This window comes from Cibotium barometz, chromosome 57, assembly GCF_041138505.1.
Source record: "Cibotium barometz isolate CiBa-2024 chromosome 57, ASM4113850v1, whole genome shotgun sequence".
Lineage (NCBI taxonomy): Eukaryota > Viridiplantae > Streptophyta > Polypodiopsida > Cyatheales > Cibotiaceae > Cibotium > Cibotium barometz.
Window position 1 is genome coordinate 39648243 of NC_141102.1, and position 72089 is coordinate 39720331.

The 72089-nt window shown below is 40.9% G+C and overlaps 2 protein-coding genes, 1 non-coding gene and 1 pseudogene across 6 annotated transcripts; 2 read left to right on the forward strand and 2 right to left on the reverse strand.

The window, feature by feature from the left end:
- Positions 1-23855: 23855 nt before the first annotated feature.
- LOC147606737 (uncharacterized) lies at positions 23856-24819 on the forward strand (annotated as a pseudogene).
- Positions 24820-28033: 3214 nt separating this feature from the next.
- LOC147606738 (putative E3 ubiquitin-protein ligase ARI2) lies at positions 28034-42474 on the forward strand. Of its 4 annotated transcripts, XR_015265003.1 has the most exons (9): positions 28034-28102; positions 28251-28387; positions 28478-28510; positions 28760-29048; positions 29125-29605; positions 29842-30393; positions 30478-30608; positions 39864-40294; positions 41344-42250. XR_015265003.1 is itself a non-coding variant. In XM_086792305.1 (8 exons), the coding sequence occupies exons 2-8, from the start codon at positions 28262-28264 to the stop codon at positions 41595-41597; spliced, it is 1866 nt and encodes a 621-aa protein (XP_086648431.1). In that variant the 5' UTR covers positions 28034-28102; positions 28251-28261; the 3' UTR covers positions 41598-42250. The 4 variants fall into 4 exon arrangements, 2 of the variants coding, with proteins under 2 accessions (XP_086648431.1, XP_086648432.1); XM_086792305.1 differs by lacking the exon at positions 39864-40294; XR_015265002.1 differs by lacking the exon at positions 28034-28102 and having other exon boundaries at positions 28104-28387; positions 39864-40232; positions 41344-41480.
- A 1419-nt stretch (positions 42475-43893) lies between these two features.
- Positions 43894-43967, reverse strand: TRNAV-AAC (transfer RNA valine (anticodon AAC)). The gene has a single exon. It is a non-coding gene; the product is annotated as a tRNA-Val (tRNA).
- A 24252-nt stretch (positions 43968-68219) lies between these two features.
- LOC147606740 (large ribosomal subunit protein eL33z-like) lies at positions 68220-70353 on the reverse strand. The gene is made up of 4 exons (XM_086792107.1): positions 70212-70353; positions 68902-68937; positions 68595-68823; positions 68220-68497 (listed from the first exon to the last, which is right to left on the reverse strand). The coding sequence occupies exons 1-4, from the start codon at positions 70238-70240 to the stop codon at positions 68456-68458; spliced, it is 336 nt and encodes a 111-aa protein (XP_086648233.1). The 5' UTR covers positions 70241-70353; the 3' UTR covers positions 68220-68455.
- Between the last annotated feature and the right edge of the window lie 1736 nt (positions 70354-72089).

Genomic DNA, 72089 nt, shown 5'->3' on the forward strand with positions numbered 1-72089 from the left:
TAGGAGATACGAGCTTCCAAATAGGTATGTTTTCCAAAGTCGAACCCCCTTTCACGAGACGTGAACCAGTAGGGTGCAGTTTACGATGTGAAATGAACTTCACGAATTTTATCAAATTTGATTTTTTTTTACGTGAAACCTTAAAGACGTGATTTTTTTTGGCAAGGGCTGATTCACGACGTGAAACTACAGGTATGGTTCACGACGTGAACCTTAACACGTGAAAATGTCTATTTTTTATATATGTGAAACCTTAAAGGCGTGATTTTTTTTTGGCAGCGGGGACTGTTTTATGACATGAAATTGCAGGTGTACGGTTCACAACATGAAATTGCAGGTGTACGGTTCATAACATGAAACCTTAACACGTGAAAACGTTGACGTGAACCCTTAAGGTGTGAAACCTTAAAGGCGTGATTTCGTTTTTTGTGAGGAGTGTTTCATGATGTGAAACTGCAGGTACGGTTCACGTCGTGAAACCTTAACGTGTGAAATGTCCATTTTTTTTTTTGTTGAGACTGTTTCACGACGTGAAAGTTCAGGAATGGTTCACAACGTGAAACATGTGGTTTTTTTTGGCATGAGGTCTTAACGCATGAAACCTTAAGGCATGGAAGTTTTTTTAAAAAGCCGCAGGGGCTGTTTCACAGTGTGAAAGTTCAGAAATGGTTCACGACGTGAAACACGTGGCTCATGGAATTTTTTTTATTTTTTTGGCGTGAGGCCTTAAGGCGTGAAAGTTTAAGGTGTGATTTTTTTTTTTAACGTGAGGATTTAAGGCGTGAAAGTTTTTTTTTTGACGTGAGGCCTTAAGGCGTGAAAGTGTTTTTTTTTTACGTGAGGCCTTAAGGCGTGAAAGTTTTTTTTTTTAGTCTAGTGGTGGAAATATTTTTCGAATTTCCTTGTTTGGGGAAAATATTTTTTGAATTTTAAATTGGAGAGATATAGGCATTTTTCAAAAAGGTAAGTGTGAATCAAAAAAGTCAACCCTTTTGACACTCCCTTACACCCTTCATAAATGACCCCCAAAATGGACAATTTGACAACTCATCGGCATCTTTTCATTCAATGCTCATTAGCCTTAATGAGTTATGTAAAAAAGTGCTCAAGAATTAATTAAGGATTAATCCTTTTACTAATCCTTTCCTCCTTTTGGACTAATTAAGGGCTCTAATTAACCACTAATCACTAATTAATTCACAACATTGAGCACATCATTGGATAGAGCATGGAATTGCTAAGCTATGTGCATCAACTAAAATGTAAATTAATCTATAATTATAGATTAATTAAACTCTTAATTCTAATCTCTTCCCTTTATGCAAAATTAAGCAAAAGAGAGCCGAATTCCTCCAATTGATGAAGAAATTGATGCAATTAGATGTATTGATGCATCTAATTGCTCCCAAAACTATGCAAAATTAAGCAAAAGAAAGCCAAATTCCTCCAATTGATGGAGAAATTGATGCAATTAGATGTATTGATGCATCTAGGTACTCCTAAAACACCCAAAAACACTATTTTCAACCTATTATATGATCAATTTCTACCTCAAAAAATACATTTTCTAAATTTTTTACCTCTTGAACTAGATAAATCACCCTTAATGACAAAAACCTGTCAATTAAGGAAGATTAGTCGATTTCAAGGGTTTGTTGATGGTTTTGAGAAATTTTTAGAAGGATTAAGCTACTCCTAATGTGTGATAACACCCTAATGCACACAAGTCTAAAAAAAACATACAAATCAACCAAAAATTAATGATTCTAGTTCTATGTTTAACCCTAAAGAGAGCTAAAAATCACTAGAAATTACATTCCATAGCATTTTTTTATGTAATGGATGCAAACAAAGCCTAATGCACTCTATGTGTAAGCCCTAGGAACATTTAAATCCACATTAACAACAACAACAAAAACAACGATTTAAGCTAGAAATTAACAAAAAAACATTCTTTATAAAACAAAAAAGAGAGCTATTCTACACCAAATCACACACAAATCTCTATCAAAACCAAATCTTTTTCATGGGAAACCATTAATCAAGACAATGGGCAATGGGTAATGCATAGATTAGAGAAAAATGATGGAAAAAGCCAAGGGATGATTCCCCGACAACGGCGCCAAAAATGTTATGGCTCATCCTAACCCTTCTTGAAACACATCCAACAAGAGATTACCTGGTGAACCACAACTATCGTGAGGATCTTTTCAATGGCCAATCTCATAACCCTCGAAGTCTCTAAGCTCTACAACTTCTTGAGAAGCAATTCCACCGCATCTCTCGCGCAAGCGTTGTCACACCTTCACATTGCCCTACGTGTACTCGTCCCTCCTCTCTCATCTCAAATCACTCACACGCACTCACTAGCATGCATTAGAGAGAGAGAGAGATTAGCAAGAACAAGACTCTATTACACAATGGGAGAGTCCTTGTATTATGAGAGATATTCACGTATATGCATGGCCCCATAAGTGTTCAAACTTCACACTCACTTAAACTGTGGCCGTCCAAGCTCGGCTCATAAAAGGCCTAATGCTATTACAATGACTACTCTCATAATATATCCATGAAGTACCTAACTTGGGACTTCATCCTAACTTACTACCACACTTGAAGTGGGAATCGCCTTATGTATTCCATAGGACCATTACGAGTCAAGTTGTAGATTTGGACACCATTGCTTCATATCTTGTATGTATGACCTTTTGGTGTATCTACCTTAACTCCTTAATATAAGATAATGGTAGTATCTCTTGCTAACCCTAAGAATGGGTTAGCATACAATAACATACAAAGTAGTCGGTCTACAATGTGAACCCGACTATATGAGTTGGCTCTATAACTATGCCATAACTCTAGTACTCCAAAGTGGCTATCACATAGCCTGTCATCCACTAGCGGCATATCAACCATAATCGCACACCAACCGTGCCAATGACATAAGTGTGGAAGCCATCACCCAGGCGGGTCATCAATGTCCACTAGTTGAGCTCGATATCTCAACAACCAACAAGTGGCAAACAAATTCCATGGACAGTATCCATAGTGGGGTCTACATGAAAAATGGTCCCAGTAGTTGCATTGGTACCAATATTCAAGGACGCTCGTGTCCCTCTTTGGAATTGGGAAGATGCCATGTAAAAAAGAGGATGAGCAAGTAGCACGAGAGAGAAGAAATAGATTGCTGAATACAATCACTTACAAGGAGATTGAACAAGGAAGAAAGAGTCCTAAAAGATATAAGAAAGAGAAGAGGTGATATAAATAGAGCAAAAGATAAAAATAGATCAAAAAAGCAATAGATATAAATATAGGGATAGATATAAATAAAGAAAAGAAAGATAAAAAAATTTTTAAAAAAATAGGGGTTTTAGATAAGAAGAGAGGAGAGAGAAGAAACAAAGAAGAAAATAGAAAGGAGAGGAGAGGAAAAGGAATAGAGAGAGAGAGAGAGAGAGAGAGAGAGAGAGAGAGAGGGGGGGGGGATCCATGAGACAGAGGGAGAGAGTCTGTTAGAGAGAGGGAGATCCGTGAGAGAGAGGGAGAGAGTCTGTTAGAGAGAGGTGAGTGTGTGTGAGTGAAGTGAGGTGAGAGGAGAGACGAGGATCCGTAGTGTAACGCGACGGTGTGACAACGCGCCAGATACGTGGTGAAATTGCTTCTCACAAGGAGTTGTAGAGCTTGGAGACCTCAAGGGTTACGAGTTTGGCCATTGGAAAGATCCTCTCACGACAGTCAGTTCACTAGGTAATCTCTTTTTGGATGTGTTTCAAGGAGGGTTAGAGTGAGCCATAACATTTTTGGTGCCGCTGCCAGGGAGCCGTCCCTTGGCTTTTTCCATTGTTTTGCCTCTAATATATGCATAACCCATTGCCCATTATCTTGATTAATTATTTTCCATGAAAAAGATGTGGATTTGATGGTGATTTGTGTGAGATTTGGTGTAGAATAGCTCTCTTTTTTTTGTTTTTGAAAAGAATGCTTTTTGCTTCATTTTTAGATTAATTTGTTGTTTCTGTTGTTGTTTTGGTGGTTTTCCATGTTCTTAGGGCTTGCACATAGTTTGTATTAGGCTTAGTTTGCATCCATTGCATCAAACAATGCAATAGAATGTAATTTTTAGTGAATGTTAGCTCTCTTTAGTTTAAACATAGATCTAAGATCATTAATTCTAGTTTAATTGTGTGTTTTTTGTTATTGTTTGGATTAGAGTGTTAGCAAGTATTAGGAGTAGCTTAATCTTCCAAAAATTTTCTTAAAACCATCAAAAAACCCTTGAATTTGACTAATTTCTCTTAATGGATGGGTTTTTGTCATTAAGGGTGTTTAATCTTATTCAAGAGGCCAAGATGTTAGAAAATGTGTTAATTGGGGTCTAAATTGATCATATGAGTAGTTGAAATTGAGGTTTTGGAGTGTTTTGAGAGCATCTAGATGCATCAAAACACCTAATCACATCAAATTTTTGATCAATTGAAGAAATTTGACTCTCTTTGCTTAATTTGCCTTAAAGAGGAGACTATAATTAAGAGTCTAATTAATCTCTTAATTAGATTAATTTACACAATTATTGATGCACACAGATTAGTTTTTCCTTGCTCTATCCAATGCTCTATCCAATGATGTGCTCAATTGTGTGAATTAATGAGAGATTAATGGTTAATTACAGTCCTTGATTAGTGTAAAAGAGGTAAAGATTAGTGTAAGGATTAATCTTAGGTTAATTCTTAATCACTTTTTTACATAACTCATTAAGGCTAATGAGCATTCAATGAGAAGATGCTCATGAGTTATCAATTTGTCCATTTTGGGGATCATTTATGAAGGGTGTAAGGGTTGTCATTAAAAGGTTGACTTTTTTTATTCCACTTACCTTTTTTGGGAAAATGCCCATATCCCTTTCATTTTAAATTAAAAAAATATTCCCTCCCAAAAGGGAAATTCGTATTTCTTACTAGACTCCAAAAAAAAATTTTAAAAAAATCGAAATTTAATTTCCACGTGGTCTGGTTCACGCGTGAAACACCAGTTGAAGCGACAAAAATTTTTAAAAATTTAAAAAAATCAAAATTTAATTTCTGCGTGAAGTCCAGTTCACACGTGAAAACCGTTTCACAGCATGAAACACTAGTTCACGCGGCCAAAAAATAAAAAAATCAAAATTAATTTCCACGTGAAGTCCAACTTCACGCATGAAAACCGTTTCACAACGTGAAACACGAGTTCACGCGGTTAAATAATAATAATAATAAATCGAAATTTAATTTCCACGTGAAGTTTGGTTTACGCGTAAAAACCATTTTACGGCATAAAAAACACTAGTTCATGCGGAGTGAAACACGAGAGTTTCACGTGAAGGGGAAAATCGTTTCACCAGAGTTTTACCAGACTCTGGAAAACACCCCTGTTTGGAGGCCTGTATCTCCTAAACTGTACATCCGATGAAGGCGGTCTAAGGCTCATCGGAAAGCTAACATCGAGCTCTTTGACTTTGGACTAGGTCGTGCGAAGTCAAAATCTACTATTTTGGCCTCCGACTAGTAGCCTCAAAATTCAGCCCAAAAATCAAGGCAAAAAACAGCCCAAAAACCACGAAAAATCATTAAAAAAATAGCATGAAAATGACGACGAGTCATAACCGGGCTACTTTTTGCGGGTCTAGATAACAAAATCACGAACGACTTAGGAAAACAAAGTTGTAGTACTCCAAAAATACTACAACTCCCTCATAGAGAGTTTTTTAAAATTCCTTTTGGAACACCCTAAAAAAACGTGCTGCAGAACAAGAAAAAATTATCAGAAAATGTTTTCGTCTTGAGACAGTGATGGAGAATAGGTTTTAGGACCTCCTCTTCCATTTGGGAAGTTCCTAGCATACGCTTTTTTCGAAAAAATATCTCAGGTGGTTCACGTGCGTATAGCGCCTAAGCTAATTAGGGCAAACGGACACCCGTTTGATCCAACGAAGAGTACGCCAAGCCTCTTGAGGCTGTATAATGGACTGTGCGAAAGTATAAAAAGTAAAAAAATAAACAAACAAACAAACAAACTGTGATTCCTCTCATTAAGGAGCATTTAGGCACTCTAACATGGCCACAATAGAGGGATTGCTAGGGATTACACAAGGACTGAACCCAATGGCTGACATCTTCGAGCCATTGAGATCTATGCCGTAAATTCACCTCCCAATGCCATTGGCCATACCTATAACAAGCGTGTCATCGGGTTTTACACTCCTTGTCACTTTGATTCCACCGAGCTTTGGTTCCAGCGCCGCTATTGCTTGCTTTTGTTATAGTATATCTAGAGCTAAAAGAAGATCTTCCTGAACTTATTCTGACGTCGCCAAGAGACACCTCCCTCCCTGTAGACCATAATATGCTAGAGGATCACTTAATTCAGGACTTCAATAAGCTCAACATTGAGCCGAATTTGGAGCTCCTTCTTCACTGGTTCACTCCAGGTTGGTGATGTCTCTCTTTCACTTGTATTCACACCCACAATGCGGTGCCCCAATTGAATCTTCCCTCTCTCAATCTCTCAACATTCCACCCACTAAGAGAATGACAATACCATCTCAAGGATTTGCTAAATGCACTATTTATGGATTTTGGGAATTGTTTTTTTTAACAAGAATTGGGAAAAATGTTTTTAGATTGAAAAAATAATGCCACTTATTAAAGCATGCTTCCTTTCTTTCCAAAATCATCTTATGTTGCCTGGCAAAGATTGTTTAATGTTATAGTAAAAGCTTTTTTAATTAAGAAGTCTCGAGATTTGTGAGGGGCACATGTGTATATAGCGTTAAAAAAAACTTTAATATGAAAGGTTACTCAACAAACCATCACAAGTAAAGGTTTAAATTCAAGCGTTGCATCCCTAACTAATTAATGAATTTAAATTTTCACTCACCCTATTTAATTTCACTCACCCTAACTAATTAATGAATTTAAATTTTCACTCACCCTATTTTTACTATGCTTTCATAAAGCCTAATAAGAATAATAGAAATAGGCTTTCGACCCTTATCGTTGGCCGACGGTAAGGGTCGACGACGCCTTCAAAAGCACTAAGCTTTTCTTCAGCTCCTCCCCTGGCGAGGTAAGGAGGAGATCAAATCTTCAATAAACGAGGAATGTCAGGTGTGGGTGAAGGAAAGGCGGTTATGATGGTGGGCGGCCGGGAGGTCGATGCGTCCACGAGGAAGGTGGAGTTCATATTTCCGGATCAGGAGAGCATGTGCAGGGTGGTAGGAGTGGGCATACCCTACTCCAGGGCGGTGGTAGACGCGGAGGAGGTGGTGCTGCTGTCCATGGGCGTCCAAGCGTGGAATGGTGCTTGGGAAAAGCTTCACAACTTTGACAATCGCGAGATCTGCGAATACGAAAGCTACGTTCCGATTGAGTTCCACGTCGCCATGGCTGCAGCAAACGAGGTTCTCGAGGGCGCCGACGTAGAACCGCCGCCGTGCATGGAAAGCTTGGTGAAGCGTTTCTACGAGTATCATGGGGTCATCGCCACCAGCACCGCCTCGATGCTGGAATCGCAGCCCTCGGCCCGCCTTAAATTTTCCAAAATCCGAGTGGTTCTGAGGCCGCCCAGCCTGATCGGCACGTGTGGTTTCTTCGACCAGTTAGGGGAGCAGTGCATGGCCGTGCCTGAACTGCAGCAAGCCTACATGCTGCCCACGATCGTGGTCTCTTTCCACACGGGCTGTGAGACGATAGAGCTAGGGCTGCAGCTCACTTGCGAGCTCGGGGACGCCGCGCCCAAGCTACACACAAGCTCCTTTGGGTGGTACCATAATTCTTTGGAAATGTCCATGACTTGCGAGGGCGGCACGTGCTCCGCCATGCTTATGAAATCTGTGCGCCCTCCGGTATGCAGACATGATTGTGACTTCGAGTTGGTCGACCAGACGCCGCCCAATGGACACAGGATGGTGACCCAGGCTTCACGAAAACAGAAGGTAGTGGACGCCGTGGTTTCAGACATGGGCGAGCGCGCGAATCTGATCCTGTCCGTGCCTAGCATCTGTCATCCTTTCCTATGGGCCATTTCCCACTCTTGGATGCCTTTGGACGGCTCCCAGGCCGCCCCTTACCTCTTCAACGCCCAACGACAACTCATTGAGAAGAGGCCCAAGCCTACTAGCTCACGTCCCACTAGCTCACTCAAGAAATGTATACGGTCGGCCACTAGTGTGGTGACTAGTTTGCTCTGCGGTGTTGATGTGGTGGATGAAATCATAGTCCAAAAGCTTGAATTGCCCTTGCTCATCAACCATGCTATGACACACTTGCGTCTTCCTAGACATAAAGTGGTTACAAAAACGGCACCTCGTATCCACACGTGGGCCGATTAGTTAGGGGCTTGTTTGTTCATTCTTGATCTGACCTCAAATTTGAAGGATAGCCTAGAATTTCACTTTGAAGGTTGAATTTTGATCCGCCTTTCTTGCAATGTAAATTATGAGTGACCTTTGAAGGTTTCTTTAGTCAAATAAAATGTTCATCCGCTCTACAACTTCAAATTTGACTCATGTTCTTGATCATATTAGAGTTTTACCTTTTACACGTTGTGCGCATGCACTTACTTTAGGTTATTCTTTGTTATGTGGTTGAATATGGTTGAATGTGGGAATACATGCAAGGCACTTTATCTTCGTTAAGTCCTTTTGTTAAGCATGGTTGAACAAAGGGAAGATATTGAGAGAAAGGGCTTTGATGTTGCATTGTGTAATCTTGAAGCATTTGCATATTTTTGAATCCATAAAATCTTTAAGGAGCTCGAAATATTGGCATAATATCTTTCTACCATCCATGCTATTCTTCTACATGTCATTTGTTGTTGTTTAAAGTCTTTTTTTCAATGCAAATCATGGTGTAACTGATGGGTTCTCTACATAAATTACCAAAGTGATTTGTTGTTTGTGATAAATTAACCATGGGATGTGTTGAGATATCGAGCTCAACTAGTGTTGTGGTGGACATTGATGACCCACCTGGGTAATAGCTTCCGCACTTATGCCACCAGCATGGTTGGTGAGATTATGGTTGATATGCCGCCAGTGGTGGATGATAGGCTGACAGCCACTTTGGAGTACTAGAGTTATGCTTGAGTTATGGCATAGTTATAGCACCAACTTATATAGTCGGATTCACACTATGGACTGACTATTGTATGTTATTGTAGGTGAGCACTTTCCCTTTATGTATGTACTCTTATCTTTTAGATATATAATTGTAGAGAAGAGAAGAAGATAGAAGAAAATTCAGCCATCCATCTCTCTCTTGTCTTAAACTCTCTTGTGTGTGTGTGTGTACACGTGTGTGTGTGTTTGCTTGCAAGGAACTCAAGCTCTCCCTCTCCCCCGCATTCTCTTTATGGTATCAGAGCTCCGGTTTATGTGAAAGCTAAGGAGGCAAGCAAGAGGCAAGAACAAGCAAGGAAGGAAGTGGTACGCGGATAAGAGCATCATCATCTCTTCCCCTTCTTGTTTAGGTACAACACCACCTCAGTAGCTCTGGGAGCTACACATCTCTGATTGAGGAGCTTCCTTTGTAAGCCCGGAGGTGCCTATGGTGTTTAGTACTTTATAATGAAGTTTTGCGACCATACTCGGGGGATTCACCTCAAAAAAATTTAGTGTACCACGTGCGATCAAAAGGAGGGGTATTTTAATTCAAATTCTGAAAAAAAATTAATAGGATTACAATAACAGGAGGGGTATTTTAATTCAACTTCAAAAAAAAATCCGTTAGTTTATAAGTAAAGAGGGGTAGTTTTATTGGGGGGGAATTTTTAATTAAGGGGTTTTTTAAATGCCCCCTTGAACGCACGTAATACATATGATTTTTTAGAAGTGCACCCCCCGAGCGACCATATTCGCGTTTCAGACGCGTTACGGTCTCCATTCAGTCACTGCAAGATATTTTCGGTAGTTTTTCAAGAAGTTTTGGTATAGAACTGTCTCTGGTTGAAATTTGCTTATTGTAATGCAGCAGTGAATTTTGGGAGTGTAGACAGTGTTTACACATGTATTATTGATATTGGGTGTATGCTCTGGTATAGAACTTTACTCTGGTGAGATTTGGTGACATACAGGTTGTGCTGAAGTATCGTTGTAGCAGTCACACAGAAGATACTGTTGTGTTACAGGTTGCATACAAAAATTGTCTGTTTGTAGGTTTCTCATTGTTACAAGCTAATATGTGTGATGGACTCAATCAGATTATCAGTGAGAAGCTAGAAAAGAACAACTTTCATGTCTAGAAGTTCAGAATGACCAAATTCTTGATGGGTAAAGGATTTTGGGACTATGTCGAAGGAGACAATGAGGAGCCTCCAAAGTTGTCTAAAGAGAATGTCACTCAGTGGTTATAAAGGTATTCAAGGATTGGAATCAGGGTACCGTAGAAAAGTCATGTATTGGATTTCAATCAGTGTCACAGACATAATGATAGGACACATACAGGATGCCAACACTCCAACAAATGCATGGCAAAACTTGGTGCATATGTTCCAAACCTGTAAGATTCCTCCCCAGCCCCTCAAGATGTCCAGTATCTTCCCCTGTAATCAAATCCCTCTTCAGAAATATAAAAGATCTTATTTCTACCTGTTTTTGCCTAGAGAGAGAAAATATTCTAGAGAGAGATTATTCAGTTTTTAGATATTTTTGGATGAAAAAATATCTCTTCTTATTAAAATAAATTCTCCCAAACCAGAAGTTCAAAAAGATTTTCAGAAGGTGCATTAGAAATCAATTATAATCTGTTCAAAAGGCCTTATCCTAGGGGTCTAGATTTTCCAAAAAAATTAAATTAAGGTTTTGAGGGACCAATCAAATTCATCCAAATTTATAGAGGAGATAAATTGAAGAAATAAAGAAAATCCCCCCAAAAATTAGTAAATACTCACATAAGATGAAGAGTGGACTAAGGACCAAAGGAAATACTAAAAAAATGAATTTTTGACACCTCAAGAGTGGGGATTCCCCCTCATGAAGGAGGCGCCTATTTCACATGTGTGGTGGAGTTTTAAATTCTCAAATATTGAGATATTTCATCTCTCCTCTCTCTTAATTCAAGTCTAGTGTCCAAAAAGTAAGCTAAACTTATCCAAAAATGGTCAAAAATTGACCAAACTGATCTGGAAAATTCTAGAATAAGTTTGCTTGGTTAGAATCTCACTTTTTCCTATAAATAGAAGCCTCCCCCTTTGTAGAAACTTAATAGTGTTTTATGCACTGTTACTCTACTCCTCCCTAGAGCCAAAAACTGTGAATTTCTTAATAATTCATTAGTTTTTGACCATTCCCTCTTCTAAAGAATTGGCGGCCACTCTTGTTGCAAACAAGAGTACATCCCTCAAACCATCAAGCCAAAGGAAAGCTCTCAGAAATTCATGTAAGCTAGAAATCCTACTTTTTCTTTATTCTTTTTTTATGGTTTTCTAATTTTTGTTTTCTTGAAATGTAAAATGATGCTATGCCTTGTTGGAAAGGCTTTCCCCCTCTCTCATTCTTAAATTCAGCCTTTCTTTATCCTAGATAAGTAATTTAATTGTTGGAATTAAACTTTTCATATTATTTCTCTTTTAAAAGTGGAATTTGATTAGTTTAGAATGCTTTAAACCATTTGGGGATAATTTTTAAGTGACTTAAGGATAGAAAAAATTGAAAAATGTTCAGCCATACAAAGGAGGTTATGGGAAAATTTTCTTAAATTTTTTGAAATAACTTTTATCTTTTATTATTCAAAAAGAGTAATCCCCACCTTTTGTGTATTCTAAAAGTGTTATTAGCATTCTAGGCATAGAAAATTGCATAGTAAAAATATTTTTATTATAAAAGTGTTATTTCCATTGAAATTAAATTCTATGCATAGAAAGATGCATATTCGTTATTTTTTTTATTATAAAAGAGTGATTTTCATTAGATTTAAATTCTATGCATAGAAAGATGCATATTGGTTTTTTTTAATAAAACAGTGATTTTCATTAGATTTAAATTCTATGCATAGAAAGATGCATATTGGATATTTTTATTATTATAAAAGTGTTACTTTCACCAATATTAATTTTTATGCATAAATAGATGCATAAAAGAATTTTTTTTATTATAAAAGTGTTACTTTCATCAATATTGATTTTTATGCATAAAAGAATTTTTTTTATTATAAAAGTGTTACTTTCATCAATATTGATTTTTATGCATAAATAGATGCATAAAAGAATTTTTTTTATTATTAAAGTGTTACTTTCATCAATATTGATTTTTATGCATAAATAGATGCATAAAAGATTTTATTTTTTTTTAGTGTTACTTTCACCAATATTGATTTTTATGCATAAATAGATGCATAAAAGAACTTTTTTTATTATAAAAGTGTTATTTTCACCAATATTGATTTTTATGCATAAATAGATGCATAAAAGATTTTTTTTAATTATAAAAGTGTTACTTTCATCAATATTGATTTTTATGCATAAATAGATGCATAAAAGAATTTTTTTTATTATAAAAGTGTTACTTTCATCAAAATGGATTTTTATGCATAAATAGATACATAAAAGGATTTTTATGCATAAATAGATACATAAAAGGATTTTCTTTTATATAAAAGTGTTATTTCCATAGAAGTTGGATTTTATGCATAAATAGATGCATACATAAATTTTTTTTTTAAAATGAGAGTTCTCTTTAATCATTGTTTAAATCCCATGAATATTGGTAAATGAATAAGTAAATACTCTATGAAGAAAAATTCTACTATTTCATATTCTCTAGGATGGTAATGAGAACATTCAGAAGATCTATCGAAGTCAGAATTTTAGATAAATGTTTAATTTATTCCTCATAGGAATACGTGTTTAGTTTTGAATTCAGTTAAGCAAAATACTCAATGAATGAAATTCAGTAAAGTAGTAATTGAAATATTACCTTTCGAGAAAGATAGTTCATGGAGAACCTTTCCAGACTCGAACCCTGAATCAGACTGTGACCATGACTTAATCCCCTTCCTCAGTTTCAAGAAAAGACGATGTGACCAGTTCAGGATAATTCAATCAAATCACCCACCGAATCTGAAATTAAATTGAGACCTTTGATTTTGATCTGAGGATCAAGATTACAGAATTTGAGGAATTCTGCTTGGAAATCATGACCTGTGATCTAGAAGTCTTGGGATACGGAATTAAGATATACTCATTGTATTCAAAAGAAAATCAAAACTGAAAACTTGCATAGAAACCCTCTTTTCTTATAAAGGACTGTCTTACGCCAGAATGCTAGAGGGAGCATTTGGTATATGTGTTTTTCTAAGGAAAGTTCAGTTTGCAAGTGTTCAAAGAACGGCTCACGCAGCAAAAACTTGCCTAGGTCTTGACCAGCCTGGGTATGGTGAAAGATGGTGTGCTTCCAGTACGATGGCGAGGGCCGACGAAGCGGTCCCTGAGTGAAGTGCCAGGACACCTAACGAGGATCCTGGAGAGTTCTAACCAGGTGATGCACGGGCTCGCGGTGCTTAGGACACCCATGTGTATGTCGTGGAAGATATATATATGTCTGATGACGAGAAAATTATTGTAATCTATTACTGGATCTCGTTGCTGACCCCTACTGGTCTCAATGGAGAGTCCAGAGTGATACTGTTTTGTGAGAAACAAGGATTGAATGGAAATTTTGAGTTATGACATCTGTAATCAATAATTGTTTGTTAATGGATTGTTTTAAAAGTTAAAGTTTAAAGAGGAGTGTGTGCGTAAGGCTGTATTCTAAAGCAAAAGTTAAGAAAGGCATTCAATTATGGTGGGTGGGTGAGTACTTGTCTGGTTCTACCAGTTCCAGTGGTTGGGCGGTGGCTAACCACAGTTGGTATCAGAGCCCTATTGTAAATTTAAGTAACAGTAACAAAAATTGTTTAAATTTTTAAAGTAAATCTAGGAAATAATGTTTTCACTTGTTAATATTATGTTGAATGAACTTCAAAAATTGAAAACTCATAAATTGAATTGGAAATTTATAGATGGATACCCCGAATCTATCTGGCATTCGTGAACTCTCCCAGAGTCAGGATATGATAGCCTTTGCATTTGAGCATCTCATCAACTCTGCTACAACCCGAGTAAGCAGAGTGAGACTCGCACGTCATTTTGAGAGTCTTTACTTTCCTGATCCTCTTGAGTGACGTCGGTATACGTGGTTTTGTGGAGGACGATATATTAATGTTAGTACCAGTCAGCGTCAGAGGCTCAGGCAAAATATTTCCTTAGCCATGATTCTGATAAGGCTAGGGCTTGTTCAGCATGTGCAACTCTTTGATCATTCACCCAAGAACTTCAGAATTTCATGCCAAATTTTTAGGCTTCTTAGCCGCTTTATCCCTAGAAGTAGAATTACTGCACCTCTTTTTGTAATGAGTCATGTGTACCATGGCATGTCTCCTTCGCAATTTTGCTTCTTTAAGCGTATACGATTGAGGCAATGATTTTGGGAGCCGTGATGCTCTATGTATATATCGAAAACTTTTGATAATAAACGGTGTTATAAAAAAAATTTTCCAAATTGTTTTCATGATTGTGAATGGTTAATAAAATTATCAGAGTAAGTCTTGTTTCATGAAGTATGATGAAATAATTATCTGTTTAAAGAATAAATCATAAAAATTAATAATCATAAATCTGTTGTCAAAGTTAAGTTGACGAGAATCTCGTTTTGTCAGAGTCATAAGGCGCGCGGCCCGTGCAAGGCAACCAGATCCTCTAACCGATGAGACGAAGAGTTTATTCCGGATGTTTGAAAAGCCCTGCACAGATCCCAACCTGGTCCCTTCAAGGGTGAAGGGACCAGGTTAGGTGAAGTAGTGGAAAAGTGGATTAAGGCAATGGAAGAATACTTTGACGTAACTGGCTACAATGAGAGACGCAAGATGGCTCTCGCCAGGTTAAAGATTGTGGAAACGGCCAGGGTCGCTTGGAGGAACCACTGCGAGACTAACCGTCTCGACCGGAATACCCAGACCTAGACCGATCTTAAAGCTTACCTCAGAAAGAGGTTTTGTCCTCCGGGCTTCCTTGAAACTAAAATGAATGAGTTCTTGGAATTGAAGCAGGATAGCCGGACAATTGAAGAGTACCATCAGGCTTTTGCCCTTCTCCTTAAATATTCCGCGTAATTGGATGAAGAGCAACTGGCCAGATTCATTCGAGAAATGAACGAGCCATTGGACACCTTAGTGAAGAATGCCAAACCTGTCTCAATGGGGTCGAAGCAGTAAGAATGGCAAAGGACTTTGCCAAAGCCTTTGTAGTTAAGGTCCCGCCGAAGCCTGCACCATCTAAACTACAAATGAAGCTGTGGGGGGGATGTATGTGGCAAGACATGTCAATATTGGGGTGGCTCCATTGGAAAACCAGGTGGCCATGAAGAAGCACTAGAATGTGTTGGGATCATGGGTACTGGGAGGACTAGAGGATATGGTGCCCCCACATCCATCTACTATTCTCGTTAAACAATCTCACTGACCTCACCCCTGGAAAAGTGGTTACCCAAATCATCGTGCACAATGGCAAGTGGTCGCAGACATGAACTAAGGCACACCTCGTCGCTCTCCACACTGATGCAATGTCGTTGTTTGCAATGTCCTGTATGCTCTACCCATGGACCTAATACCAGCAAAGCAATCTAGGACTGCATCCCCACGATCAGTGAACATCCCGAACCACTTGCCATAGTAGAAGCCCACAATTACCATATGTACAAATGGACGACAATGTCTAAGACATTGATTATATAAGGATTTCACTACTTGAATTGTCCACATGATTACCTTGAGAAAGGCTTGCTACGCTCAACAATATATCAAATGGGATCCCCGTCTGAGGTTTCCTCCTATACTTTTAGCTCCAAGAAGATATCATTGCCAACCTCAAAACCTCTGCAATCTACAGCTACCTCTCCTCCCTTCCTGTCATACTTTGGACGAGTGGACGTACTCTCACTGGGGTGCATGAAGATAGCGATGACCAAAGAAGAGACGACCTTGCACACACTAGTAAGTACGTTAGAGGGAGGGAAATCATTGAGTTTGACTTTCACTAAAACCAAAGAATCTTGCACTCACCTCTTCTTGGCCATCTTCTGACGACATGACATAGAGATATCGCGGGATGCACAAGAACAAAGTCCTTCGCAATGTTTAGTCCACATGGCTCAGCCACATGTAATGCCCGAGCGCAGGCATTACACATGGCAGTCATATGTGGTAGCCATGCGTGGTGTGTCCACGCCACGTATGGCTATTTCGAGCCTCTCGCGCCCCCTCCACCTCCTCTTGCACCCTCCTCTTACGCCCCCTCCACCTCCTCTCATGCCCTCCTGAAGAGCCCCCTCCACCTCCTCACTGCCCTCCTGAAGAGCCCCCTCCACCTTCTCTTTGCCCTCCTCAAGCGCCTCTCGTGCCCTCCTCTCGGCCCCCTCCGCCCTCCTCAAGCACCCACTCCATCTCCTCTCGTGCCCTCCTTTAGTGCCCCCCACCCTAAACCTCTATCAAACCCTCCCTCTTCAAGCGGCCCCTCCCCAAACGCCTCCTCGTCCCACGCCTTCCTCAAGCGCCTCCTCGGCTCCTCCCAAGTGCCCACTTCTGTGTTTTCTTACACGTCATGACCACACCATCGTTAGAGGGGCTTACCATGAGTAAATCATCTTGCAAGGATATATGGCACTTGATGAGATGTACAAGAAGAATGACTCAATCAATCCTGACTTGTGAGAGAGATTTCGAGGAGTTTATTATTAGAATTAAAGCAAATAATCAAAGGAAATGAGAATGACCTGGCAACAAAAGATATGTTTGAGCTCAGAGTATCAAGTGCAATTGCTTATTAGAGGACATATAGAGTCATTAACGATGAGAACAAGTAATTAATTAGGAATATGGCCCAATCAATGGTTGCATTTCGTAGAAACTTATGAGTGTGTTTCCTATTAAGTATTGAGGTTTGTAATAATGTTGGCATTATTTCATAATGCAACTTCTTTGATGTAGAAATAATGTTGGCACTACTTCATAATGCCAACTTCTTTGATGTAGTAATAATGTTGACACTACTTCATAGTGCCAACTTCTTTAATGTATTTGTCGAGTTTTTTAGATGGTTATGTTTTTTGATGTTCATGTTGTAAACCATGATGAAGGAGAGTACGGAGAGAAATAGGAGAGAGATGAGGGAGAGAGATGACTGAATGCTAATTTCGGGAAAAAAATATATATTTATTTTGTAGATTTTTTTTTGAATTTAATTAAATTTTTAAATAATAAAAAATATAATTAAATTATAAGGTCTTATTAAAAATGGCTAACTTTTTTAAGGGTGTTAATCACCATTCAATACTTGTGTACTCCCTACCTATTGTACCATTCTTTTTTGTTCTTGTGTACTTCATTTTTGCTCCTCTTTACAATGAGTTGCACAATCACATTCCCATCTTCTAATGTTACAGGTATATATTTATTCATATTTTTGTAAGATTATTAATTCATCAAAAATATGAATAAATATATACTTATAACAGGTTTAATGGAATATGCAAGTGGGCATAAGATTAATGTATAGGTGTAAATGTGCACATAGTCATTTTATGTAACAAGGCCCACTAGCAATTTTATTTGGGCAAAGGTTTTTATATGTATAAACCTTAAGAGACTTCATATGGTTAAAAATGTATAAAGAAATACTCCAAAAGTGGGAAAAGGAAGCCCAATTTGTATGCTCACCTATTCTTAGCTCCTTGGGCTATTTTTATAAAATAAAAATTCTCTAAATACTCATGTCGTGGAAGTGGAGCTACACGGCATGGGGGGGGATTGCACCCAATCTTGTCATGATATGGTGATATTATTTTCTTTCCTTTGCTTTTGTGTTATGCTATGTTAATTAATTTCAATTTAATTCAAGTGTTTGTTTTAAGTTTTTTGATGTATTTTGTGAGTATTTAATTATTTCTTCAAGAAGATTAAAGGGTTCCGTGACAATGGTATCAGAGCTTTGGTTTGATTTAATCTTCTTGAAGGCGATCAAAAGCTTGTGGACAAAGAGGTGAAAGAGACAAAAAACAGAGGTGATTTTGGTTTTTTTTTTTAATTTAAATTGAAGAAGAACACGTTTATAGATTTATGTTTATGCATGGTTGAAAAAAGGCTTGATTTTAACCATTGGATAACCAATCTCCATCAATCTATTTCCCAAAGGGTAAAACTAGGTGGAAAACCATTAGTGGGTTTCCCAAAACCACAAAACCACCTTCCTGAACACTAATTCTCTTCATAATCTGTCCGTATATGGATTGAAAGAGCAAGGAGAGGAGCATGGAGAGCCATAGCCAGATTGTTAAACTACTGCAACTACATGAAATCCATCATGGATAGATGAGAATTGTTTAAAAGATTTGTTTTTCAAAAATTACTTTTGGAATTTTATTTTCTCTTCTTCAATTCAGCGCTAGGCACAAATTTCTTCTACCCAAGCTTGTGGGCAAGCTTGAATATATATATATATATATATATCTCTAATTTCCTCCTCCACCAACTTCCAACTGATGCTGCCAATCCAGAGAAGAGCTGCATAAAAACTCCTATATTTAAACTAAAAACGATCTGGTAGAGCCGCTGAGAAATCAAAACAAAGAAGAGCCGGCCAGATCCTACTAATTGTGCTGTTAATCTCTCTTCCAGTTATTTTGATTAACAATGGCATGCTTTAGAAGTAGTGCCATCTGCACAGACAGATGGGGAGCTCAACAATCTGATGAGGAAATTGGGTGGGGTTAAAATCAAAGCTGCCATTGATTCAGCATCTTAAGCATTTTTAAGCTGGCGTGAGCTGATTGGATCCAAGCGAAGCAAGTTAACACGCAAAGTTGCTGCAGCACTTGCTGCTGGGTGCACTACTGTTGTGAAGCCATCTGAGCTCACACCTCTCACAGCGCTAGCAGCTGCTGCTGATCTTGCACTTCAAGCAAGGTGTGTTGAATATTGTGATGGGAGATGCTCCTCGTATTGGGGATGCATTCATGGAAAGCAACACAGTTTGGGTGGCACCTTTTATGAGCCTACAATTATCAGTGATGCTGCTAGAGAAATGCTTATCTTCTTATATTTTCCAATATTTTTAGGATATCTACAATAATGTGAGAAAACTTCAAGAATTATCATATTTAAATTATTGTTGTGATATTTGAACACCACTTTTATTGTTTATCCTCGACTCATCATACCTTGAGGTAAAATTTCTTATCCGTGAATATTAGCTGCATCAGACATATTTACACTTGTTTATCTAACACTTTACCATGTAGATGTGCTTCCCCAACATCATATGAGTACGTATTCAACCCACTCATTAATTGCATTATGTGTTTAAAATTGATAATAACTAATTAAAGATATATGAATCCTAGAACTTCTTTTAAATTGTTTGGTACCATTTGGCATGAGCAATAATATTTCTTTTTCATGATGATTCCAGCACTCCCAAGTATGTTCCAGCACTCCCAAGTATGTTCCCCTATTTTTCCATAGTTAAAATATCACATATACTTGCAATATTTGTGACCTTTTCATGATGTATTTTGTAGCAAGGTTGTTTGACACTTGTAAGTAAGTTCCTATCCTTCATAGCTTAGTAAATAATTCTTCAAATATTTCTAAATAAGTTTTATCTTTCAGACGGTGACTCAGACACCTTCCAAGTAAGTTTCTCATCCATATTCTTACAATAGTGATGATGCTTAAATATTCATTGATAAAACTTTAAGATATTATTTCTTATAAAGTCATAATCCGTAGTTTTATCTTTCAGACGGTGACTCAAACACCTTCCAAGTAAGTTTCTCATCCATATTCTTACAATAGTGATGATGCTTAAATATTCATTGATAAAACTTCAAGATTTTATTTCTTATAAAGTCATAATCCGTAGTTATGTATGGAATTATAATCCGTTCGCATTCTTTCACATTTTTCTCAATGTAAAGTATCATTTCAGTTGAATATATATATATAAAGGTACGACTCTCTACACTTGAGTTTCATGTTTATTATTTAAGTTTATGTCAACTTCAAAAGTAAATTAACCTTTCATCATCCAGACTTGTTTCCTTAATTAATTTCATCTACTTTGGTTTATAATCTCATGTATCCTTGAGTGTCAAAATTCTTTTGATAGATAATTTCAATGACACCTGTATACATATTCACCTTCTTTTATACAACTTTTTCATAAGTTTTTCTATAATCTCTTTTCAATCTAATAATTTAATTAATAAACCTTACATTAAGATTAGTTCAAGTTCAATAAAATAAGAGAAATTTTTAGATAGATAAAAATTACATCGGAATTTAAGTTTCAGAGGGAGACAACTGGCCACTCCGCCTCAAACTTTTATTCTGAAGGAAGTAATGTATGAAATTAATCTGGTGGCATGGGACATCAGATTGGTTTCATATACTTACTACAGACGCATTTATGTCTTCTATCTTTCTACCATCCTATGTGTGTATGTACAACGTGCCTATGTGGTATGGGACACATAGACTCTTCTTACATACATTCATTTGATTGGTTCACTACATATGCATTTAGTGTAGATCTAGTCTTCCACACCAATGATAAAGCCATCCTCTCATGCGTTTATGCTACCGTGTATCGGGGACGCCCGTATATAGCATGCTTTTGTGCCCTTACTGTTTGTTTCAGTTGGTTCGTATATGGAGGGGTGATTCCCTGGGTACTTACGCCTGGCAAACATGTGTGTGGCTACCTTCACTGTTGTTTCAGTTGGTTCGTATGGAGGGGTGATTTCCTAGGTACTTACGCTTGGCAAACATGTGTATGGTTGTTATTTAATTATTTATGGTTGTTTATATCTCTGGACGACGTGGATACCGTCTGAGTAGAGCAATGAGAAGTGCGACTATACCAATTGAGGTGTCGCACTATACGAGGGTACCGATTGAGGTGTCGTATAGCTGGTTGATTGAGAGGTTGTGTTAAGATGATGATCATTTTTTGTATTAAACTTTTTGTACATGTTATCTTGATTTGATAATCAGTGTGACGATCACCAATTTTGGTGTCGCACGAGTTTTCTTGATTGATATTCCATGTCCATGAGAACCTCTGAGCCATGCCTTTGTGCCTCTGAGCCATGTTCGGACCTTTGAGTTTACCTTGCAGGTTATAATATCAACAATCTTATTCTCTTGGTATTTTTTCTTACGCAATTGAGGACAATTGCTTCCTCAAACGGGAGAACTGTTATAGGTATATATTTATTCATATTTTTTATGAATTAACAATCTTACAAAAATATGTTTATTTTAATTTGTACAGGATTCAGTTTAATGGAATATGCAAATGGGCATAAGATTAATGTAGAGGTGTAAATATGCACATATTCGTTTTATGTAACAAGGCCTACTAGCAATTTTATTTGGGCAAAGGTTTTTATATGTATAAACCTTAGGAGACTTCATATGGTTAAAAATGTGTAAAGAAATAAGCCAAAAGTGGGAAAAGGAAGCCCAATTTGTATGCTCACCTATTCTTAGCTCCTTGGGCTATTTTTATGAAATAAAAAATCTCTACATACTCATGTTGTGGAAGTGGAGCTACATGGCATTGGGGGGGAGGGAGATTGCACCTAATCTTGTCTTGATGGTGATGTTATTTTCTTTCCTTTGCTTTTGTGTTATGCTATGTTAATTAATTTTAATTTAATTCAAGTGTTTGTTTTAATTTTTTGATGTATTTTGTGAGTATTTAATTATTTCTTCAAGAAGATTAAAGGTTCCCGTGACATCTAAGAAAGAATTGAGTTTCAACAATGGATGGGTTGTGGGTGAGTGCAAAGTTTTTACATGAGCAAGTAGCTCCCCACTCATTTTGTGGATTGCAAGCCATAGTAAGTATTGGGACCCAAGAGTTATACATCCCTCTCGAGGCAACCTCTAATCATGAGGGGGAGGAGTTCTACATACTTGAGGACTCTCTATCAGCCACAATAGCCATCTTAGACAGCCCACCTAGAGGTCTTCCAACTCTGAAGAATGTGATAGATTTATGTAATCCCTTTCAAGATAACAAGGATACCGATGCATTAGGCTCATCCAGTGTTGCAAGAGGACCAGGTAAGAGCATTTTAGAAGACCTTTTCAGCATGAAGAAGGAAAACACATTAACAAAGATTTTGCTAAATGTCAAAGACGTTATTAAGGTCGTGGAAAATACAATGGTGATATTGCATTTGAGTTCCCACTGACCATGGGAACACGCCCAGGAATGGACTACATGGAGTATAAGTATGATCCCCACTGGTGGTCAAAGTCGCAAACCTCTAATATTGCCTTCCCTGGAGTATGTCGGTGAAGCCATTATCTAGGTAGTTTGAAGTGTGTTAATAACTTTGCCCGCGCTTAAAGAATCACAGGGTGTCAAATACATCACATTTTACTGGAAGCATGCTAAAGGCACCAATCTCACTGGAGAGGAGTGCAGTAATGCGTCTAGGAAGCTCCTTTGCCAGTACTGCTTAGTTCCAGCGATGTGCATTGCTACATGCAATTGCTACATCTATTATGTGATGCCCTCCTTCAACGAGACGGTGAACAGATTAATGATACACATCAATACCCATCAACATAATGAACGTGCAGGCACATCAAAGGCACTAACTGATAGGACTAGGAAAATGGTGTCCAGGGTGCTAGTGGTGGATTGTAATGCTGGGGCAAGGAAGGTTCAAATGTGTGTGGCAAAAGAAATTGTTATGTCAGCACTAGTGCAAGAAGGTGGTTCCTCACATTTCATTGGGGAACAAGAGTTCATCAACATTGTAGAGGAGATGGGACCATCGGTGGAAGACAGCTGGTAGGCTAATTTGGTTGAGAAATTTGGTTTGTGTTAAATAGTTATTAAAATCTAGATAAGATGCATTGTAATATTTGAACAATTTATTTTTTAGGTTTCAGAGGTCAGTCACTACAGCCTGGCAAGGGCCTTCAAAGGAGAGTTTTGGCTTGGATGCACTTCTAAAAGCTGAAGCGAGAGTGCACTTACGACTTCTTCCATGGAAGCAGGCTCCCAGGTCAAGGGTCCTCATGTGAGAAGTGCTATGTTTTCAAGATGTCCACCATTGGACCCGCTTCATGGTTGGATTTGGTGAATCGAATGCGACGGACTGGCTCTGGTGACCTGCGACATGCATGGATACAATTCGACCACACCCGACGACGAACATCAGATTGGGTGACCATGGCTTGTCATGTATATGATCCAAGGTAGCAAATTACCAATGTAGAGTATTTAGGTGGTTAGAGCAAGCTAATTGTACAACCTGTTAAATGACTATCATTTTCACGCAGCATACAGGATCTTCTCACTATTGTGACATGTGAAATGAAAGAGGAGGATATGGAGGCCCAATGTCTATTTTGGGAATGCATTAATGAAGTGATGGCCAACCATGGTTGTGAGAGGGAAGATTTCTATGGTTTCATGGCAGACAAGGCTCAAGCAAAGTGGAATGCAGTTCGACATGTGTTCAATGGTGGAAAAAGCAATGTCTTGAGACAAATAGGGAGAGGTCTTGCCTATTTCATTGGAAGCAAAGCATGGTTGCCCACACAACAAAGTATGTGTGTGTTACGTCTCAAGGAGAGCACAAAGCAATGTGTAAGAAGTGGCGCATGGCTCCTACCAGCAGCAGTGAAGCTACATCAGTGGAGGCTTGATTGATACGTCAGTGGTGGCGTAGTGGTCATGTGATGGTGGACAGGAATTTGTCAACAATGGACTCTTGGTTGAGCTGGTGGTGGGAAGTGCGCATAGCACATTGGGGTTCAGTCAATCATGACAACAATAGAGAGAAGTAATGATGGTCCAAATACCCCAAGAGCAAACTTAGCAGAAAGCAAGCATGGAAGTTGGCTAGCAAGGGAAGGATATAGATGCAAGATTTCTCTTTACGATGCATGTACTATCGATATGGCGAATGCAATTTTGCAAAGCACAAAGGCAGTCTCTTACACTCAAGGCAAGCACATAGGGAGAGACCCAAGCTTGGAGAAACTAAAAGAACGGTGCTCTACAAGCCTTGCCCAAGTGGTCCGAACAGTTAATCAAGCAACTGAAGGAACACCCATGTACAGGGCGCCTACCCCTCTCACTAGTGACAAAGAAAGTGCACGTCACAAGAGACCATCAAGGGTGGTAATTGATATTGATGATGAGGCCACACATCGACCAGAGTACAACACACATGTAAGAGATCGCAAGTATTCTGGGAGGCCATGGAAGATCAATTTCAAAGAACATGATACAAGAAGAACTCCAAAAAGAACTGCAGAAGTCACAGAGGGCAATGTCATTGAGCGCAAGGTGAATGAAGCAATGTGGGCAATCCGAAGGACATGCATTGGCAGCAAGGTCACATGCAGTGGAACGCCTAGTGGGGGTAAGAGTTGTAGGCAACACATAGTCGCATCTGTTAAGGGTGTGCTTGCACCTTCCTTTGAAGGCTATCGCCACAAGCACCCTAATTGTCTGATTAGACAATGGATGTGGTTCTGCCCTGACCACGTGCTTCATTGCTATATTGTGGACAACAACATAGACCCAAAGCCCAGTCCACCACCCAAGATATGGCCAGTTACTATAGTAGCGAACCTCACAAATGAGGAGGTATATTCATTGTGGGAAGGTGGATACCAAGTGGAGAGCAAGAATGCAGAAGGTGTTGTGTCCACCCCATAGCGTAGCAGTGGGCTTCAAGGTTCTTTACAACTACCACTTCAAAAGATCTACCATATGGGTCCACTACTAACATAGAGGCTGGTGGGTCAAGCATGCGAAATGGCATAAGAGTCAAGTACCGCATGTCGATATTAGAGAAAGCATCTAAGAAAATAAAGGCCGCTTTGAAAATGAAAGATATGGTGGAAGAAGTGCAGAGAGTGGAGCACAGGTATAAAGTTTTCAAGATTAGGAAAATATGATGTGCATGTGAAAGACGAACCGTCTTGTACATGTCCAGATTTTGCAGGTAGAGATGCCAAGAAGAAGCCATGCCTTACATGTAAGCACTTGTATTTTATTTATTCATGTGTGCTAGGCTTAAGCTAGAGAGAGAATATGTTATCCACCAACCTATCCTATCTGACCTTGAGCTTTGCAATGCCTTGTCTTGTAGGAGAACATACCCTAATTTAGACATTTGAATGCAAGGATAATCTGTTGACCTTTGATATTTTGGGATAACTGTTGTGGATGTCACCTCATTGTTGTAGAGGGTTCTATTGCGCAATGTCTATCTCCTTCTCGCTCTTTCCCAAACAAGTTTAAAATATGCATTTTTTATTGTGGTGCCGAAATTTGAGGAAAGAAACCTTTATTAATAACATTAAAAAAACAAATAAAGTTTTAATTTTGAGTGTTGAACCTCTCCCACTACTATAAATATAGAGGCAAGCTCCAAAGCAATTTGTTATACACCATTGCCACCAAGCCTTGTTAGTAGAGTAAAACAACCTAAACCCTCCTTCTTTTTGTTTGTGATGTCCTCATCAAATGTTAGCATTGAAGTTGTTGTTGCGCGTATCCAAAGGAAGGCCACCAATGTGGAGATCAAGCAGAAGACCATAGATGGTGCACAAGCATGGAAAGGTCTCACGTTCTTTCCACTTCCTGGAAACGATGATGCTATTTCTCAAGTTAAGGACAAAGTGGTGGGCTTAATTGCAATTTGGCGAGTCCATGGTTTTATTGATGAATCATCTGAGCATGTTTTGCTAGAGGAAGTACGGAAGGGTACGAACACCATTCGCTTACTTTGTGCCTACACCCCGGAGAACAAGGGAGGCCCATAGTAGTAAAGATGTTGGTTTTTGCATTTCTGTATTTGGAAGGTGTACGTGAATGAACTTGGTTTTATTTTCAATTTAAACCAATAACCCCAATGTAGAGGATGTGATATTGACGTGTTTATGTGTTCACTCCTGCCGAAGTAATTATGTCATGTTGCTCTCTCTATCTTGCTTCGCCCCTTTTTCTTCATCGAGGGGGACTTGGAATTTCTGTAATTGGAAGATGTACGTGAAAAAACTTGGTTTTATTCTCAGTTCAAACCAATAACCTCAATTGTAGGATGTGTCAAATAATTATATCATCTTGCTCTCTCCAACTTACTTCGGCCTTCTCTGTCTTGGGGAAGGGGGGCATCTTTTTGAAATCCGCTCGCCCGATTCCCAAAAAGTGCTCACTCGAAAATGTTCGCCAAAAAAACCCCCCCAGCCACATAATACTTATTTTTCAAGCTAGCTATCATCTTATCTCTTGTCTTTTAGATGGCATGAGAGGGATGAGCAAAGGCCTTAGGAAGCCATAATACTGTGTTGTCCCTTCGTAATAACTATGTGCCTACAACAGTTCCTCCTTAACCCACCACTTCTATGGATACCCAAGGGATTTACTAAAGTTGTATCCATCACTAAGAGGGGAAATAAGAGATGTACGTGAAAAAACTTGGTTTTATTCTCAGTTCAAACCAATAACCTCAATTGTAGGATATGTCAAATAATTATATCATTTTGCTCTCTCCAACTTACTTCGGCCCTCTTTGTCTTAGGGAAGGGGGGCATCTTTTTGGAATCTGCTCGCCCGATTCCCAAAAAGCGCTCACTCGAAAATGTTCGCCAAAAAAACCCCCAACCACATAATACTTATTTTTCAAGCTAGCTATCATCTTGTCTCTTGTCTTTTAGATGGAATGAGAGGGATGAGCAAAGGCCTTAGGAAGCCATAATACTGTGTTGTCCCTTCGTAATAACCATGTGCCTACAATAGTTCCTCCTTAACCCACCACTTCTTTGGATGGTTTGGTCTCTTATTTCTCCTCTTAGTGATGGATACAACTTTAGTAAATCCCTTGGGTATCCATAGATTGCCATTTACGTGAATATAGCACAACGGAAAGATATGTAGCAAAACAAAGTGCAATAGATAGAGAATTTAAAAATTTTGAAATAGGTATAATGTGATGGTGCTGTCCACCCGTGCACTCTTAAGTAAAGCTTAGGTAGCGATATAGACATACTCTGGATAGCGGAAGTACTAAGTGTGGAGGGTGTGGATACTCACAAGCATTGGATACCTTAGCTTGTGATAAGTGTGTCCATATATAGTGCTGAAGGTGGTGTGGTAGATGCGTATACAATGCGGACGATACGCGGTCACTGCCCACATATCAACTATCCAATGCCCACTAATAATGCGGTCATTGCCCACATATCAACTGTCCAATGCCCACTAATAATGAACCTAGGTATCCTAGGGAATATTTTAGGAATATGCCACCTACCTATGTCATGTTATTGAAGCACATACCTCTTTTAAGAGGCATGGTCATGAGGCTTCCTTGATGTTCTTTGCTTTTACCTGAGTCCTTAGGGTCTTAGGTTCTTCATCTTTATCATGAGCATAGTTACTTGCCCATAGGCAAGTTGGAGTGAGGTGGTTTTGGCAGGCATTTTTTACATGTTTTACCCCAAGACTCAGAGACCCTTGGGACAACTCACCTTTTTTGGGTGACTATTCTTATGTCGATATTAATTACTCACTTATGTCCCAATTCATGAATCATAAAGATATGGCTCCTAACTAAGGATATACACACACACACACACACACACACACACACACACACACATACACAAGTACTCAACCCGTGTGTTGCTCGGTATACAAAAGACATTAAGAAACAAAATGCAAGAATGGAAGCCTGAATACAAAAGATCAAATCAAGAATGAAAGCCAAAATACAGAAAGTCAAATCGAAGAGATGTTTTCCTCTTATTTTTTAGAAATCGAGGATTTCTTTTTTCTGTTCTCTCCTTTCCTTGTGCCTGGTATATATATATATATACAATATATACATATATTGTATATATATATACACATTAGTGAGAATATACTAAACGGACGTCTAGAGAGAATACAAAGCAGCGTTATAACACGGATTCCCTGGCCTTTCTTCAATCTGGTTAATTTCTACCTTCTGCGCACTTCCTCCTCCTCTTTAGAAGCCAGCTCTGCCATCGCTTTAGCCATCGTTCTTCCTGTTTTGTTCTGATCGGACAATCTTTCTGCAGTCTTTGAAGCCTCGTGGGTTGGTGGTTTCTCCTTGTTAGGGTTTGGAACCATGAGCGGCGACGAGCTCAGTACAGATTACAGCGATTATGCGGATAGCGTCTATGATGTCGAGTACTGTGCAGATGATGAAGACGGAGACTCTCGCCACAACGATGCAGACGAGCTCTCACACAAGGTGATCTCTGTGCCTTTCCTTGCTGAAATTCCGTGCTGTCGTGTCATTCATCTATTATATGGAATCAGAAGTGGCTTTCATGTCGATCAGGTCATCACGAGGGAGTCTTTGCTGTTGGCACAGGTAGGCATTTGTTGGCCCTTTTGCATTGATTTGATTTTATTGTTTGTAGTCGAAGTTCAGGAACTCTGATGGACCCTAACCCTAACTCTACCCTGACCCTGAACACCTAACTTCTTTGACCCTATGATGTGAGATAGCTGGCCGCACAACACCTATCTGGATAGGTAGCCCAAATTGTATAGTACGGATGTGAGTGTCTGCATCCCTACAGCTAACCCTTAGTTTGCATTTTCTGGTCTTCCTGATCAGAGCAACGACCTGACAAAAGTGGCAGACATGTTTGGCATAAAACAGCAGCATGCTCGGACCCTGCTTATTCATGATCGATGGGATTTTGAAAGACTGAGTGAAAATCTGGCTGAGAAAGGCAAAGACAAGCTGTTTTTGGAAGCAGGGTTGCCACGAGACGCCTCGGCAGGTCCCTGCATGAGATTAGCAGTGCCCTTGTCTGATCCTTTTACATGTGAGACTTGCTTTGAGGAGGTTCCACCAGAAGTAGCCACCACCATGGATTGCGGGCACACCTTTTGCAATGATTGTAAGACCCCATAACCACATACATTTTCTTTTTTAAGGCATCAAAGCACATCTTAAAAACTTTTTTTTTTTGATAGGTTGGACTCAGCACTTCCTCGTGAAAATCCAGGAAGGTCAGAGCCGTCGCATCAAGTGCATGACACATAATTGCGAAGCAATCTGTGATGAAGACGCTATAAGAAATCTCGTCTCTCTGAGGGATCCACAGGCTGCTGAAAAGTTTGAGTGGTTTCTACTCGAGTCCTATATCGAGGACAACAGCAAGGTGAAATGGTGCCCTAGTGTCCCTCACTGTGGTAATGCTATCCGTGTAGAAGGAGAGCCTTACTGCGAGGTCGAATGCATCTGCAGCAAGCAGTTTTGCTTCAATTGTACAGCAGATGCACATTCGCCGTGCTCTTGTTTAATGTGGCAACTGTGGGACAAGAAGTGCAAGGATGAGTCAGAGACTGTGAACTGGCTGACAGTTCACACCAAGCCATGCCCAAAATGTCATAAACCGGTAGAAAAGAATGGCGGCTGCAATTTGGTTGGATGCATTTGTGGTCAGGCCTTTTGGTGAGTCTTATTATCTTTTGCAGAAGCTGTATTTGTGTAGCTCATCGTTTGGAACCCTTTCGCAATTTGGTGGAATTCTATGGTGATCCCATCATAACACTTTGTATCTTAGAATTGCGGTGTGCTCCCTGCTGTGAGCCCATCATGACAATTTGTGCTATGTTGACTATCTTAGTCTTGCCCAGTGCCACCTTAGTCAAATGATGTTTTCTGACCCCTTTTTTTATGATGATCAGCTGGCTGTGTGGGGCAGCAACAGGCAGAGAGCATAACTGGACCAGCATTGACGGTCATAGTTGTGGCCGTTACAAGGAAGACAGGGAAAGGGAGGCTGCTAGGGCAGAGCTGGACTTGAAACGCTACATGCATTATCACTCCAGATGGCAAGCACATATGGAGTCATTAAAGCTCGAAGCCAAACAAAAAGAAGTTGTGCAGGATAAAATTGGAAAATTAGAAGCTAGTGAGTACTTAGTTAAGGACTATAGCTGGCTCACAATTGGGTTACAGCGCCTTTTCCGAGCCCGAAAGGCCCTCTCTTTCTCATATGCATTTGCATTCTTCATGTTTGGGAATGACCTGTTCAAGGATGAGATCACACCAGAAGAGAATGAAATCTGTCAGAATCTTTTTGAGGATCAACAGCAACAATTAGAAGGAACCATTGAGCGACTTTCAAAAGCCATTGAGACGCCGTTTGAGCTCAATGTTGATGACAGCGGAGTTGCAGAAATAAGGTTGCAGGTCATCAATTTGAGTACACTTACAGACACTGTGTGCAGAAAAATGTGAGTTTTTTGGATCATTAGAGCGCCACGGTGTTGGTGTATGGTGTTCAGTAGAACTTACCAAGATCGCATTGGTTGATGCAGGTATGAGTGCATTGAGAATGATTTACTGGGGAAGCTGCAATTGACAACCCATCATATCTCGAAGTATATTTCAAGGGGAGCTGTCAAGGCTTCAGAGATTACAAAAGCAGATGGGGACACAGCATCGGCAGGTTTGTTCAGATTTCTGTGACTGGTAGTGGGTAGTCTTTGTCTTGCTTTCTTTGGGTGGGTTATATAGACATCTTGGTGGCTTTGTTGTTGTCACATGCATGACTCCTCAGATGCATGTGGCATGGCTTCATGAGGACATGTGCAGGGTAGTTCGAATAGTCACGTTTCTGTTTGCGCTAATCTGATAGTGGTGAAATATCTGTACTTTTCACCTCATATGCATCATTCCTAGACAGCAGAGATGCATGCACTACAAACTAGGGCTAGATTTAGCAAAGTGTTGGAGCCATGAGTATGTGGGAGAGTGCCTGCTTATTACAATATTGCAAGTGGATGCAAATATTAAGATAATGTCGTCCATGTTTGAGTAGAAGTGCCCAAGTTTATCAGAATTAAGCCCCAAGAGGAGTGGAAGTTGAAACACAAGCTAGCTAAGAGGAAGGGTGGGAATGATATAATGGCACATGCATTAGGCTTCTGATGCATGTGTCATGATGATAAGGCACTGGAAAAGGTTGATTCTGAGCTCTAATTGAAAAAAGCGATAAGGCCATTGAGTGTACAGTCAGGCAGGAAGGCATTAGGGTAGTGTAGGCCATGCATGTGATGGGAGATTTTAGTGCGTGGAGAAAAGTTTCTGTCAAATCCCCACCGGATCTCCTCGTGGAACGCTCTTGGTACGAGACTCGAAACCTGCAAACAAACCAAACAAACAAGAAGGGGGTGCAGGCCTGCCTCACCTCCCAACCACGACAGCCGTGGGCAAGCCCACAGTCTTGGCTGTCCCCACCAAGCCACGAGCTGAGCTAACTAGGTTGACGTACCGACCAATCTCCACCTCGCGATGTCCCATACCGCCACGAAGCTACCCTCGCGGGCCTCGAGATTGCTGTCGGCCTCGGCTGCGTAAAGTAGGTGCACGTCTGCACTAGATCCAGGCTCCAGACCATAGAGCTCTCACAAATCACGCGAGACTCTATATGACTAATGACTAACCTTGGCCACCCTTTTATAGGCTCTTGGTCGGTCATCGGGCGTCCACACTTGGGCGCCCGCCCGTCCATACTTGGGTGCCCGCCCATTAGTCTATCCCTAACTCAGCTCGCCAATCAGCCTGCCTAGCTCCAAGCTTCCCCAAACCTCGAAGCTAGTCTTGTGTGCATATAGCACACGGTAGATACACACTGTGCACATGACATACTCCCCTTCCTCTAAGAGCTCACTCCCCAGCTCACTAAGAAGCCAGGGTAATCTCTCTGAAGAGTAGTTAATGTCTCCCATGTAGCGTCCTCCTCGACACGATCCTTCCACTTGATCTTGTATTCCGTGATAAGCGTATTACGCAATCTTCTTTCACGAAATCGAACAATCTTTTCAGGTTCGTGCGGAACAAATGTCATGTCCTCGACATCTATGATTTCTTGAGGAGCTGGTCTGTTCCACCCAGTACTTTCTTAAGTCTACTGACATGAAATACAGGATGAACTTTAACATGAGAAGGCAAATCCAATTCATATGCAACTGAACCAATCCGTCGTGTAATACGAAATGGTCCACAGTATCTAGGGGATAATTTCGGAGATCGACCTGTCCGTAAAGTCTCGGAATCTTTCGGAATATGCAAATACACCATCGTTCCTTCAGAGAACTCTCTGGGTGAACGATGTCTATTAGAATAAAATCTGTCTCGGTCTTGAGCACTTCTAATAGATTCCTTCGCAACTTGTAACATTTCTTGCATATGTTGCAAAAAATTACGTGCTGCATCATGCTGAAGTCCTGAGAATCCTACTGTAACAGGTGATCTAGGTTGAAAACCATACATAAGCATGAAAGGACTAAATCCTGTACTCGTATGCTTAGTACTGTTATATGCAAATTCTAACATAGGAAGATAATCCTCCCACGAACTCTGTTTTTTGGATACATATGCTCGAAGCATATCCTCCAAAATCTGATTCACTCTTTTTGTCTGGCCATCAGATTGAGGATGATCTGAGGAACTCAAATTCAAAGTTGTTTCCAACTTCTCAAAAAGAAGTGTCCAAAAATCACTCGTAAACTTAGAGTCCCTATCACTGACTATGTCCTGCGGTAACCCGTACAGTCTAAACAATTGCTCGATAAACTACTGTGCTAATTGCGTAGCTGTAATAGTCTTCCAAGTCGGTAAAAATCTAGCCATTTTTGTCAAGCGATCTACCACAACCCAAATAGAATCGTGGCCTTGATGTGTTCTTGGCAATCTGGTAATAAAATCCATGGAAATATTTTTCCATTTATTACCTGGGATTTGCAAAGGATGCAACAACCCAGCCTGTCTAAAGCGTTCAGCTTTATTTGCCTGACAAATTTGACACTTGAGAACGTAATCTTCTACATACCCTTTTATCTTTGGCCAATAAAAAGTGTGTTTCACTAACGATAGTGTTGTGTGTACCCCAGGGTGTCCAGCAGAAGGGGCGTCGTGACACTCCTTAAGAATCATGGACCTAATGTTCGGAATCTGTGGTACGCAAATTTTGTCATTACGAAATAGTAAACCATTCCAAATCATCCACTGGCCTCCTGCAGCCTGAATGGTAGACTGCTCAGTCATTGAGTCTTGGTTAATCAATGAGCTCCCGTCCTGGATCTTCTGCCAAAATGGACCAAAATAACTATCAGTCTTGCAAAGCCCTCTTCAGTCAGTAGAAATCTCGGTGAACGACAAAGTATTCACCTCTCTAATTCGACTAAGCGCATCTGCGACACTATTCATGGACCCTTTTCGATAACGAATCTCAAAATCAAAATCTTGCATTAACTCAGTCCAGAGCTTTCCTTTCTCTCAAATCATCCGCATCACACATACTTGATTGACTGATAATCAGTCAATACCACAAACTTGGAGCCATATAAATAATGTCTCCAAACCTTGAGAGCATGAATGACAGCATAAAGCTCCTTCTCTCAAGGGTTGGCCAACGAGATTGAGTGTCGTCTAGCTTTTTACTTTCAAAAGCAACAGGTCTACCATCTTGAAATAGAGCAGTCCCAATGACATAGTCACTGGCATCAGTTTCAAGAACATAAGGCCGACTAGGATCGGGTAATGCTAAGATAGGTGTTTTCTTGACTTTATCTTTCAAAAGTCTGAAGGCCATATCCAAATCGTTATTCCAAGTGATAGGCTGATTTGACTTATGTCCACGACCTTTCAATAAGTCGGTCATCGGTAGTGTCACAGATTTTTGAAGAAAAACAACAAAACCGAGAAAAGAACGAAGTTGTTTCACTGTTCGCGGTATAGGCCAGTCCAGAACCTTCTGAACTCAGTCATAGTCGATGCTCAATCCATCTCTAGTGATCTTGTGTCCCAACAAGTAAATGATTTCTGTTATAAAGAACTCACATTTACTTAATTTAGCATATAGTCGATTCTGTCTTAAAATAGATAAGACAATCGTGAGGTGTCTAACATGATCCTCAAGAGTACGACTATATGTCAAAATATCATTCAGGAACACTACCAGAAATTTCCACAAACGTTCACGAAAAAGATGGTTCATCAATTGCTGGAAAGTGGCTGGAGCATTGGTTAACCCAAAAGGTAATACGAGAAATTCGTAATGGCCATACCTAGTCCGAAAGGCGGTTCTTTCGACATGCCTTTCATGAATACATATCTGGTGATAGCCAGTACGTAAATCTATCTTCGTGAAATATTTCGCTCCTGCTAACTGGTCAATCAGGTCATCTGATCTAGGGAGAGGATAACGGTTCTTAATTGTCAGCTTGTTCAATCTCTTGTAATCTATACACATTCTCCAGGTGTTGCCCTTCTTTCTCCTAAGCAACATAGGGGCACCCCAAGGTGATTTACTTGGACGGATCTGACCCATCCTCAAATAATCTTCGAGTTGTTTAGCCAACTCATCTTCCTCAGCTTGGCTCATCCTGTAAGGGGGAATACTGACAGGATGGGCACGAGGGATCAAGTCAATACGATGATCTACTGTCCTTTCAGGTGGTAAACCCGATGGCAGTTCCTTAGGAAATACATCTTGAAACGAATCAAGTATCTTCTGTAATTCTTTGCTTTCAAACACGCTTAATTCATTGACATCCATGGAAGGTATGAGAAATGAAGAAAGTGGAATCAATATACAATGGAAAGCGGTATACAAAGAAGAATCCATTATATTTCCAAAATCAACTGTATTTACAAGAGATCCCTGAGAGGGATGTATACAATCACCTAAAATACTATACTGGGTGTTCCTATGCTGAAAAGAAAAAATATGACTAGATCAATCTATCTGGACTTGAAGAGTCTTAAACCACGCAATCCCTAATAACAAGTCTACATTTTCTATGTGCATAACATAGCATTCCAGAGTATCTTTGTAGTCCTGAATCTGGATTGGAAGCATCTCCACCTTTCGATCCCATACTTGTCTTCCCGCAGGTAGGCGTACCTCATAGGTATGATCGTTGGGTGTCGTATTAAGACTCAATTTTTGCACAAGTTTGTAGTTAACAAAGTTGTGTGAGCTGCCAGGGTCTAGAAGAATGTGAATTCTATGGTCATTCACTTCTCCATAAACTCGGAGAAGATCATGCAAGCCAAAAACTTTAGAGTTGAACAAACAATCAGAACACGAACTAGGGCGAGAAAGTACAGTAACTGACGTACCGGTTAGCTACCTTTGGCTTGGGTCCTGCGTTGGTCTTTGCACCCTTTTGCTTCGGGCACTCGTTATGCATGTGTCCTTTTTCTTCGCAGATAAAACAATGTCCCTCCTTCTTGAGCTTTAAAGCCTTAAGGAATCGTTTCTTCTTCGCTGGTGTCGAACTTGAATTCTTCGAAGGTTGGTCCGAAGACTTCCTTCAGTCGTGTTAGCTATAGGTGCGGAGAACTTTTTTTTTGTGCTTGTTTCCCTACTCGGTAACAGGTTTAGACTTGGAAGAGACCATTGTATCATCATAGATACGAGCTGAATGAATGGCTTCGTCCAATGTTTTGCATTTGTTATTTTTAACCTGTAAACGGTATGAGTCTGGTAAACCAGCTACGAAGAACCCCCAAAAGAGTAGTGGTATCCATCTTTGTAGCTTTCATCTGCAAGTCCCTAAACTTCTGGAGGTAGACCTCATAAGTGAGGTGCTGTGAGATCATGGTCAAAGCTGTCAACCGGGCAACAACATCATAATCATCCTCTTTCTTGAGGAATTCCTTCTTGAAGACGTCTTCAAATTGTGTCCAAGTTGTTGGCTTAGGGTTGAGTTCCTTCCACCAAAGCTTTGCCTGAGAGGAAACCTGCTGCTAATTGGATCTTTTTTCCATCATCATATGGATGAAACTGAAAATGGACCTGCCACTTATGTAGCCATGTGTCCACGATCTCCTTGGTACGTTGCTTTTGCTTGCCCCCGAACGGTTTTGGAGTAATGTTGGGGCCTAAAGCAGAGGCCAAGGTATCCATACCCGAAAGAGTAGATAGGGTAGTGGTCAAGAGAGATATGGAGTTCTGCAAGGCTTGCATCTGGGCGGCGATGCCTGACGTTGCGAAGAAGAAGCTTCAAGAGCTACTTTGAACTCTTGGAAATCAGATTTGGACACACAATCGTCAAAAAGATCGGCATCGGTATCTTCCGTAGCCGGCAAGCCTTCGCGTTCGACAAGGGGCTCCAACTCTGATTCTTGGGTCGACATCTTGAAGAGGACAAGCGGAGAGAAAATTCGATCTTGCACAAGAAAAGTGCGAGTGAACTTGAGAGCTTGAAAACTTGAGAGATGTGTGGCAAGAAGCCCACTTAAGAGGTTTATATAACCTTCCCCAAAAGCAACTTGAGCTTTCGCTTTTGTGTTTTATATATATATTGTGTTATGTTTTCTTAAAAAAAAACACCTTTAACCTTAGGGATCTTTAAACTCTTTAAAAAAAATAAAAAAATCTAAAAAAACCAAAAGCACCCAAATCGGCGAATGCTTTTCTGGATTTTTTTTCCCCTGGAATTAGAGCCACCGCCAGTATGCTGCCGTTGCCTGCGCTGCTGCCCGGTATCCATGGCCGCCTGCGCCATCCTGCCTACGTAGGCGTGGCCCCTGCGTAGGCCTGGGCGCCTGCCTGCGTAGGCGTGGGCGCCTGCCTACCCGCCTGCCCGACTGCATACTTGCGCCTGCAACATCCGGTAGCCCACGTCCAGCATGCCAACGATCCCCAATGTTCACACCTCTCGCTTGCTCTCTCTCTCGCGTTCAACCAAAAGCAAACATGCTTTTTTTTTTCTGTTTTCTCACCCGACTTGTTCATGCAACTGCACAAGCATCTTCAGCCTTCTTCTTGCAAAGCAAAACAACCCTACCATCTACCTACACCCGCATCACGGGTTTCTTTGATGAAAAAGTACATACTTTCTGAAAAAACAGCAGCATGCATAAACAAAACAGCAAGCTTCTTGAACACATACCTTCCTTCGACCTCATCTTCTCTACCTACCGACTTGCTCGTTCACGAGGCATGCTCTGATACCACTGTCAAATCCCCACTGGATCTCCTCGTGGAAGGTACGAGACTCGAAACCTGCAAACAAACCAAACAAACAAGAAGGGGGTGCATGCCTGACTCACGTCCCAACCACGACAGCTGTGGGCAAGCCCACAGTCTTGGCTGTCCCCACCGAGCCACAAGCTGAGCTAACTAGGTTGACGTACCGACCAATCTCCACGTCGCGACGTCCCATACCGCCACGAAGCTACCCTCGCGGGCCTCGAGATTGCTGCCGGCCTCGGCTGCGTAAAGCAGGTGCACGTCTGCACTAGATCCAGGCTCCAGACCATAGAGCTCTCACAAATCACGCGAGACTCTATATGACTAATGACTAAACTTGGCCACCCTTTTATAGGCTCTTGGCCGGTCAGCGCCGATCAGCCTGCCTAGCTCCAAGCTTCCCCAAACCTTGAAGCTAGTCTTGTGTGCGTATAGCACACGGTAGATACACACTGTGTACATGACAGTTTGGACATCAGATTTGGAGCAAGAGAAATCAGAAGCACATAAGATATTGAAAAGAGGTACAAATGGCACAAAAATGTGCTAGAAAAGTACCTTCACCTTGTAGAGCCCAAAAAATGAGTCACGGGGTCTGGAGATTTGATGTATGTTGGAGAATTGGATGAAAGGGATAAAACTGATTGCATAGAGTTTGTCTGCTAAAATTATCTTCATTTATAAAATGCCCGCTTCCCTTTCCCTTTCATTGGTATGTCCAGCCCCCTTTAAGCCCTCCATCAGCAGAAATCAGCCTCTATTGAGTGCCTAGAGGCAGTTCAGAAACAACAGCGAAGAGGAAAAGCTTTTCATCGCCTACAAAACCTGTAGTTGCATATTTGGAGGAGAAGATATCTGTTTGCCAAACAGTTTTTGTAGGTCCGTCTACGTTCAAAGGTAATTTGTTCCCACCATTCCAAGTAAGCTGTTTTGAGTGTCAAATGAAGGATTCAGTTTGTGTATTTTTCCAGTCATTTCCAACAGTTACAGTTTGATATAACCAATTTCTAACATTGTCTTATGAGCAAGAGACAAGAAGAATTTGGCTACTACAATGGAACATTCTGAAGACTTGCCTAAGCATTAAAAGGTTATAAGATGAATTAGTGCTATTAGAGATTCTTAGAAGCTGCTTGAAGTAAGAAGAATAGCACCAGGTTTTACACCAAGCGTCTTCATGGACACTTGAAAAATAAGTTCTTGTTTCTGATTAAAGTATCAAGGACAGACCTAATGAAAACCAAGAAGACCGTGATTCTGAAGGAAACTCGAAGCTGACATTTGGACATTCTATTTGAAGATAAGCAGGGAGGGAATGTCACTGTTAAGATTTATATGTTATGACTACTGAGGCACTCTAGTGGGTAGATTGGGTGAAGTTAAAACCCATTGTTGTAAGTAGGATAATGTCAGTGCAGGCCTTTGATGGGAGACATAAGTGTCTGGAGGCAAGAGGATAAGTATGGACATAAGATTTTGAACAAGATAAATAAGGACCCATTTAGGCAATGGAAAGTGGTACAAGTCGGCTAAAAAATAATAGAGCGAAGTACTGACGTCAGAGTTGAGGCAATAGAAATCAGGATTTGTTTAGCATTGAAAAGTAGTCCAATAAGCCAAAAAGAAGCTAGAAAAAAGTGCCTCCACCCTAGAGTGCATTGAAAAAGAAGGTATGCATTGGTTGTGTTATCAACTTATTTTGCCATTACTTTGTGCAATCAAAAGAGCCAAGAGTATATGACATAAATACAGGCACATAAGTATTAGTATTGGGGAGGAATATTTGCTGTTCGGATCATCATTAATGGAGCTGAAATTCAAGGCTGCTGCTGAGAGAACATGTGCAAAAACGAAGGAGAGAATCTAAAATATATAGCATCGAGAATGTCAAATACCAAGAAGGAAAGCATAGGAAAGTAGGCTAAAAAATAATAGAGCTAAGTACCGACATCAGAGTTGAGGCAATAGAAATCAGGAATTGTTTAGGCATTGAAAAGTAGTCCAATAAGCCAAAAAGAAGCTAGAAATAAGTGCCTCCACTCTAGTGTGCATTGAAAAAGAAGGTATGTGCATTGGTTGTGTTATTTTGCCATAACTTTGTGCAATCAAAAGATCAAAGAGTATATGATGAAAATACAGTCACATATATATTAGTATTGTCGTGGAGGAATATATTTGCCATTCGGATAATCATTAATGGAGCTGCCCACAAGCTTCAAGGCTGCTGCTGAGATGTGCAAAAACGAAGGAAAGAAGCTAAAATATATAGCATCGAGAATGTCAAATACCAAGAAGGAAAGCATAGGCTAACATGACAAATGGTAGGGGCTGGGTGATCTGTAGGAGGCTGGCTGTAGAAGTGTCAGATGGGCTGGCTTAGTGTAGTAGCAAGTGGAGTTGGGTTGCCAAGTGTACGGACATGTGGAGCTGTTTGGTGTTCTAGTAGTTGTAAAGTGTAGAATCCAAATGGCAGCTTGTCCCTGAAAAAGGGCTCACAACTTAGTGCTCACTTACAAAGTGCCTAATGTTCTACTTATGTCCAGTTACGTTGACGTGGTACAACGGGTGCACATGACATTTTATATACCTCCCTTTCTTGTCTAAAATCTTTTGAAAATATGATGCCTTTGCCAATATTACTTCTTATGTTAGTAAAATGATAGGACAGTTAGTTCTTCTCAACTGAACTGAGTGCTGCTTGAATCTTGGGCTAAACAGGGACTTGCACACTTGAGCAAGATCTGTGCATGAGCAGGTTTTCTGAGCTGTGGAGATCCGGAAGACTAAAGCATGAACTAAACAGCAGCAGACTGAGCAGGCTCATTGCAAACATAGGCTCCTGGCTGGTGGAAGGGCTTAATGGCTGCTTTTTGTCCGCCATATCTGATACTTACTTGATGCTCTTGATAGATCTGATACTGGATTACTGGATTGAGTTGCAGATGCTGAAGTGGGCAGAGGAAGTGCCTTTTTACAGGGCAATTAGCCGTTTTATGGGCTGATTGGACCTGTCCAAACTTGTCAGTCTGCCTGCAGCTTGTCCACACATCGGCTCCCAGCACTTGGCCTAACACACTTCAACTTCAGGTGGGCAGCTGTCTACAACAAGGATGGATAAATCCATGAGTGGATCAATCCCTTTGGTCTAGGTACTGACCGATCTTGTCCTCGAGACAAAACATGCACAATAGATCCACTCATTCAACTTATATAGTAATTCCTCCATAAAAGCATGAAGGAGTCACACATGGGATTATAAACTTATACGTGTTTATAACCTTCGGCCATTGTAAACAGCCTGCTTTTTTAATCTTCTAGGTCCCCTTACCCAAGATTAGATCAACTAAATCTATGGTTAGCATTTGGTAGGTAACATGTTGGCTCTTGTGCCATGAACAAATGAGTTAGCCTTGATGTATATCCAAAATTTTGAATGCCAAGGTTTGCATGGGTGCTTTGTTTTGATAGTGTCAAAAATGCATGTAATTTGGTTATGAAAAATTAAGTGTCATGATGAGAGTGCGAGTGGGGAGCATAGTTCTTGTTTTTGAGGTCTTTGAGTTGAATAGATGCCATGGAAGCTTAAAGGACTGTAGTCAGTATCTTTGGTGTGTGTTTACTCCATCATGGGGTTTGTCTTTTAGCTGTTGCAGATACTGAAGGTTTTGTGGGTCGACGGTAGGCACTTGCTTGGTTTAAGGGAGGTCTTGTTCTCATTTCTTAAGCATGTCTTTTTGGCATGGTTGGGCACTTTTCTGCAAGCGATGCTAGAATCATTTTTTGCAAGAGTTGGAAGGCTTGCTAGAGTAGGCAGTGCTGGAACTGAATGCCCTCCACCAGTCAGCCATGCCATTTGTGACTAGATGAGGCACTCATGTCTCTCTATGATGAAGCTTATGGCAGGTCGGTTAGTCCGCTTGTCTGTGATAGATTAGGTATCGCAGGCAGACAGGCAGCCTTGCTACTCATGCCTCTATGATGAGCTTACGGTGGGTGGGTTAGTCAATTTCTGGGTCATGCACACCTTACATGTGCAACATACATAGGCATGCATGCATGCATGCACACAATGTGTGGGAATAAGGTGTCTTTGCTGGTGGTGATTTTGTTTAGGGTGTTTATTCATAAAATTGTCCTTTAGGGCAAGTGCATATGTTACTCGGTGATTGATTTTGATGGGGCTTTTTTATTGTGACAGGGGTTGGAGTCTTAATAGGGGAGAGATCAGAGAGGGTGATTCCGGTACCGCTTGTCGAAAATGATGTCACCACAGAGCAGCTAACTGATTATCGGGAGCCTTCACAAAGGCACAATTCCTCACAACGAGCTGGTAACTCCACTTCCAGAAGAAAAAGGCCCTGGTGTGACATTGATTTGAACATTCCTGTGGAGGATTGTGTAAGGGTTTCCTCAGCTGAGGGCCTTAGTGGGGGTGATGTATCTCAAGATTGACTATGTTTCTTACCCAATCTATCCATTAACGGAATGGATTGACTATGTTTCTTACCCAATCTATCCATTAACAGAATGGTAGAGGGCAGATCGTGTCCCTGATACGGCTTGAAAGAAAATCTACAAGCAGCAAAGGAGGTGTGCCAGTCTGATGCAGCGATACATGAGATGTCCCTTGCTGATATAGGCATAAGATACCTAGGCATAAGATACCAAGTAGTGAAGGTGTCAGTCATGCCGAAATGGAGGGGCTGGATTTTTTCTGGATGGGAAGAGCTGTTCAGGGGAAATTTTGATGTATTTAGATGTGTAAAATTGTAAATCTCAAAATTGGTCTTGTCCCCAATGCACACGGAGTAGTACTGATCTTTGGATACACACCAGATTTGGTGCAAAGCAAAGCTGCTTCGTATCCTTAACACTTACTGCAATGAAGTCACGTGTTTGCACTTTCAAGACATTATCATCCCTACTGGACATTTTAGGGCAACCTCAAATCTAAGGTGGGCACCCATAAAACAGAGTTTGAAAGCTTGTTAGAGGGGTGAAATTTGTAAAAAGATGGTAACTTGTTGTTTTATATCTTGTAGAAGAAACTGCAATGTGTAAGTTCCATGTTTCAATTCTCTCTAGTAAACCGTTTCTTGGCAGCATTTGCTATTTATTGGTCACACTTTAGAAGGCTTGGATATTTGTGGTGCTGACAGGTATGCAAGCAAGGCATATGCTAAGCTGAGAAGCCGGTCTCATCAGGCAGCAATAGGAACAACATTGTTTATGGTACAACAACTATATGGCATGTTGTCCAAGCTTCGCAAACTGCTCATGGATACTAGTTTGAAACAAACCCTTATCAAGATGCTGATGTGGTGTCAAAGGCCTTCTCATTTTTAGGGTTTTTTCAATGTAATATGACCAATATGAGAGTGCATGTCTTGGCAACTGCTCGTCTTGTTCCTGTGAACGACGCTCGCTTGCGTGACATAAGTGGTTCCAGAAGACGCTGTAGTTGTTCCAAAAGATGCTGACACAAGTGGTAAAGTGGAAGTTTTCAACTTTTGATTTATAAAATGTAGCAATCTTGTCATTAATGATCTTTGGCATTACAAATGAGGCATGTTTCACCATAGGCTGTGTTTGAATTCAAAAGAAAGTTTTATGATTCATAGGTGTATTATTTTGTCTGGATAAGGTGTGCACGTGCTTTTGAGAGAGAGAGAGAGAGAGAGAGAGAGAGAGAGAGTTAATGCATTAAAATTCAAGGTAAAGAGAGTAAGAAAAATAGTGAGTTGGGTTCTAGCTTGGCAATCACCAAGAATCTCTCTGATTTATGTGTGCATCAAAATGTTATTTGGATTATGCTTTGATATGTATCTACAACCTCAATAATGCATTCCACCAATCAATATTCGAGAAGTTCATGAGATTCTCCACTACCCTCTTCTTGAAATAAATGCTGAGTTATATTCATCACCTGACCTAAGAGGGATAAGCTTGCCATAACCATGACAGGCTAAAAGGAAGCATGCAATGTCCAAGTGTCACTTGTAAGAATATCATGGGTCAAATTGTCAGAGGTAGTTCGTTTTTTAAAGGTGTGCTATGCTCTTGGTGGTGAACAACACTTACAAGGTTGACACTTTTCTCTCGAACAATGCGTATGATTGAAACAACCCGTAGCTGCTTACTGCACATGTGATGATATTGTACAAGTGGGCTCACATGAGATCTTTGCATGCCATTTCATATGAACCAGCATTTGGTAAAACTACAAAAAATCATGCCATCTGTTGTTTTGATAGAACTTCTTGCGTATGCATATTATGCTTGGATCAAGGATGGTCAACTTATAATGGAGTGAATGTGTAAGTAAATGAAGGTGCTCTGAGCTGAGCCCCAAAAGTTGCATTTAGTACTGCGTGCAAGCAATGGTAAATATGGATTGCCACTATTGGGGCTTTGTTTTGCCCAACTCTAAGCCTCTGCTATGTTTGTGGCAACCCCCCTCTTGGTTGTTGGATCCAAAGTGGGCTAGAACGTAGCTTGTGTGTGTTTTGTCTTGTCTGAGACGAGCTTGGAAGTGCATAGAATGTAAACCAAACGACAAGCTCTAAACTAGTAGGTGCATTAGTGTAGTGTGAGGTGGAAGTGCATAGAATGTAAACCAAACGACAAGCTCTAAACTAGTTTGAAGGTGTCATTGCTCTCATTAGTGTAGAGTATGAGGTGCAACTTCTTGCTTCTTTTTGTAGTAACCATAACCATGGTCGTTCCCAAAACGAACGAAACGTAATTTTGGCTTCGCCCGGGTTCGAACCGGAGACCTTCAGTGTGTTAGACTGATGTGATAACCAACTACACCACGAAACCACTTGCGCTACATATCGTGCTTTTACACTTTTAATACGTAGTAACCCACACACACAACAAGGGAAACCTGCAGTGTACTCCACATGCTTCAGTTTTTACGCACGTGTGGAAGCAAGTTCTAGAACCTGTCCTACAATGCCACGGCTACACATTTCATGTCCTCCGATCTCCCTTTTTACTCCATGCTGTCTTTAATACCCCATTTAAGTTTTCCTTATTATTATTAGACGCTAGGTCTCTCATGCTTTCTTGATCTTTTCATTTTGTGCTGTGAAAGACACCCAAATCGTCTCTTGTCATTTTCCTCATCCTGTGCTTCTTGCATGTATTCTAACAAACCTGTATTAGCTATCTTTTAATAAACCTTAAATACTAGCCTTGTAAAAATTGAGCCACAGATATGGCTTAAGGCTCATTTTATGAATTTTGAAGAGATGGAAAGAAATCAACTTAGAATTCCATGAAACTACTTTAGAATGCTTTGTTAGCATGCATCTAGTGATGGTATAAGTTTTGAAAAAAACCCACGATTTTAAAATTAAAACGAGACGTCTATAAAAAAGTGTGCCTTCAGTTGTTCATAGAAGGTACATGCCAATGTCAATGCCTTGAGTAGATATAGCATAATTTTTGTATCACTTTATAGAAATAGCATGCTTGATATCACTTGACAAATAGAAGAGAGAGAAGCCAAAGCAAAAGGATTGGGGTGCCATGTAATGAATTAAGCTTACTCTTTTCCTTGTGTGATTGGTGATGACTTGAGACCTACCTTAACCAAGGAACACCCCTTGCAAGAAGTGTAATGACTTAAGGTTACTCTTTTCCTTGTGTGATTGGTGATGACTTGAGACCTCCTTTTAACCAAGGAACACCCCTTGCAAGAAGGGGTGTATATTCAGCCCTGAATATGAGTACCAGACTCCTAAAGACACTGTTGGACTGAGTCGTCCCGAGTGATCCTCCCACGTGGTGAGTGTCCCCATAGGCTCTCTATTACAAGGAAATGCCAAATTATGGAGAGATCTTTAGGATTGGATGGAAGGAAATACACAAGCACATGTTAAAGATCTAACGGAGCTTTAAGCCATCACTCAAATACGTATGGACTACCCAAAGTGCCGGTGGAAATGCCAAATTATGGAGAGATCTTTAGGATTGGATGGAAGGAAATATACAAGAAGATATTAAAGATCTAACTGAGCCTTAGGCCATCACTCAAATGCAAAAACTTGTCATGTACTACCCAAAGTGCTAGTTAATAGATTGGAGCTTTAAGGATGATGAACTAAAGTAGAGGAATAAAGGTCATGGCAATCTTGGATGGTGGTTTTGGTGGTTAGCAGTCACCAAGCAGACCTCGGGAAGACCACCCTTGGAAGAGACATGTTTAGTGATGAAGTTATAGATGGGAACATTGTGAAACCAATGGAATTCCTACAAGATATTATATTAAAAACATTTGGGCTAAGCTTCTGACACACACCTTAGTGGTTATAGGTTTCTAACAAGCGAGATCCTACCAAGTCATTCTTGGATGCCCATCCATGAGAGATGCCAAGCTAGTGCATGAGTAGCACACAAATGACATCTACCTTAGAAAGAGGGACCAAACATTAAAGGTCGATGCCCATACACGAGAGATGCCAAGCTAGTGCACTAGTGCATGACTGGGACACAAACCACGTCTACCTTAGGAAGAAGGACCAAACATTAAAGGTTGATGTTTTTACGTTGCATGGATAGAGATGTGTTGGCCCAAGAGTCTGACATGTTCAATGTTGGGTTCGTAATAACAAGCGCTTAGAGGATGAGAAAAATAACAAAAAGTGTATACCACTATCTAAGTCAAGTTAGGGACAAAGTTGCTTCCCTTTACACCATGAGAGCCATAGATGCTCTCCCAAATAGGCTCGACCATGAGTGTTGTCTCCAAAGACCAAGGCCAAAAAAGCCATGCACCTCCTGATGTGTGGCTAGGGTTCCCCACCAAGAATAACATAGAGCTAAAACAAACTCTCATCTATCCAAACCATGCCCACAGTGGCATGACGTATCTGAAGGTGAGTGTGTTTTTTGGGCGAGCTTGGTGGAGGGAGCTTTTACTAGCAACCCTTCTCTCTCTAAGATGTGAACATTCTCTCCCTAGCCCCTTCACCCCACTGGCTTCTCCCATCTCCTCCCACCACCTCCCACCTCCTCTTAGCCCAATCCAAGCTAGCTCCTCCCTTCCCTCCTTCCCACTCTCTGTCTTTGTCTCTCCTACCTCTCCCCCCTCACACCTCTCTCTTTACCTCCCCCCCTCCCCCCTCTCTCTCTTTCCCCTCCTACCATCCTCTCTCTCTCTCTCTCTCTCTCTCTCTCTCTCTCTCTCTCTCTCTCTCTCTTCCTCCCTCCCACACCTCTCTCTCTCTCTCTCTCTCTCTCTCTCTCTCTCTCTCTCTCTCTCTCTCTCTCTCTCTCTCTCTCTCTCTCTCTCTCTCTCTCTCTATTATTTTTAAATTTTTTATAATAAAAGATATATTGCCAAAAATTACTTTACAAATGGCCACATGGCCTCCATGTGATGTACTAGCTTTCCCTCACTAATTACTCCGAACCACAGGTGTAGCTCGAAGTACCCTCATCCAATATATAGCTGTGTCATTCGCCACCAAATGAGTAGGAAGAGACTTGCCACAATAGTAGCCCTTTTATACGACCTATGTGAGCTGTAATACCCACTTTTGCATCAAATATGAAGGCATTCTTAGTTAACTAGATATGCCACAAACCTGTCCACCTGAAAAATGAAAGAAAATTGAATGTTCTGGGTTATCTGGCCCATTCGAAATCTTGCCAAAAATCCAATCTTTAACCTTTACGGGCCTATCTGTCAAACGAAATCCATACGCGAGAAAGGAAATCCCACACCTTCTTTGCCACCACCGGACATGAAATGAAAAGATGTGGACATGTTTCAAGCATCTTTAATTGCTACTATAATTGCACTAGTTCACAAATCGTCAGCTTCTCTAATGTATGATTTTCTAATCGTGGTTTCTTGAATTGGCTAGTCCAATTACCTGACAAGGTTTTCTAATTGTTCGATCGGTGTCTTTTAATGGTCCGATTGGTCATCTCCAATCGTCTGATTGGTGATTTTCCAATCAATCGGCCGTTCCTCTCCAATCATAATCGTCTGATCGTCCTTCTTTAATTGACAATCCAAGAGTTCAATCAACGATTTCTTCTACATCCAATTGGTGATTCTTTATCTTTAATCATTGAAATTATATAATTCAAGGATTACCTATCTCAGAAAGGCAACTTGATAATGAAAATTTGCAAGGAAAGGGGTCCATATATGAACATTTAACAAAATTGCAGGACTTGAGAGAATAACTTCTCAATATTGATGGAGTCATTCCTGAAAAGAACATGATTTATATCATCCTTAATTCTTTTCCCAAATCTTATCTGGATTTCAATACTTCCCTTGAGAGGTAATGTAACCTCTGTAACATATCAGGAGCTTGTTAACTTACTATTACAAAACAGTTTAGAAAGAATGTTTCTGACAGTTCTAGGATCAAACTCTAGCAACAAGGATACAAGTAAGAAATTTTTGTGGAAGACCAATTCTAACAAAACTTTTGAGGCTAAAAGTGATTCCAAAAAGACAAACAAGGTTACTTGTCGGTATTACAAGAAACCTGGCCATGTAATTGAAATTTTCTTCAAACTTCAAAATAAAGAAAAGAAGAAACACGAATCTAACAAAGATTCCAACAGTTCTACCTCAGACAATTAGAGTTCTAAGAAAGAGGAATCTATTAATGTTGTTTTCGTCAAGACTTTTCACTAATGGCTATTTGCAGTTATAATCCTGACCAGGATGCATATCTTAGCGCAACTATCTCTGATAGTTGGTTTCTTGATAGTGGAGAATGTGTAAAGTGGTCACATTGTTACATGTGCCGATAATGCCTCTTACCCCATCGAAGGTATAGGTGAGATAGTTCTCACTACTGTTAGTGGCGAGGATATTTGTCTTGAAAATGTACTTTTTGTTCCAAGAATCAACTTTTTTGCGTCCACTCTAGCAAAAAGGGGGGCTTAATATTGAATTTATAGATGATAATAAACGCATTGTCCGTTGATAGAGAATAGAACAAATAGATTGTGTTTACTAGTGGATCTTTAACCACCACCAATGGTTTGTACAAATTAGATATGTATGACAAGTATGATGTTGCTTATCTAGCAGACACTTCTAATGCAATGAAGGATGCCTAGTTGTGGTATACTAGGTTTTTCCACACTTCTATTGGTGGTTTGATGCTTTGGCACATCAACATTGAATGATGTTAGAGAATCTTGCTCACCTTGATTCACCACCAAGATATGTTAATGAAGGATGCATCCTTGGTAATATTTCTCGCTAGGCTTTTCCAAAGAATGTAGCAGATAGAGTTGATCACAAATTGTAGCTCATACATAGTGATGTGTGTGGTATAATGTGGACTACTTTTTTGGAGGAAATTTATACTTTGTTACATTCATAGCAAATTCGACTGGTCTTACTCTATGAAAGAAAAATAATAGGTATTTTCTTATTTTTAACATTTTGTTACTATGGTTGAAAATGAGACTAGCTTAAAGATTCAAACTCTCCACCATTCCCATAGAGGGGGGTGGGGGGAATATGTCTAATGCATTTAAAGATTTTTTGGCACAAAAAGGCGTTAAGCATCAGTGTACAACTCCTTCTTATAAACCACAAAAAAATGGTGTTGTTGAGAGAAATCAAGAATCTCATGGAAATGGTTAGATGCATGGTTACATATTAGCAGCTTCCACACAAGTTTTGGATGAAAGCAGTTCTCTGTGCTACCTATGTGTTGAATAGGTGCCCCACTAAAGCTTTAAAGACTATTCACTCCTTATGAGGCTTGGTCCAATTGAAAACCTAAGATTGAATCCATGCGTAATTTTGGTCATTTGGCATATGTACATATGCTAGCAAAAAGTAGAACTAAGCTAGGTGACAAGACAATGAATTCACAAAAATTAAGTTTGTAAGACAATTGATTATATGTAAGAATGTTGTCAAAAGAAGCCTTTTTGAATTGATCTCTCCCTTTTAGTAAATTATACTTCTTTGGTTTTAGTTATAATTGCCAAACATTTAATAAGAATTATGTTAGTAATGGGCGCCTACACTATATTGTAAATCCTGTCATTTGATGAGGGAAACTCCCTAAAGATACTCCCAAGTATTGAGCTTTGAAGGAGAGACAAGAGGATCTTGGTCAGTTGGCCAAACCATAGAAAAAAGCCTTGTAACTATGTTTTCAGCACCTCATGTCACTTACTCCTGGGGCGGCCTAGTGGGAAAAGGCCTGGAACTATAAAAGCCGATTTCTCTTGTTTGTAACTCACTCTCCCATTTGTGCAATAGAAGTGGAGTGTTCTCTCTCCCTCTCTCTTGCAACTCTAATCTAGCATGTGGTGTGCTTAGGGTTTGGTTTTGGTTTTGGGAGTGATTAGTGCTAATCACAAGTTCTCTCTTGCTTCCCTCTTACTTCTTCTCTCCCTCTTGCTTGAATGAGTAGGTTACCATTACGATCGTCTTCCGCGGAGATCCCACACGATCTTTGCGAGAGAGGTTGCACCACCCATTGGATTAGAGCAACCGCCTCGGTGTGACAACGAGTGCGGGAGGATGGTGGTGTGATGAGCGGCTACGATGGAGCTCTTGAGCCTAGCTCAAGCTCAGCGGATAGGAAACTTCCCACCACGACACGTTAGCGTGAGCTTAGCATCTTTGGCGCCACTGCCAAGGACTGCTAATCCACTACTTTTGTCAAAGCCTTCTTTGATTCGAATCCCACACGGAGTCTCCATAGCCTGGTGCCAAGTAAGTAGCCATGGCATTCCGTTTTTGGTTGTTGGATTTGTTTTGTTGTTTTTTTTAAATTTTGTGTATAGCTTGTGGTTGGGAGTAGGATTAGCAAGTGTTTAGGTTTAAAAAAAACTACAGATTTTGGTGATTAGAGAGCTAAAATAAGAGGTTTTTTTTCTTAAACATAGAGTGTTTTTTGCTAAGTTTTTGCTTCCAAACATGTTTTGTGTTATATTAATGTACATAGGTAGCTTGGGAATGTTAGATAGAACCCTAATCCACCAAAAAATCCCAAAAAAAATCATAAAAAATCTCTTAATTTTTATTATCACTAATCTATTGGTTAGTGTGATTAGTATCCCAGCCTCTTGAAGAACCTCCTGCTGAAGAGCCTGTAACTTTTTGATGTAGGTGGCTTAGGAATGTAAGATAGAACCCTAATCCACCAAAAAAATCACAAAAAATATCTAAATTTTTACTAATTATCACTAATCTACTGGGGTTACTGTGATTAGAGAGCAAAAAACCAAAAAATTGAGCCTAATTGCTTGCAATTGGAGTGGCATTAGTGTTCTAAACACTTGTCTTGACCTAATTCAATGCCTAGTCCACTCCCATTAGCTCACAATTAGTGATAATTAGCACTAATTAGGTCTCATTTACCTAATTTTCCCTCTTTTGAGTAGGCTAATTAGAGAACTAATTAGAGAGATTAATTAGGGGTGATCACATCATTGGGTTAGCCTAAACATTGCTAATCCACCTATCAAATCCCCATCCCTAAAGTCCTCACCATTAGGGAGTAACAGAGCAAAGAAGAGGGTTAAAAGTGATTAATAATGGGATTAAGAAGAAGTAATCTTTAGTTAAGTTAGAGTGCCTCTAAATTAGTTGAAAACCACTAATTTAGAGTTTTCCTCTAACTTTAGCCTTTTCCCACCTACCTTGCATTAATGAGAGGATCCTAGCTGTCCCCCACTCATCAATCACTTCCCTCCAATTCAAATTCAAATATCAAACTTGCCAAGGCCGTTCACACCTAACGCCGCAAAGCGTACACTTCTAAGCATACGGACGTATTGCCCCTTAAAAAATCTGGGGAAAAAACATTTACCACACGACCGTGCCTTCCTAAGGCCACAGATGTACGTTCGTGGCTTTATGAAGGTACATCTGTGGCCTTAGGAAGGTATGGTCGTGGTAAATTTGTACATAAGGCCACAGATGGACTTTGGTTGCATACGAATATATTATTCCCAAAAAAAAACTTACCATGGGTGTTCGCAACTAAGCATCGAGGTATACGCTTCTAAGCGTCCGAGCAGACATTCTTGAAAAAAAAAATGCCCCACGGGCGTTCACACCTAAGCGTCCGAGGAGTAGACGTTCTCGAAAAAAAATCCCAAAAAAAAACCACGACCTAAGGCCATAGATGGACTTTGGTTGCATACGAATGTATTGTTTCCCAAAAAAAACTTAAAAAAAAACTTACCACGGGCGTTCACAACTAAGCATCGAGGCATATGCTTCTAAGTGTCCAAGTAGACATTCCCGATAAAAAAAACTTGCCCCACGGGCGTTCACACCTTAGCGTCCAGGAAAACATTCTAAAAATTAAATAAATAAATAAAAAACCATGACCGTACCTTCCTAAGGCCACGGACATACCTTCATAAAGCCATGGACGTACGGACGTACCATCCCAAAAAAATCCACAAAAAAAAATCTCGTCACCCCACGGGTGTTCATACCTAAGTGTTCGAGCGAACATTCCCAAAAACAAAAAATGAAAATTTCCAAATATTTAGAGGTGCTTATGGTCTACCTCCCCAACGTACTAAAAGACCATTTTTTACCTAGGGTGAGTTCACGAGCAAGACAAAAGAGAGCCAAAACTCCTATTTCGGGCCCGTGCATGCACTATTTAAGCTTTTCTAAGCTTCCCCGCACACCATGGACACCTTTCGGTCATGGTTCCATGCCCCCATGCCCCCAGTGCCTCCATTCCATTGGGCGCCATGTCCCCATGCCCCCAGTGCCTCCATTCCATTGGGCGCCATGTCACATGTGGTCGTCGCCACACCAAACACATTTGGCTGAGAGAGCAAAACGATTTATAAAGAGCCCTCATCTAGTGGGGTCCCTCATCTAGTGGGGTCCCTCCATACATGCACTCCAATGTGGATAGATGCCCTAAGCACACTAACGTATCTTCTTCTCTATCCACGGATCTATTCCCACCCCCCACCCACGTACCACCTCCACAATTCAACATTCTGAGCTTAGCACAAGCTCTAGGAAGGGGAGGGTCCCAACCATTGCACCCAAAAACCTCACATACACAACGACGAAAAATTTCAAACCTACCAAAATTCCACGGAGTTGGAGACCCCGTATTTTACATAGAGGTCTTTAACCAAATCTATCAAGCATTTGAAATTTTCAATGATGCAACCAAAGTCCATCTCCTTGGACTCAACCTTGAAGGCAAGGTGGTGCAATGGTTCCAATCCTTGGACCCTCTGCACAAAGGCCCTTTCAAAGCAGTGAGAAAGGCCTTCATTCTTGGCTTTCATTCAAGGCCTTCATTCTTGGCTTTGCACCCTACGGGCCTAAATGGAGCCCCATCATTCAACTGTTCCAATTGGAACAGAAACCAGAGAAAACCTTACGACGCGGCTACATCATACACATTAAGTACCTTGATTTGCGTTGCGAAGAAAGGGAAAAATTAAGTGACAAGCACTTAATGGACCGTTTCCTCGTGGGCTTGCACAATCCAAGGCTTCACGACCACATGTTAGTCAAGGACGCTTCCACCTTTGATCAGCAGGCCTACAAATGGGCAATCTTTCTCGATGACAACATGCGAGAAAGATATTCCATGCAATTGACCACAGGACCAATGACAACCCAAAGCTCATTTGTATCACACTACCTTCCTCTCCTCCCGGGCACCAAGCCTTACTGGTGGCACCACCCCCAACTAACTACTCACACATAGCGCCACCGCAACCTTCTCGAGTGGCCATCTTTCCATTCCAACCGTTGCCTCTCCAGGAAAACCCTATTGCTCATGTGGAAAGATTCAAAACAAATCCATTGCTAAATCCTTGGAGCCCATGCGCTCTCCATCCCTAACATCTCATCTCCCTTTACATGTGCCTCCCATGGATCCTAAACCAATTGTGCACACTATAGGTACACCCGCAGGCAGGCAGGGAAACCACCTCTTCAGTGTTTCCTCTGCGCCGCCAAGGACCCCATAGAGTAGTTAAATGCCCTCAAAAGAAAAGCATGCTAGTGACACCACAATGTCATGGTTGTGCAATCGACCATTACTTCAAGGATTGCCCCTTGCAATCAATTTCTCACTCTACAGTCGAAGGCATGCCATCCCTCAACATGGGAAGATATCCATTGTCCCATTGAATGTCATCACACCATTGTAGGCCAAGCTAAAGAAGGCCACATCTCAAAAGAAACAATGCTCTAAGCACATTGGCCAAGATGATGATCGGGTGAGCATCCACACTAGCTCAACAAAGACCACATCCTCCTCCTCTGAAAAAGCAATGATCATGCCGAATTGCCACTCCCCCATGCAGCCCCCCAAAACTCACCTAACGGCAAAAATGGCTGGCCACATATCTCAATGCCATCCTCGAGACGCAACGTCTTTAGGAGGCCCAAGTATTGGTAGAGCACTACCAAGCTCAACTTGAATCGTCGCCCGTTTTTGTGACCTTTGACCTAGTACCTGAATGCGCGCCGCCCCCCATACCTACTCAATGTTCGGGTCAAGAACCTGAACTTTCCCACCACGAAAGGCAAGATCCCCTACTTACGCTTAAGGCCAAGTAAGATTCGTTTGCTAACATGACTTTGACAAGCGAGAATCTTGCCCGACTTGTGCCTCATAATCCTCTAGTACCTATTCCACAAACGGCCAAGCCCAAATCCCATGTTCACATCGAACAACTTGATGTGCGAACAGTGACACCACAGAGTCCAATAGAGACTCACGAGGTGCCCACACTAAATTTTTTGAGGTATTTTACCCTCCTGTGGCACCCAAATATCGACCTCCATCCCCATCAAATAAGGAATTGAACTTCTATATACTATCATGAACGTGACCTAGTCGACCTCTCACCCTCCTTTTCTCTCAAATCCAAATGCCCAGTGGAACCTTGTTAAAAGGAAATCCAAATTTATGGAATGACCTTAGGGATTGGATGGAATGAAAACTACAGGCTTCCGTGGTGGAGAAGAGAGCTAACTTAGATTCCTCAAATGAATCTGAGCCCTTGATGACACAAGTGCTATACACGGTTGTTTCTGTCTCAATAGTGACGAAGTCAACCATGACTGGGGCTAAAAATCATTGCTACACTTGATACCCTCCCAGATCGCAAACTCGGCATGCAATTCGTGCTCCCCAACGGCCAGTCCCTTCATGTTAAAACCCTAAGATCTCTCTAGATAATTGACATGCATAAACATGCATAAACCAAGCATAAACTCATCCACCCAGCCACCCTTGAGCCCAAGGGATGCACACATGAATTACAATGAAGTACCTCATACTTTACCCTTGATGTCCCATACCACCAAGAGGTATGACTCCAATCCAGCAGCATGTAGCCGTGGTGTGAAATGGTAGGTGAGTAGATATAATCCTCTACACAAGAGAACATAACATAACCCAACCTCAAGATAACATCCCTTGAGTGTGCCCCATGCCCCTATTATCTAGGAGGGCCCTCAAGTGACTCTTGACTCTCCATTACCCATGTGTGATCCTTGGATGCTTGATCCTAACCTCAACCCTTAAGGTTAGTCCTAACCCATGCTCCACTAGAGCTTGTTCCCATGCTCCCATGCTCACAAGCCTAATGTGGGTTAGCCTCTTAGTATATGCATATAATGCGCACATAACATACTTCCCCTCTCTCAAAACATTGCTCTCTTGCAATGAAAAGAAAGAAATCTACACTGAACATTCTCAACCGACTCCCAAGTCGAATCCTCTATTATCAGCATAAAACCGTGCCATATCCTGAGTACTCCTGATAGAATCCCGAGCTTCGGTCAGCATAAAACCGTGCCATATCCTGAGTACTCCTGATAGAATCTCGAGCTTCGGTTAGCATAAAACCGTGCCATATCCTAAGTACTCCTGATAGAATCCCGAGCTTCGGTCAGCATTTCCTACATATCACGTAAGAAATCCCTCGATGCATCAAGCTCAATGTCCTTAAGACCGACATCAATAGGTGACCTGGGTTGATACCCATACATAAGCATGAACGGACGAAAATCAGTACTCGTATTTTTAGAACTGTTATACGCAAATTCCATCATTGAAAGATACTTTTTTCAATTTGATGATTTTCCAAAGACATATGCACGAAGCATATCCTCTACAATCTAATTCACACACTCTATTTTCCCATTAGATTGCGGATGATTAGAGAAGCATTGAAATTGGTGGCCAACTCATCAATTCGGAGTATATGAACGTGGTGTCGTTCAAGCAAAACTCCAAAGTACGCAAGTGAAACACATGTGTGTAGCACTCAATTAAAAACCCTAGACACAAGTGATCTAAGCAGAACAACCTGATGAGTCCATATAAAACTTGGAAAACATCCAATAAAATCCACCGAAACAATTAGATCAACTAATCCATGATAGAATTTGTCTTAGCCTTAGGAAATTAAGCATAGACCACACTTACACAAGTGCAAATTAAATTATCATGGACAAGTGTCAAAGGCGAGACACTCTTGGAATGCAAATTCTAGCAATCATTGAAGAAAGTAAGGAACATGTCCAAAAAGAATGGCTAAACAATGGTAAAAATCATGAAAACATCGTTTAGAATTAATCCAAACATAAATAACTACTAATACGATGTACAATTATATTAATAATATGCGAATAACCCGTATCTAACCCTCGAAAATATTAAATTCTTGAGAAAAAATAATTATCATAATTTTTTTAATTTTTCCTAATTTTCTAGGGCCTCAAAATATGCTAATATTGAATTCCATCAAACCAATCTTATGGCATTTCAAACCTATATTTTTCCAAAAAAAATTTAGTAATTAGATTTGCCAAAATACCATTGATATTTTAAAAATATCAATTTCTAAAAATAATTTCTAGAATATTCCTAATTTCTCATGAGAATCCCATCCTTCACAAAATTTTAGAATCCCAATGGTCTTCTCGGAATACAAAAGGCCAACAATTTCGAGAAAATGAAAAGACAAAAAAAAAAGAATGTGAAAGATCAAAAGTTTCTGGAATCCGAAAGGTCAAAAGATCCCCGGAATTCGAAAGGTCAATAGGTTTCTCGGGAGATGGAAAGCCAAAAGGCTCCAAGAAAAAAATTTCAGAGATTTTTTTTTCTCAAATTTCAAATTTTCTCTTTTTTTTTCAAGCTTTTTTGAAAAGCATAGAAAAGTTTTTTTAAATTTAAAAAAAAACTCTTTTTTTAAACATTTTTTAAGCTTTAAAATAAAGCTTTTTTACCCTTTGCTCTTAAAGCTTAAAAAAAACGTTTTTAGGGGGGGGGGGGGGGATTTTGGCCCGGCAGGCTGCAGCGCACCTCTCTCCCCGGCGGTGGCCCCCGTGTGCGCGATTATCATGTGAGAGAGAGGAGAGTCTCTCTCCTCTCTCCTCTCTCCACTCTCCTCTCTGCTTCTTCTGCAATCCAACCTTCTCTCTCCACCCCCTCCTTCTCTGTTAACAGAGGACTAAGCTTTTAATTAAAACTTGATTAATCATAATTATGATTAATGTTTAATAAAATTGTGCCTATTAAGAGGCACGTGAGAGAGAAAAATAGAAGAAAAATTCAGATTTGAGAGGAGAAAAGAATCCCATGCACACGGGAGAGCATTCAATGCATCAATTGGCTGCCCCATACTATATTCTAGCATAATTTGGCAGAAAAATTTCTCCACAGAAAACCCACCAAAATGCATAAAAAATACATTTTTAACCATAAAAATACTCTAAAATTTTCTAAATAATTAGAAAAAATTCCCAAAATTTATAAAAATTTAGGGAATTCACTCTACCATAAATATCTATAATAAAATGTGCGGTATTTTGGTAAAATTTCCATAAATGCTTATTTTAAACTAAAATTTTTTAAAGAAAAAATAGCATTGAACTCGTGGAATTCCCCCGTAACGTCGATTCATCTAGATACATGCATTCCAACTGCCATATCGATGATCCACGTGATAATCATAAAAACAAGTCAACAAAATAATATTTTTATTTAGTAAATATTAAATTTTACTTTAAAAAATGCTGAAAATTAGAATACGAAAGAAAAAATAATAACAATTAACTAGAGAATGCCCTGATACCACTGTTAAAACCCTAAGATCTCTCTAGATAATTTACATGCATAAACATGTATAAACCAAGCATAAACTCATCCACCTAACCACCCCCGAGCCCAAGGGATGCACACATGAATTACAATGAAGTCCCTCATACCTCTACCTTGATGTCCCATACCACCAAGAGGTATGACTCTAATCCAGCAGCATGTAGCTGTAGTGTGAAATGGTAGGTGAGTAGATATAATCCTTTACACAAGAGAACATAACATAACCTAGCCGCAAGATAACATCCCTTGAGTGTGCCCCATGCCCCTATTATATTAGGAGGGCCCTCAAGTGACTCTTGACTCTCCATTACCCATGTGTGACCCTTGGATGCCTGACCCTAACCTCAACCCTTAAGGTTAGTCCTAACCCATGCTTCACTAGAGCTTGTTCCCATGCTCACAAGCCTAATGTGGGTTAGTCTCCTAGTATATACACAACACTTTATGAACCCTACAAGGCCCTTGCCTCGCTTAACACCCCGAGTGTGTAAGTGTAGCTCCCCAATACGAAACGACCACCCTTCAGGTCTGGCTAGATTTCCCCTTTGGTAAAAATATGCAACGAAAACGTGCCTTGCCGTCTCTCACAGCAGCGAGCCACAATCTTTTGCAGTGAGAAACATGGGTCTCCCTAGGCAAACCATCTCTTAACACTCCCCGTGGCAAAATTCAATTGCATAGTGTACAACGTATACCAAGCCTTGGGTCTTTTACACACATTGTACATACTGTCCCCCTAACCCACTTGCTTGTAAGTTTTATGTGGTTCCCCAAGGTGTGAGACAAAAGAATCAGTCATCCTTGGAGGAAGCTAGTTCAGAACACTACAAGTACAATCAACTCAGCCGACCACACAGCTACCCTCAAGCTTCCCCAGGGCAAGGTAACAATGATTCTTTGGGATGGGGAATGCATCTAATCTGATCCTCTACCTGCACCGCCTGCTTCCACAAAGGGTACTCTCTCGCCCCTAACAATAACTGGTAAGTCGTCTACTTCCCCCGTACTACCACCAGAACTAAACACACCAAGAATATGGATTGGCCTCCCGCGCGCGGTCTACAATGGTGTCAAGCCCACATCTACCCTATGGTCCACACCAATCTCATATTCTTGGAGGTGTGGAAAACTCTTAGAAAACCCACACTTACATAAGAAAACACTTACATTCAAGTTTCACATGAAATGTGTTTAATGAGTGTTGGGTATTTCATTCCTAAATTTTCTATAGAAAATAACCACTTGGAGTGCAAATTAATTGTCATAGATGTAGAAGCACTCTAAGGCCGGATTATCACTGGAAAAGAGTGGATTGATGCCGCTCACTGCCAAATCAATTGGAGTGAAGAAATGGCCATCATGGCAATCAATGACAAAAAGGCCATAGTCCTTTTGTGTCCCCCCAAGAGGAAATCATCCACACACCCTCACCCTCAATTGCCCTTCCCCCTCACACCCCATCCTCATCACCGACGACAGTCTCCCCTGTTCCCACACCCCATGCCTCACCAAAGCCGGTTGCCGCCGAAAGGCCAATGTCAACACCATCCAACAATGACTATCAAGCCTCGTCACATCATCAACATTTTCCCTCAACTCTACATCCTCGACCACCCACACTGCAAGCACCCCAACCTCATACCTTTATTCATGACAATCAATGGTGGGTGCCCAAGAACCTTCTTGCCTTCTTGTAGATCAAGGATTCTACGATGGCTACACAAAACTCTGGATCCCAAAACGGCCATCCCAAAAGCCCAAGCGGTGCAAGAAACTAACAAAGCCAACCAAAACCAACCCTAAGTCAAAGCTTCAACATTGGCTAGTCCCCGACTACCTGTTACATGCACAAGGCTACTACGAAAGGAAACACTCATCTTTGGCTATCTAAAAATGCCGCATGTGCTCATCATCCACCACAACAACTCCCCAGGAAGCTGCGAGACAAAAGGCCCTACGATCGGGTCGGTTAGGCAATCCCAAGCACGACGAAGCCACCCACGCTGTGTACCTACCAATGTGCTCAAAGCTCAAGGCTTCCATGAAGGCAACACACACATTGTGGCTCCCCAAGCCACAATCAAAGGCCTATCCTTTGCGTCGACAACCTACTCCTCGCTCAAAGCCTCGTTGACCACGGGCCCCTTATCACACTCGGCATCGATGGGTGCCCAAGCACATCTTATAAGCTCAAGGCTTCAATGCTGGCAACTCCATCATTTGGCTCCCATGGCAAAACCCTCAGCAATTCGCCCAAACCACACCAACCAAGCCAGTTTTCGTCCAATCGATGAAGATTGTTTGGTAACCAACAGGCAAGCAAGTCCCCTCTTCCTCAACTAAATCCTACGAACTTGGCCAACCCATGGGCACTCAAAAGCTCACTTCGCCTAGCCCTTTCAACCCACGGAGCCTCGTCCACAAAGCTCTGCCCTGCCCCTCGACTTCGTCACTCACCAAACCAAGGGGCCGTGCTACAAATGGAAGAGCTTATCCAACCACTCAAAGATACACTCAGAGGTAAGCTCACGAATCTAGCCAAATGGGTTGCTTAGTACTACAAAACCCTCTTTAGGAGTGCTGACCAATAAGTATATGTAAGTCCTCACCCACGTGACCACAAAAAAAAAGAAGCAAACGAAGAAGAAGAAAAAGAAGACGATGGTTAGGATCTAGGTGATTAGGACCACGGGCACACCTTTTGCCCTCGCCCCTGCACAACATCTGTAATTCTCATAAGGCTATGTCCTATGTGCACACACCGCACAAAGCTTCATCATCGATAGCCATCCAAGTACATCTCTGGATGGGGGGACCATGGGCGCGAGTGCAAGCCTGGTCTCAATGGTACGATCCATCGCTTGGATCTTCTTAATCACCCCCGCGTCACCCAAATAGTTGTGCTTCATGCCTAATCCATCCTACTCACATAACTTCTTCTTATGCTCAATTCTCTTGATCCTCGCCACCAACCATCGACTACCACTCCTATAACCATCAACATAGAATCCTAGTTCCATAAGCTATAATGACAAAAGAAGACAACCCACAAAAAGAAAACGAGAGATCACCGTAACCCCCGATAACTCAACATCCACGGGTGCCAAGATACCCATTAAAGTGTCTTGACAAAGATGTTATAGCTTTATGAACGTCACCATCAATATACAGCATCTGGGAGTGCAAGTAATTTCCATGCGCGTTGCCTCCTTGTCCCTCCGGAATTCCCCCCTCACCACTTGCTTACTAGCACCGTTGTTTTACTAACTTCTCCTTAATATATACCACCTACCACTTGGATACTGGTCATTAAGTATTCTGTGATAGTCTACTCATTCAAGTACTCTGAGTCCGCCTGACGAGGATGTCCCGCCCAAAGGCAACAAAAAAGAAAAACTCTAAAAATAAAATAAAGAGTACTACTAGGCCCATAAAAGAAAGCAAACTCATAAGAGCCCATTAGACTAGCTGGATACTTAATCGTCAGTACTCTACTAACTTCTTTCCATCTTACTAACTCCCCCACCCCCTCTCACTCTCCTAGATAGACAGCAGAACCAACCAAGTGCAACACTTCCCCCCGTATGCCTCAACAACCTCTTACCGACGATCACGAGGATGTGATCGAGTTTAGAAAGGGGAGTATGTTAAACCACATATTGGTTAACACATTCCCTACTACGACAACTATGTCCGCACACTTATGTAATGTACACCCGTACTATATTGTAAATCCCGTCATTTGATGAGGGAAACGCCCTAAAGATGCTCCCAAGTATTGAGCTTTGAAGGAAAGACAAGAGAATCTCGATCAGTTGGCCAAACCATAGAGAAAACCTTATAACTATGTTTTGGGCGCACCTCTGGCGGCCTAGTGGGAAAAGACTTGGAACTATAAAAGCCAATTTCTCTTGTTTGTAACTCACTCTCCCATTTTTGCAATAGAAGTGGAGTGTTCTCTCTCCCTCTCTCTTGCAACTCTAATCTAGCATATGTGGTGTGCTTAGGGTTAGGGTTTGGGAGTGATTAGTGCTAATCACTTGTTCTCTCTTGCTTCTTATCTCCCTCTTGCTTGAGTGATTAGGCTACCATCGCAATCGTCTTCCACCACGGAGATCCCACACGATCTTCACGAGAGAGGTTGCACCACCCATTGGATTAGAGAAACCGCCTTAGTGTGACAAACGAATGTGGGAGGGACGGCGGTGACAAGCGACTACTGTGGAGCTCTTAAGCCTATCTCGAGCTGCTGGGCGGATAGGCAAATTCCCATGACACGTTAAGGTGAGATTAACACACACACACACACACACACACACACACATATAGAGAGAGACATGGAAGCAAGATGGAGTGAGCATGACAAGAGAGGGAGGGAGATATAGTATAACAGAATAGGAGAAGGTGGATGAAGAGGATGAAGTGTCTGTGTGTGTGTGCAAGGCGGATATAGTATAAGAGAATAGGAGAACGTTGATGAAGAGGATGGAGAGAGAGAGAGAGAGAGAGAGAGAGGTGTTGTGAGACAAGGGGAGGGGGGAGGAAACAAGAGAGGAAAACGATGGAGAAAGAGAGGAGAGAGAGAGAGAGAGAGAGAGAGAGAGAGAGAGAGAGAGAGAGAGTCAAGGTGGGAGGGAGAGGCAAGGTGAGAGGGAGAGGGAGAGGCAAGGTGGGAGAGAGAGGGAGAGAGAGAGAAAGATTGGGGGGAGAGAGAGGGAGGGAGGGAGGGATGGAGGGAAAGAGAGAGATGTAAGGGGGGAGAGAGAGAGGGGGGGGGAGGGGGGGAAGAAGGGAGGGAAGGGAAGAGTTAGGTTGGGCTAGGTAGTTGAGAGGAGGCGGTGGGAGAAAATGGGAGGATCTAGTGGTCAAGGGACTAGAGAGAGAATGTTCACATCTTAGAGAGAGAAGGATTTTTGGAAAAAGTTTGTTGAGAAACGTGGTGCCATTGAGCACAAGGAAGAGGTAGGGAGTGATAAGAATGAGTAGCCAAGCAAGAGCAAAGTCTAGTATGAAGCCACATGAGCAAAGGGAATTATCCCCCATTGATGTACAAGCCCAAGGGTGTACCTCCTCTTATAAAAGGGGGGCCATTTCAAGCAATGAACATATCACTTGCACTTATCTCAAGTCTCTTTATGTATCTAAGCTAATTTATCTTAGTGTCTAATTATACTTGAGTGTGCAACTTAATTAGGACACTCATTATGAGTTTATTTCATTTCTATCTACCTTGCATAAGATTAGTGCATGATTAAGTAGATGTTTTGTCAGTAGAAGATCTTGATCCATGATTCTCAACATGGTATCAGATCCACTCCTCTCCCTATAGCTTCCCATTAGTCAATGTCTGCATAGTCAGTGCTAATCTCATCATTAACTTTCACTAATCCCAATCTTATCTGTAAGCCCTTCTAGTGGAGGAAATTTGAAGCAGTTGAATCTCCCCAACCAAGAAACCATTTGTCAAATCCTTTGAGGGAGATATTGTCTAACCCTAGACGACCTACAGCTCAAAGGAATCAGTCAAAAAATCAGCGCTACAACCTGAATTTTGTTGTACGACCATTGCCCCTATTTCACTCCATTTGACGCCTCTGAGCAAAATTAGCTCAAGCCCTTCTAGGGTTAGTTACTAATTGGTACAAGCTCCCCACAGTCCAAATCTCAAGTCATTTGTGTAGTATACGAGTTGAGAGAAGCAAAAGACCAGTCGTCGATAATTTACTCAATTTTTTGATCTTTGAGCTGTGATTTTGAGTTTAATCCCTTGCTTTATACTAGAGAAGCAAAAAGGCTATGCAAAAAGCCCCATCAAATTTACCTTCCTCAAGCTCAATTTCAGCCTCTAAATTATGTCACTCTTAATCACTCAGATTAAGCACTAATCATATCATTAATATATTATTAGTAGAAATGGGGCTAATTAAGGTTCAAAATAGGAAATTTAAGTTGTAAATCTATAATTGTAAGCTCTTTCTTTCATCCAAGCCCATCTCATCCATTTGCATTGCTCAATTTGAGTGTTTTTCACTAGATGCAATTCAATTTTAGTATATAGTTTACATCTAAATCATCTGTATTAGCTTGAAATCACTAATTGCACGAAAAATCAAAGCTCGATGTGGTTGTAACAAAGTACAAAAAAATCAAAGCTCGATTTTGTAACAGAGTACAAAAACTATGGTAGAGATTTGTGAGACAAGCTCATGGTTGGTAAGACCCTCGCGCACGGCATTAAATATTGGGAAGTTCATCGGGGAAGAGACATATCCTAAGGATATCAAGCATCTCACAAAGCATAATCTGATTGCACAAAAACTTTTTCTAAGCATGCCAAAAGCACACACGCATGAAGTGACCACATGTATGGCACTTAAGGAAGAAGAATCAAAGCACCAAGCACCAAGTGGAGCAAGAAGAACCAAGTCCACATCAAAGAGCCAAGAGTCAAGCCAAAGAGTAAAGACCAAGAGCCAAGAAGCATTCAACAATGTGAAGAAGGACAGGACATCTACAACGAAGAAGAAAGAGAAGCGACAAAATCCTTGCATAAAAAATTCATCTCACTATCCATTGCTTTAAAAGAACTACTTCCTACAAAAAGTGTTTATAACTAGCCTCTGGGACCCGATGACGTACTCAAGCTGAAAATTCATCCCTCACCTACAAAAAGTGTTTATAGCTAGCCTCTGGGACCCGATGACGTACTCAAGCTGAAAATTCATCCCTCACCTAGAGCCAAAATAGCATTAAGGGGGGAAAGTGCCAAAGTAGCACATGAGCCAAAGTGGCTATTGCACCTAGGGAAGTGATGCAAATGTAAAACACTTAACCACCAAAGAGTAGCCAAAGCAGCATCTTGGGGGAGTGAAAACAACCTGACCATCTCTAAAATTACCTCTGAGCTAGAGAGTAACCAAGCCAAAAGAACCTCTGATTTACCCAACCAAGTTAGAAATGGGGGGGGTAAAAATCTGTTGTAAAACTTGCATCACCACCTTGCAGTAGTCTAAGAAAATGGCAACAAGGAGGGGTGTTGAGAAATGTGGTACCATTGAGCACACAAGGAAGAGGTAGGGAGTGGGAATGAGTAGCCAAGCAAGAGAAAAGTCTAGCATGAAGCCACATGAGAAAAGGGAATTATCCCACGTTGATGTACAAACCCAAGGGTGTACCTCCTCATATAAAAGGGGGCCATTTCAAGCAATGAACACATCACTTACACTTATCTCAAGTATCTTTATGTAACGAAGCTAATTCATCTTGGTGTCTAATTGTACTTGAGTGCAACTTAATTAGGACACACTCATTTATGAGTTTCTTTCATTTCTATCTACCTTAGATTAGTATTTTGATTATCATAAGATTAGTGCATGATTAGGTCGATGTCTTGTTAGTAGAGAGCTTGATCCATGATTCTCAACAAAGCTCCCTCCGCCAAGCTTGCCCAAAAAACACAGTCTAAGATACCTCATGTCACTGTGGGCATGGTTTGGATAGATGAGAGTTTGTTTTAGCTTTATATTATCCTTGGTGGGGAACCCAGCCACACAGTAGGACGTGCATGGCTTTTTTGGCCTTGGTCTTTGGAGACAACACTCATGGTATACGTATCGAGCCTATTTGGAAGAGCATTTATGGCTGTTATGGTGTAAAGGGAAGCAACTTTGTCCCTAACGACTTAGATAGTGGTATACACTTTTTGTTATTGTTCTCACCCTCTAAGCGCTTGTTTACAAACCCAACATTGAACATGTCATACTCTTGGGCCAGCACATCTCTATCCATGCAACGTACATACATCAACCTTTAATGTTTGGTCCCTCTTCCTAAGGTAGACGTGGTTTGTGTCCCAATAATGCACTAATGCACTAGCTTGGCATGTCTCGTGTATGGGCATCGACCTTTAATGTTTGGTCCCTCTTTCTAAGGTAGATGTCATTTGTGTGCTAGTCATGCACTAGCTTGGCATCTCTCATGTATGGGCATCCAAGAATGACTTGGTAGGATCTCGCTTGTTGGAAATTGTTGGAAACCTATAACCACCAAGGTGTGTGTCAGAAGCTTAGCCCAAATGTTTTTAATATAATATCTTGTAGGAATTCCATTGGTTTCACAGTGTTTCCATGTATGATTTCATCACTAAGCATGTCTCTTCCAAGGGTGGTCTTCTTGAGGTCTACTTGGTGACTATGCTAACACCAAAACCACCAGCCAAGATTGCCATGACCTTTGTTCCACTGCTTTAGTTCATCATCCTTAAAGCTCCAATCTATTAATGAGCACTTTGGGTAGTCCATGACAAGTTTTTGCATTTGAGTGATGGCCTAAAGCTCACTTAGATCTTTAATATCTGCTTGTATATTTCCTTCCATCCAATCCTAAAGAACTCTCCATAATTTGGCATTTCCACCGGCAGTCCATACGAGTTGTTGTATTTGAGTGATGGCTTAAAGCTCAGTTAGATCTTTAAGATCTGCTTGTATATTTCCTTCCATCCAATCCTAAAGATATCTCCATAATCCAGTCCACACGTGCGTGAAAACTGAAGCATGTGGAGTACACTGCAGGTTTCCCTCGTTGTGTGTCTGTTAGTATGTGTTACAATTTTAAAAGTGGGTCGACGAGCACAAGCGGTTTCGTGGTGTAGTTGGTTATCTTCATTGCAGTAAGTGTTAAGGATATGAAGCAGCATTGCTTTGCACCAAATAAGAGGAGTCACCAGCTTCTTGTACCTTTGTGAAGGCTCCCAATAATCAGATAACATGTATAAGAGTGACTGCTTTATTCCTTAATGGAGGAATTACTATATAAGTAGAATGAGTGGATATATTGTAAATGTTTTGTCTTGAGGACAAAATCGGTCAGTACTTAGACCAAAGGGATTGATCCACTTGTGGATTTATCCATCCTTATGGAGATAGCTCTTCAAGGGCCTTGGCTAGGCAAACCATGGTGGTATGGAACACCAAGGTTGACACACATGGATCTATGATGGACAAGGGCCTTGGCTAGGCAAACCACTGTGGGGTATGGAACGCCATGGTTGACACACATGAATCTATGATGGACATTCTATTGGCATGGTGGTATGGAACACCAAGGTTGACACACATGGATCTATGATGGAAACCTTAGCCCTATGGCAAGGGTGATCCTATTGGCAAGATCTATGGTTGGGTGGTGAGCATGAGCCTGCAAAAACCTGAATTTGGATTCCTGGGGAGAAGAGAAGGCCCTGCAGCCCTTTGCTTGGAAGCTGGGAGGCGAGTGACTAAGCGCCACTTGTGCAGCAAGTGTAGCAAGTTGTAGAAGATCAGGGGCTGATGACTTGTTCATTGTTGAGTGCCTTGTCTGCACACACACGTAAAAGATGGGCACCGCCTAACTTCAGAAAACAGCAACCCCTAGTCCATCACTAAGAAGCTATAGAGATACAAGGAGCTTTACAAGTACAATACATGCTATCACTTTGCGTGCGGCGTGTGTATAACCAGGCGGAACATCAAAATGCGGAACTTGCAACATCGCAGTTTCTTTACCATCTTTCTACAAATTTCACCTCTAACTCTATTTTATGAGTGCCCACCCTAGCTTTAAGGTTGTGCCCCTAAAATGACTAATTTCTTGAAGGTAGAGAACCACATGACTTCATAGCAATAAGTGTTTAGAATACACAGCAGCTCTGCTTTGCACCAAATATGGTGAATATCCAAGACCAGTATCACTAGGTATGCATTGCGGACAAGACCAACGGTCTAGATACATAAAAACTTCCGAGTCCAGAAAGATTCCAGCCCCTCCAGACGGGCATGACACCTTCACTTGGTGTCTCATGCCTACTGCACAGAGGGGCATCTCACGTACCACTGCATCAGACTGGTACACCTGCTTTCCTTGTAAAATCTCATTCAAAGCCTTCTCAGGAACACTACCTAACATATACAAAACTCACAAATGGTTTAAGGGGCACAGCCGCTTTGATGATCCGTTCTCGCACATATAATGAAAATCAACTAATCCTACTCCTTACTTATCAATCACCTGCCTTTACAGCATGTCAATACTGACTTGACTCTAGAGTAGGATCACAAAATATTTGCACGCATTAGCCCGACGAGGAAAAACCCTGTAAACCTACCAGACAAATTCTACTGTTAACATCCAGCAAAGTAAACACAGGCCAAACAGTGATGGCAACTGCGACAATAACTGCATTGTGGAAGTAAGGTATAACAGGAGTTACAGCGGCCAAGCACACAACATGAATGCCCTTGCCAGTGTTTAGCTTTACAGTGAATGGATGCTGATAGATCCCGGGGATGTGGCAAACCAAACTACTGCAAAATCGCACATGCCTCCATTTTACCTCCCTTAAGAATCATAGAAATTTTACGTCAAAGACGATTCAAACCATAGTTTCATGGAGTTGATAACAGTGCATAATTGCATGGAATAGATACTCACTTTCCAGGCTCAAATTAGTGAGCAGTTGTCATAGGAAAATAAAAATTTGGCTACAAAGTTTGGCCATATTTATTCGACAACAGAGCGTAGTTATGTAAGGAGAACCATTTTTCATGACACTTTTTTTTCCAGTTTAAAATGTTTCCGAACTGCGGGAATGAAAATTAGCTGTCGAATGCCTGAAAACAAAAGCTTTGCCACTAGTGACTAAGGATTTTACACTCTATTAGCGATTGATTTACTTGGCAACATTGAAAAGTGACTACTGTGCGTTTTGCATCTATAGGCTTATTTGGATATCTTCCATCTGTTTTAAGAAAAAAAGTCTCATACTTTGTATGTCCCAGGTTTACACTAAAAATTTACCCCCATATCTGTGGGGAGAGCTTCTCCAATATATTGAAAACTTGCGAGATGTTCTTACATAAAACTTCTGGCTAAGAGTAACAATGACAAGTTAACGGGACAATAAACCTGGTTGCAACTACCAAAAACTCATAAAATAAGAAAATTCAAAATCCTTCATAACAGACTAAGTTCCACTGAAACTCGATTCAAGCAGGTTATCATTCCTGAAGTTTGATAACCCAGTTGGTCTACAAGAATACCAGCTGTGAGAAAGTAGGCTGAATACAAAGCCTACACCAGCAGAATATTAAAAACTGCTGAAAACTCTACTCCACTCGATAAATGTGAATGAACTTTCCTGCTGCCTTAAATTCTACTGGGGTACATGAACACTCTGACTCTCCCACCCTGCAAATCCACAAAGACACCAATCTCAGTCATGGCATTTATAGCATGAAGCAGCACTCACCACAAAATCCAACCAAAAACAAGCTAGAGATTTTACCAAAGAGCTGGGAGGCAAGTTTTTCCTGAACTTGGCACGGACAACCCCACTATTCCCATGAGGCTTAGTAACCCTGCCCCAAATTGAGCGGTACAGAGTGCCATTCTTCTTGGTCCTCGCCTTGTACACGTAAGCGATCCTTTTCCCCAGATACCAGTTTACTTCTTCGATGGTGTTGACCCCCTCTATTTGGAGGAGGGAAGTACTAGGGTACTGATTAGACTTCCCCCTGCAAAACAGAGATTGTGAATCCCCGCCCCGGCTACCTTGTTAAAGAACTATAACCCCACGATCATTTGGGACTCACCTTTTGTAGCCAAGAATGCTCCCCCGGACATAAAGTCTGAAAAATAGAGCAGAAGATAAGAAGTCGTCGCATGAACAATAAAAAACACCCAATTGTGCATGTGACAACAAAATCCCACATTATACAGAAGACACCATGTACTATACAAACAAATCTAGCCTTAAAGGCCAGGATGCAAGATGTAAGTCTGCCAAAGACACAAAAAACATAATGGCTGGAGCCACATGATGATAACAAATATTGTGGAGAACAGGCTACATGAAGAGTTGTTGTGAAAAGAACCACTACAGATCAAAATGATATCTGGCAAGGACAAGGACAAGGGAGGGAGACCTTAATAAAAACAAAAACATGTAGCATAATGAAAATTAAAGTGTGACATATACACAAGCTGATAGCATACAACAGACAGAGCAAGAGTGCGCATTGTGTAAGCAAATCACAAAATAGAGTCTGAGAGTCCAAGGGCAGGAGGCGCATTCCTACTAATTGGAAGAGAATCTTTCATGTTTACACTTCCTCAGAATAGGGAGCATTCCTGCTGTTCTCAAAAATAGCGCAAGGTCAGTCTATGTATCATCTAACAGAAACAATGCTACCGTTCCTGCCACAGCCTCCCGCAGTCGGCTTGACCGGCAGGAATGGTCGCCCCAGTGTCCATTCCCTACTCCAGAAAGGGCCTGATCGTGAGAGATTGTTCTCAATGCAGCTCGGGCTTGATTTTACTTTTGCTTCAATTATACTTCTCTTGCGCTCACCTTTGGCCTAGCTTTTGTGCTAGCTTTTGCACGTTATCCTTGTCCGTCATCATTGTGTGTTTTAGTTTCTAAACATTCTGCAAAGTTCTGGTATTTTCTCTCTAAGTTGTCAATGTGCTGCTGCCTACACGAGCCGGCGACCATTCCAGACCGTCACAGAAACTGGAACAACACGTCATCTGTCCGGAATCTCAACGACCATCAGAGCTATGACCGTCAACCGTCCTCTACGGGCGTAGCTTCCGAGCTTTCTAAGAAAGAGATAAGCCACTAGGGTTAGCGGTTGCTTCGTTGCGGTTTGTGTTTAGAGATAGCAGACAACGGCATTATTTCGTGACACGGCTAGGGCATTTCTTCGCTAGGATTTGACACAGCACAAAGCCAGGAGACGAATCAAGCTTCGGCCGCGAGAGCTTGGCATGCTCCTTAGAGAGGTTATGGTCATCCGTCCGTCAAAACAGATCTCAGATAGGAGATTTCTGCCCCCACTGCCTGATCTTTGGTGCACCCACGAGAGAGAGAGAGAGAGAGAGAGAGAGAGAGAGAGGATACCTGACGCGCTCTCCCTTGCGTTCCGGCATCGTGAAGCCGCTCGGCGACGTACCCACTTCGCACGCTCTTGAGCAGACCGCAGGAAGTGGACACAGAGAGAGAGAGAGAGAGAGAAAGAGAGCGATGAAACAAAGAACGATCAAATACCCTAACTTCCATTGTCCTCCATCATAAGGTCTCTTTACATAACGTCTCTCTCCATCTAAAGTCTATTCACATATGCCAAAACACTACAATATTAAAATTAAATTTCTCTTAATTATGTACGTGAAGCCCCTAAGCAAATATAAGGCACTCTTACGACATCATAAGGGCCTAGCTCCTTCAAGAAGGGGGTAGACTTCATTCACCCTACTTCCTGATGAAAACGTGGGTCCATCTTCAGCTTGTGCCACCCTAAATTGTCTACTCACTCGGAATTCTTAGCTTTTTTGCGTTAATGACAATTCTTAGTCCCTGCATCCTTCTTCTCTTCTTCTTCTTTGATCTCTCTCCTTGCAAGACTAGCCCACACATGGCGCACACATCATCTTGTAGTCTTGTGTGGCCACCCTAAATTGTCTACTCACTCGGAATTCTTAGCTTTTTTGCGTTAATGACAATTCTTAGTCCCTGCATCCTTCTTCTCTTCTTCTTCTTTGATCTCTCTCCTTGCAAGACTAGCCCACACATGGCGCACACATCATCTTGTAGTCTTGTGTGTGAAGAAAGGGGGAGCGGGTGGCAAAAGTCGGGTTGGGTGGTGCATAAAGGACAATATAGAAGGAGTCCATGTTTGGGTTTGTCTGAAGAAAAGTCCTAGTTCACACAAGACTTGAGGTATCTAATGCAATTGATATCTTGAGTCTACTTCATTGTTCACGTCTTCTTATTAAAGATTAATTATGTTGCATATTTCAACATTATTATATCATCGTATTTGATCCTTCTTAGATTTTGAAGAGAGAGAGAGAGAGAGAGAGATTGATTAATGTGTATAAGGAAGGCCAACCTGACCCATGAGACTAAGAAAGTACATTGTAAATGACTAGAGCATCCCCTAATTGCTATTGCAAAAACAAAACAATAAATGATTTCTAAGGTAGTAGATAATAAGCAAGGTGATCTACTAATGGGTTTTTGGACAGTGCCGCTCCTCTTTACTAAGGCTACAAGTCCACTTTCTATTAAAAAATAGGGTTACACAGACATAAGAATCTTATCTTTTAAGGGCCTAGATGGTAAACCCTCAAGGTGTCCATGATTCTCATCTATTTTGGCTTCTTGTTATCTTCTTTGGACTCTTTGTGATCTCCACTGAGTTATAGATATGGCTCCATGAACCCTGGGTTTGTGGGATCCAAGTTTCCTAAATATCTCAAGACACATTCCCTCCCTATTGGTGGGCATCAATATAACCTTAACTAGGCATTCATATGGTTTGGTCTCATGCCCCCCCCCCTTTACTCTATATTGACCAATTCCTTAAAAGAACGTAGTAAGGAGTGCATGGTTGTTGTCTTCATGCCTGTAATTGTGTTTTTTCAAGAGTTACTCCTTCTACCTAAACCTTATACACACATAGAGCTACACATATTTGGTTCGATACTAAATGATTTTCCACGAAGGACCAAACCCCTCCTTGAAGAAATAAAGATAGCACTCTTGAATCTCATATTATTTTCTTCGACCTCTTAGCCTCTCTCTACATGCAACCTATGTGATGAAACATTAGGATTGTAATGCTCCTTACATTATACACTTGAGGACTTATAAGACTAGAGCTTTGATTCTCCACCCAACCATGTTCCAAATGGACCCTAAACTCATGTTTATATAGGCCTAAATGGTGCATGACCTTCCAACTTCAACCCCTTGACCTTTCATTGGCTAATCAAG

Coding starts and splice junctions, on each gene's coding strand:
- LOC147606738 (XM_086792305.1), top strand. CDS start 28,262: ATGAGCGGCGACGAGCTCAGTACAGATTACAGCGATTATGCGGATAGC. Junction 29,049..29,124: donor GCACACCTTTTGCAATGATT/GTAAGACCCCAT, acceptor TTTTTTTGATAG/GTTGGACTCAGCACTTCCTC. Junction 30,394..30,477: donor GACACTGTGTGCAGAAAAAT/GTGAGTTTTTTG, acceptor TGGTTGATGCAG/GTATGAGTGCATTGAGAATG.
- LOC147606740 (XM_086792107.1), bottom strand. CDS start 70,240: ATGCCGGAACGCAAGGGAGAGCGCGTCAG. Junction 68,938..70,211: donor CGCAAGGGAGAGCGCGTCAG/GTATCCTCTCTC, acceptor TCTATTTTTCAG/ACTTTATGTCCGGGGGAGCA. Junction 68,498..68,594: donor ACTTGCCTCCCAGCTCTTTG/GTAAAATCTCTA, acceptor GTGGATTTGCAG/GGTGGGAGAGTCAGAGTGTT.